The sequence below is a fragment of the Capsicum annuum genome, chromosome 6, assembly GCF_002878395.1.
Source record: "Capsicum annuum cultivar UCD-10X-F1 chromosome 6, UCD10Xv1.1, whole genome shotgun sequence".
In the NCBI taxonomy this organism is placed as follows: Eukaryota; Viridiplantae; Streptophyta; class Magnoliopsida; order Solanales; family Solanaceae; genus Capsicum; species Capsicum annuum.
Genome location: NC_061116.1, coordinates 46,999,027 through 47,071,115, shown reverse-complemented (window position 1 = coordinate 47,071,115; position 72,089 = coordinate 46,999,027).

The window sequence follows — 72,089 nt, the reverse complement described above, 5'->3', positions numbered from 1 at the left end:
GAAGGTGAATACATATCATTTATTCCAACAAACAAACAGACACATATCTGTTTCAACAGATGATACATCTGCTAAAAATTATCAAACAGATATATACATCTGTTGCAACTGTTGTCTAACCTGTTGCATCAGATGTGTTATCTGTTGCAACATATGTCTATCTATTTCAGCAAATCAAACAGGTGTTCATACTGTTTTAATCTGTACTAATAGATGAGTCTTATGTTGCAACAGATAGGTCATTTGTTCAAAATTATCGTACCATTCTATTTTACCTATTTGAATTTGACCCAATAAATAATCCATCTGTTGCAACATAAGACTTATCTATTTCAACAAATAGATAATCTGTTGTATATGTGTAATTAGCATTGACAATCCTGGCTTTCCAAATGGATTTCACAGTAGAAACTACTGCTAAACAACATAATATCACAGTTGATAATCCATCAACTGCTTTCAAAGAAGAAAAAAAATAGAGCCTGCCAGTTTGGGAGAACGAAAGAATTACCTAATTGAAGGGTTCAACATCTTGAACAAGGCTCCAAAAAACTAATAAAGTTGATCAACGTCTATTCAGAATGGATTGTCGATGGGCTATTAAAGCATCATGCCAGTAGGTATATAAATCAATTTTAAAGATATTGATTTATACAATTCTTGTTATAAAAACATGACATTAACACATATAAATCATCATGTAGACAACAACATGACGAACACTACAAAGTGAACAAATCGATTCTTGTTTTTGATATGTTCGACTTTGTTGTTGCACATCCTGGAACAAAGAATTGGTTCTATTTAATGTCACAGCCCCAAACTTGCTGGAATGATGAAGTTTAAATGCCATACATATTACTATTAATTATTACTTTATTTAATTGCATCTGTGCATTAATTTTTTTCACGTTATTTGAAATATTTTATAATATCTGTAGCACATCAATGTCATTTTTAACTACCTTCAAAAGAAGGGCAAGTTGCAAATACAAGAACAATACAGATACACGACAGATAATTATTTATACAAAGCTTACATCAATAATGCCTACGATAGGTATTATCAATAACAGCCAAAAGTTTTCTGAAATGAGGAATGCTTAATCAACATCATTAAAGATTTTAGCATTCCAGCTGGCTTACCTTGGCATTTGATCGATGAAGTGTACATCCAAATCAATTTTGGTGATGAATTTCATTGGGTATTGGCAGTCGTCATTCTAAAAGAGAGGCGCATCCGATTTTATGACTCTATGTCACGAATGAGACGTTCCGAGCCGTCGTGTGAGATACAAAAGCTGGCCAAAATATTGCCTACATATCTTGATATGAGTGTCTTTTTGGACCAAAAGGTTCGTACTAATTGGTCAATAATTGAAGCATATCGGAATAAAATAGGTAATCCATTTGATGTATAATATGTTGAAGGAATTTCTCAACAAACCATTGGTAGCCTGTAAGTACAAGTATCATGATTTAGTCTCATTTCATAAATTTTACAACGCTTACATAAACTACAAGATATGGATTATCTATTTTTTTAGAACGCAGGGATTGCGGTCTTTTTGTTGCCACTTACGTTGAGTATTTGAGCGATGGATTACAAGTACCAAATGATGGACTTGATGTCGGATTACTCTGCAAAATATATGCTGCTCTTCTATGAAAATACGGAGAAGAGAAAGCTCAGAAACCGTACGCAAGCGACATTAAAGATCCACGATGACCAAAGCTGAATTTCATAGCACCGGATGAAGAACAACTTTTCCATATTGAGTAGATCTTTATAGCTTGAGTCTATCAATGTAATAACCTATCCTCCTTGGTTAACTTGTTGATTTATTTGTACAGTAGATCATTTGTACCCATAATAATTTTTTTACATTTCACTTATTTGTTGAGTTATTTCATGTTATTTTGAAAGGTTTCGATTTATTTTATGCTGTCTATGGATATAATTTAATTCTTAGTTTTGAACTTGTTAATTAAAATGGAATACTAAATTTAAATATCATAACAGATAATACATCTGCTACAACAGACGACATTTCTTATCAAATAGATTTAGACATATGTTGCAACTTGTAGGCCATCTGCTGAAAATTATATAATAGGTCTTCCTACTTTTTTTATTTGTTTCAATAGATTACCTATCAGTTGCAACAGATAGATTATATGTTGTAACAGATTGTATATCTGTTGCGACAGATAGACAGAAATCTCTGCATAATGCAACGGATGACCAACCTATTACAACAGATAATCAATCTGTCATAATAGGTATGATATCTATTAAAATAGATATACAATCTGTTGTATTATAAAAATTCAACTTTCATCAGACATAAAAAATTGCCACTACAATGTAAAGTGAACAAAGTGGCTTGAAACAAAAAATTATTATTGTGTTCGTCTCTGTCTTTGTACATATTCTTCTTTATACACGGGATCTAACCATCTAGTTAGTACCCTATAAGCCAATACCTCTTGCATCTTTTCCACAACGGCGTCGCATATACCATCTATTTCTGTGTCGGTCAGCATACACTCGATGTATGCAAGCGAGTATGGCCCGCATGTGGCACCGGTTTTAATTTTTTGAAAGTGGATGTTCTTATTTTGACCTTGAAAATCCAATGATTTCTTCTTCAAGACTTTCGCCAGCAAATGATCCATAAGTTTACTTTGCGTCAACACCTTGGGGAACAACTTCAAGAGTCGCTGCATGTGGGTTAAAAAAGTGGCCTCTTTGAAGATAGGTAAGTTGCAGTCATATACCTTAATCTTTCCCTTATAAAGTAGTATCTCAACAACAAGAAAATGTTTGACTCCCACATTCATGACTGCAAAGATTCTCTTTGCCTTGGTCTAGCTTTTGCCGTGTATATATGGCCTCTTTCCTCTAACATATTTAATTATGTCTTTATCCCATTTGAACGCAGAAACTAACTAATAAAAGACCCAGCCACCAGGATCAGCTTGCCTACTGAGAGTATCATACCTACTCTTGAAATTTTTGTAGACGTTGAGGTCCATTATCCTATCGGCAGCATCATAAGCATCTGGGTATGCTAATTGCATACCTCTCACGAGGCAGAGAATTTCATCAACATACTATGGTATAAGAAGATAACTTTTAAATAGGTTAGTAATTGTAAAGAAGAAAAACACAGTAGAAAGATTCAGTTGCAGAGGGTTCTCTAAATCAGTTCACAGATTACCCAGCTAACACAACTTATGCAACAGATGTGTATTATGTAGCAATAAAATACCCAACTATTACAACAGATTACACATCTGTTGTGTAGCTTTTTCTTCATGGAGTAGATTGGAAGTCTAGGTCAGCAAAAGTAAAGTTACATTGTCCACGTACCACTCACGCATATTTTTCATACTCATGAAGTCTTTGGCATCAAATAAATGCATGGTGTATTCTTGTGAAGGGTTTTGTCTCGTTAGTCATGATTTTTTCCAGTTTCTTCTTCTCTTCGTCACCAATATCTGCGTATATGTTCACCTACTTCAGAGGCCCCTAAACTTCAATAACTCTTGGAGCGGGAGGAGTTATTATTTTTTTTGTTTTCAAAATGGAGAGTATTTGGCTAATATATCTTCTCTTCCTCTTAACCACTATTTTAGGAGTGTATGGCTCCCTCACCTTCTTGGATGGTATGACACCCCTCTTGGATTTTAACTCCTCAGCAACTTCAGTAATTGCCTCTAATTTTTCAAAGAGTTTAACCTCTTTGTCCTTGTACACTTTACATTTGCAATGAGAATATAATGGTGAAGAGGGGTGAGAGGGACCACAGTAAGGGTGGGAGGGACCGGTGTAAGGGTGAGAGAGACCTGTGCAAGGGGTGTTTTCAAATGTATTTATTTTTTTTGAGCACCGACATGCTCATAATCATGATTAGCAGAAGCAGCAACATCAGGATGGCTTCCACCATCATCAATAACTCCACAGTAACACCCCCAGAAGAAGCACCCAGATCTGTTGTAGTAGGTTGGTCATGAAGAGCTTCAATATTAGGCTGACCTTTCCTAACTGCTCTTCTTATAGCTGTTGCTCCAACCAATTCCTTCTTAATTAACTTCTCCATTGGGTCTGCTGTTGTATCAATAAAACCTAGAGTAATAAAAAAAGTCATTCGCAACTCCTGCTCGGTAGGCACAATCCAAGGCTGCACAATCTATAAAAAAAATAGAAGGCATCTAAATCATATAATAATAATTTGCAGTCAATTGAGTTACATGTTAGACAACCAACTTATGCAACAGATAATCTATCTACCGCAACAGCTGATTTGTTCGTCATAATAGATTGACAATATGTTACATCAGATTACCCATCTGTTGCATAATTTGTAGTAGATGGGTAATCTGTTGAGTCGGGTTCAGGAAAACAGAGAAATAGATGCTTAATCTGTTGCAAAATATTGATCGTTTGTCATAATAAATTACCCATTTATTGTGCCAGTTGCAGTTGATGGGTAATTTGTTGCAACAAATGACCCATCTGTCATAACAGATGACACATCTATTTCAATATCTTTCTTTGAGGAAAATTATTTTAGTTGAAAGAAGACGTACTGCATCATTCGGAGGGTTAAAGAGATCAACCTCCTTAATTTTTTTGTTGCTCTTTGTAGCCAACCACCTAAGGATCCTTGGATGAGAAATCTCATCCAAGTAATCCTTGAACTGCTTTCGAAGAAGAGGAATGACTTCAAATGCTCAAGCCTAAAAAATATAAATAGGAAGCAAGCAAAAAAATGTCATAATAACTATATTCAATATGAATTAATGGATGAGTAAAAATAGTGATTAATTTTACCATGAAAGCCCAAGGAAAGCCGTATAATGTGATCGTCCCTAGGGACAACTTCGTTAGTAAATATTTGACTGTTAAGTAGTAGCTGTCATATCCCCAGGGATAATCGTTGAATTTCTTAAAACCATTAGCAAGCGCTAACAAGTCATCTTCTATAACTTTTTTGAAGTTTCTTACCAATATAATGGAATGGACAAACCAAACTAAGCATAATTTCTCCCTGTACTGCTTTGGTATGGTTTTATCCTCGAGATCTGCTATCAAATCCCCTGCTTTGTAGCTACGTCCAACAATGTCCAATAATATTTTTTTTCCTTGCATTTGTTGGACCTTTTGTGAGGTGTTTCCTTGATGAGAGGTTCTTCTAAACGATCACATCTCAAGCCCATCACTATGGCAAACACTTTCAATCCCAAAAACCGGTATGCCACTGTAGTTGATCCAGATTTCATCCATCTTTTTTGTGACCTCCTCCGAATCTTTATTTTCCCCCGTGTACTTGATCCTGTGCTTGAGAAAACCATATACCATGCTCATTTTGAAACAGAGAGTGTGATCCTCAGGCAGCTTAAGAAAGTATGCAAAGTAGCTTCTCTTAAAAAGTCCGTCTATATTTTCATTCTTCATAATACTTCTAAATTCATCAAAACCTTTCCCCAACTGACATTTAAGTACAAGATCACCAATTACTTCTACAGGGTAATCCATCGGCATCACAACTCGAAACCTGTCAATACTAATGGTTTTGACAAGATCATGCTGGGATTTCGATATTAATTCACGCCCCATTGGTGAGTAGGAGTTCTCACTTTCCTTAGCTTCATTTTGCCCTGAATGAGATTGTTCAGGAAGTTCCTTCGAATCTATCTGTACTCTGGCCTTTTTTGTTGGGTGGTCGGACGTTGATCCACTTTAAGTTTCTTTTCTTCTGGGAGACATCTTTTAACTACAAACAACAGAAAAATAAAAAATATATTACATTTGATGTCTACATAATTTTTTTTAAAAAGGTAGGACAAATTTTAATAAATTATTATACGCCAAATTATAAAAAAAATACCCCAACGGATAACCAATCAGTTGGAACAGATGGGGAATATATTTGAAGACCTATTTAATATCTTCCAATAAATCTTCCATCTATTGCAACAGATGGACCACCAATACCACCACCAATGCCATCAATACCAACAACAATACCAAGACTGCCAACACTACCACCAATACCAATACCAAGACCACCGACACCACCACAAAAACCATAAATACCGATACCACTAACAACAGCCACCAACAATACCATAAACACCATCCAAAAATACCACGGCAGTAAATAAGACATTGAACAAAAACTAGGGTTTTCTCGAGTGCTTTCTATATTTTTAGCAGCAAAACTCAAAATTGTTAGCCCATTCTCGAAGATAATACAACTAAAAGTCTTCTTTTTTATCATTAACTAAAAATCTCTAATTTTTAGAATAAAGAATAAATGTATAACTCTTCTCGAACTCTGTTACCTGTGAAGACAGAGAAAATAACAAATTCAAGTAAAAATGAAGTCAAAAATAACAACTATATCATTGGAAATAGGGAAAAAATTGATCTGTTTTAAAGAGTTGAGCAATATGATGAGTAGTTGTTGTCTGTATTGTTAAGAGAGAGAGAGAGAAGAGCAAGAACTTATGATTTGAAATAAGGAAAAGTTTTTCCCGCAAATGGATGATTTGTAACTTTGAAAAAGAATGACAAGTTTTGAAATTATTAATTTAGTCCGAATTGACCTTAATTAATTTTTAAATTTTAAAATATTAAGTTAATGAGAATTTTTTTCAACTCAGAGTGATCGATCGACGACTCGGGTCAGGATGAACGCAATACCCATACCATGTCATTGCAAAGACTCAATTAAAGTTGTAGTTGACCTTATGAACTCATCCCTAGTTCTGCCAAAATCAATTTAGGTACTAGCTTAACATTAAGTTAATGAGAATCTTTTCAACTCAGAGTGATCGATCGACGACTCAGGTCAGGATGAACGCAACACCAACACCATGCAATTGCAAAGACTCAATTGAAGTTGTAGTTGACCCTATGAAATCATCCCTAGTTCTACCTAAATAAATTTAGGTAATATCTTAACATTAAGTTAATGAGAATCTTTTCAACTCAGAGTGATCAATCGACGACTCGGGTCGAGATGAACACAATACCAATACCATACAATTGCAAAGATTCAATTGAAGTTGTTATTGACCCTATGAACTCATCCCTAGTTATACCTAAATCAATTTAGGTACTATATTAATATTAAGTTAATGATAATCTTTTCAACTCAGAGTGATCGATCGACGACTTGAGTTGGGATGAACGCAATACCAATACCATGCAATTGTAAAGACTCAATTAAAGTTGTAGTTGACCCTATGAACTCATCCATAGTTATACCAAAATAAATTTAGGTACTAGCTTAACATTAAGTTAATGAGAATCTTTTTAACTCAGAGTGATTGATTGATGACTCGGGTCGGGATGAATGCAATACCAACACCATGCAATTTCAAGGACTCAATTGAAGTTGTAGTTGACACTATGAACTCATCCCTAGTTCTACCAAAATAAATTTAGGTACTAGCTTAACATTAATTTAAAGAGAATCTTTTCAACTCGGAGTGATCGATCGATGACTCAGGCCGAGATGAACATAATACCAACACCATGCAATTGCAAAAACATAATTGAAGTTGTAGTTGACCTTATGAACTCATCCCTAGTTCTACCTAAATCAATTTAGGTACTAGATTAACATTAGGTTAATGAGAATCTTTTCAACTTAGAGTAATCGATCGATGACTCAGGTTGGGGTGAATGCAATACCAACACCATGCAAAGACTTAATTGATGTTGTAGTTAACCCTATGAAGTCATTCCTAGTTTTACCTAAATCAATTGTAACAAATTACTGAGCTGTTGAAAATTTTTAAACAGATATTCATATTTATTGCAACAGATGACATATCTGATTTAATTATCAAATAGATATTTGCATTTGTTATGACAGATAATTGAGCTATTGGAAATTTTCAAACAGATATTGATATCTATTGTAACAGATGACATATTTGATTTTATTATCAAATGGACATTTGCATATGTTGTACAGATAACTGAGATGTTGGATTTTTCCCAAATAGATATTGATATCTGTTGTAACAGATGACATATCTGTTTGAAAATCTTTTTTTTTTAAATTTTAAAGCAAGCTTCTGTTTGAAAGAAGAAAGATAGGAAAAATAGTACTACTAAAGGTGGTAAAAAATATTTCTTGGATAACTCAAAAATCTCATTGAGTAGTCTTATCTTGTCTTTTCAATGTCACTCATCTTCCTCATGCCCCTCAAGTTATTAATGAATATTTAAATCTATGTCTACATCTAGACTAAAATTATCTCATCTCTCCTTCAGCCCTACATTTATTTTATTCATCTCTTATCTTTTTCTTTTTTTCCTCTTTGGAATTATCACAACCTTTTTTCTCTCTTTTCTCTTCTCTTTATCAAAAAGATCCTTTTGGATCTAAATCGATCCATATCTTTGCTTGATTGAAATTGCTGTTTTGATCTCATTTTGACATTGCAGGTAAGGTATAGTTCACTATTGCTCTTTCATTCTCATCTTCTTCTTTGAAAGTTATTTATATTTATTTTTTATTTAATTGTCATTTACCTATATCAAATTTATTTAAAAAAATTAAAGGAACTTTTAAGTGTTGAATAAATGAATCGAGAATTTTTATTATAATATGAAAAAAAAATTATCTGTTGGGAGAAGTTTAAAATTCTTGTTGGCAGTATCGGTTTTTTTATGTATTTTATTTGTTTCTTTATTGTTGATGCTGTTATTGATATTGTTGGTGGGGTTGGTGTTGTTGTATCTTGTTGTATGATGTTGTTGATGGTGTTGGAACAAAGGATGTTGCTTCTTTATTGTTGATGGCGTTGAGACAAATAATGTTGTTTCTTTGTTGTTGATGTTTTTTATTTATTGTTTCTTTGTAGTTTATGCTGTTGTTGATGTTGCAATAGACGAAGCAACTGTTGGAACAAATCAAACCACTAGAAAGTATGGTTTGATAGATTCCAATAGACTCTACATCTATTGCAACAGACTCGACATCTGTTGCAAAAGATGGATAATTTTCTTTTTGTTCTTCTCTTGTTTGACATAATTTTTTCTCTCTTATTTGTAGATATAAGGAACTGAAAGTTGATCAAATTTTTCCCGACCAACACAAGAGACTACAATAAAGATGGGTTCGAAGAAATAAGGTACTTGCAGATGGAACTACTTCATATGTGATAGGTATGTATTACTGATAATGTTATTATGAAAACACACATAGAATACACTGATTTTGTGAATGTTGTTTTTATTATTTAGTCATTAATCATTCAAATAAGATATTAGCAATTTTATAATTAAATTTGATAGGTCCGAACTGATAAGGCTGAGGGACCATGAATATGGTTCTGATATCCTGTTAAGATATAATATCGGTTGTTGCTCATGTTTATATGTCAAGCATTGTGAAGGGATCTAGTTTTGGTGTCATTGTAAAGATATTCAATAGCGATTGGAATAACTTTTAAGGTGCATTAGACTCTGAGAGGGACTTCGAAGCCTCTCACTACTTCAACTAAGAACGAAAATCAATATAGTTATTGCCTTAGCCCAAATTTATATGGTTGGTTGCTCGGGGTGATGATTATATGCCAAAAAGTATGGTAGGAGAATGCCTGCGAAGGTAAACAAGGGTTTGATGAAAGATTATATCATCTGAGAGCTAATTGAAGAGGAAAATAGGGTAGCAAAGAACTTCTAGCAAAGCTAGCCGATGAAACTAGCTTAGAACATGATAAATATGAATCAAGTGCAAATATGAAAGTGTATCCAGTAATGAAAATCCTTCTGTTTTTTCTCTGAAAAAATAGTGTAGATAATCTCTTTGCTAGGGAGATGTGACAAGGTAGCATTGTCGAGATGATCACCTACATAGAAAATAGCAGAACACCAAGAAAGCGGCCTCGCGAGCATCGAGGGTTGAAATAATGTATAGTAAGTCAAGAACTTCAAAAAAAGTGTTCCTATTTGACAAGATTATAAAATACCAAGAACTCTACACTGACCTCAACGACAGTAACGACAAGATTGAATACAAAATCAGTAAGTTGGAGGCAAGCTTGAAATTATTGGGATTCATATACTATAGCAGGCCTCTGATCTTCTCCAAGATATGTTGAAAGCATACTAAGGCTAGAAAATATAATCAATTATATACATATTTCTAAGGGATTTTAATGATACTCAATCTGTCTTTCAATCTTATTTATGGTTCCGATCAGTTCAAATCAATAGAAATGGACCTAATCAGAACCACAAATAAGAAGGCGTGGGATACAATTTAAAATTCAAAAATTGACACCTTCGCTTAGATTCCTTATGTCAACTGCAACTGTTATTAGTGCAAGTTTTTTCAACTTACTGTACATTATTTCAACCTTCGATGCTCGCGAGGCTGCTTTCTTGGTGTTCTGCTATTTTCTATATAGGTGGTCATCCTGACCATGCTTCCTAGTCGTAGCTCCCTAATAAAGTTTCGATATGCATTATTTTTCTTTCAGAGATAACATACAAATTTACAATACCGAATACACTTTCATATTTTCACTTGATTCAGATTTTTCATGTTTTAAGTCAATTTCATCGTCCAGATTTGCTAGAAGTTCCTTCTTTCTCTATGTCTCCTCTTCAATTATCTTTCAAATGACATAGTCTTTCATTAACTCCCCTTTCCCTCGTAAGCATTCTCCTTCGGCTCCTTTTGGCGTATAATCATCCTCTTGAATAATACTTCCATTTAAATTTGGGTCAGGGGAATTTCTATTGGTTTTTCGTTCTTGTTTGATACAATGAAATACTTTAAAGGCCTTCTCAGAGTCCAATGCACACTTAAAGTTAAGTTCAATCACTAGTGGCTCTCTACAATGACACTAAATATGGATCACTTCTCAAAGCTTGACGTGTATAAACATCAGCAACAACCGTCAGTAATTTGTAATAGGGTATTAGCACTATCATCATGGGGATCTCAACCTTATCAATTCAAACCCATCAAACAAAACTGTACAATGCAGGATCTTGTTTGAATGATTAGTGCCTAATCGGTTAAAAACTGTATTTACAAAAATATTGTACTTTGTGTGTATTGTCCTGATGACCTTATTAGTAATGCTTAACTCCCACACAGGAAAGTGGATCCATCCATCTACATGCACTTTTTTCTTCCTAGCCTACTTATGGCTTAAATTAAATAAACAGATGACTAACAAGTTACAACAGATGCCACATCCATTTAAATTTTCAAATAATTACAGACATCTGTTATGACAGATGGTCAATCTTTTGCAATATATAACATATCTGTTGGAAAAATCAAACAGATATATCCATCTGTTGCAATAGATTGTCAATATGTTGTAAGTTATCTAACAGATGGAATATGTTTTGCAACAAATTACTCATCTGTTAGATTTATTTTAAAGCAATTTTATTTTCTTTCTGAAATACAATAAAGATAATATGTTGTATTTAGATTCATTTTTTTAATTTACATAAGCTAAAAAGTCAACAGTTTTATTTAAAAAGAGGTCGTGGCTTTTGGACTAAGCCATTTGAATTCAATCCTTTATAAATAAGGTCCCTCCTTACTCGTTCATTCTACTCCATTTCTAGATATGATTGATCCAGATTTGTACAAGGTAATTCATCTCGAGTCCTTACGGAAACTTAAAAGTCAGATTCATGAACTCCTGAGGGACTTAGGCGACTTCAGAGTAAGGCTGAGGAGGGCTTTGCTGTTGCCGGATGACAATAACACTAATACTAATACCAATACTAATAATAATGATAATAATAATAATAATATTAGTAATAATAGGTTATGTTTTTTCTTTTAGCGTATGTATTTTTTTTAATATCGGATCTACTGAGGGGTATGTTTTTTATTGTATATATTTGTATATAATGGATTAAAAAATCTATGTTTGGTCGACCTCAAATTTTTAATTCTTATTTAATATTTAATTATCATTCTTTTTATTTCGTATTCTTAATATGTCGACGGTTGGAGGTAGAGATTGAACATTTGTGGCAACAGAGGTTAATCTGATGCGACAGATAGATCACATGTTACAACAGGTGGTTATTAATAAAAAAGGATTATTGTTGTTATTGAGAGGGTGAAAAGTCAGGATTTTCCAATTATTTAATATGAAAAATGGTTCGTAAATAAATAAGATGGAAATAAATGATAAACACAATTTATAACCGTAAAAGAATGGTTATTTAATTTTAATAAGTGATCGTGACTTTTCACCATTTTTGTTTTTAAATCTATTTTTTAAAATTATTTATTTATTATATAATAAAAAAAAGTCACAACATTGGATTAATTAAGTTAATATGATGATTGTTAAGAAAAATGTGAACAGTCGTGACTTTTTATCTAAACACATTCAACAATATTGTTGATGCATCAAATTTTTCATTTGTTACGATTGATGAATCAACTGTTAGAAGAAATAAAAAAAGCTTCTAAAATAGATGATCGATTTGTTGCAACAGATGGTATATCTGTTGCAATAGATGGGTTATATGATGCAACATATATATAATCTATTGCTACAACTCAATAAAAATGGTTATTATTTTTTAAGAGAAACGGTTATTGAAAAAAGGTGTCTTCGATTTTTAAATTGAGAAAAAAGTTATTTAAATTTAAGCACTAATTAATAATAATAAGCTGAAAAGTCATGATTTGTCACAATAATAAAAAACTCACCAGTTTGATTTAATTAAGTCATTTCTATTCGCAAAAAATAATAAGTAAATAAATGATAAACACAATAAAAAAACGACGTTACGTTAATAAAAATGGTTATTAATTTGAATAATTGACGTTAATATTAAATAGGCGCAATTTCTTTTCACAAAAATATTTTTATTTTTAAATCTATTTTTTAATTTATATAATAAAAGAGTCATCAAACTTGAATTAATGATATGATGATAATTTAAAAAAAGATAGATTATATGTTGCAATAGATAGATTATCTTATGCAACAGGTTGTCTATTTGTTGCAACATATGATATATCTGTTGTCACAGATGAGTTATCTGATGCAAAAAAATATAAAATCTGTTGTCACAACTCAATAAAACGGTTCCTGAAAAGAACTAATTAATAATAATAAACTGAAAAGTCATGACTTATCACAATATTGCTTAATTTAATTAAGTCATAACTTTTCACAGTAATAAAAAATATAATTAATAAATGGAGGTAAATAGTCGCGCATTTTTGCCTAGCTTATTTAAATTCAATCCTCTATAACTAGGTCCCTTCTTACTCAATCGTTCATTCAACTACACTCTGTTTATTTATTGCATCTTGTCTTTCATATTATAGCTTCCACCACTTTCTCTTCCCTGACTCATGTAAGTATTTTTCTTGCTTTGTGTGTAAATATACCCAATTTGTAGTGTATGTTGTATTACTTTTGGATTATTTTCTTTACTTTTGTTTTTATGTTTTTTGTTAATTCATGTGTGTTCTAGATATGACCGATCCAGTGCGGGATGTTGCTTTTCTGCAAGACGCCGTGAATGAACTTCGAATGCAGGCTCGTGACCTCTAGTGGGAGTTGAGAGCAGTGAGAGCAAGGATGCTCCGTGAGATCCGCAGGCCGAGGAAGGACCTGCTACTGTCGGTTGAAGATTGGTCGGCTGACAATAATAATAATAATAATAATAATAATAATAATAATAATAATAATAATAATATTTAGATTTTTTTCTTTTAGTCTATGTATTTTTATTTGTTAAAAAAAATTATGTTTGACAAAAAAAATTATGTTTGATCGGCTTTGATATTTTAATTCATATTTAATTTTTATTCTGCATATTATTTTCTCAACAAACATGTCCATGATTGGACGTAATAAATAATTTTGAATCCAGTAGCAATAGCAAAAGTTGAAACATATTGGTTATCTGTTAGGTTTGTGGTAGGGGCTGATTTGTGTTGTTCCAAATAAATTACACATCTATTACAATAAATAATCAGTCTGATGCAACAGATAATTAGTATGATGCAATAGATAATTAGTCTGACACAATAAATAATAAGTCTATTACAACAGATAACTAGTTTATTGCAACAGATAACTCTTATGTTGCAACAGATAAATCTTATGTTAAAACAGATTAACCATCTATTCAATTCATACTACGACCACTATAGAATGATAAACATGAATCCAATGTATGAGTCTTCCGTTGCAACAGATTACTCATCTAATGCAGCAGATGAGTTGTCTGTTTAAATTATGGGCATTATGTTGGATTCATGATAGGGCTTGTAACAACCTAAGACTACCCCTAGTCGTCACACGGTGCTTGGAACCACAAGTGATCCCAAGCTAACCCATGAACTACATACCGTTAAGAAACTAAATTAAACATGATAAATAACTATTCTGTTGTGCGAAAACATAATCATACTAAAAATCTAAAATAGATACAATACTAATAAAGCTTCATAATCTGATAAATCTGAAAGATGAAACTGAAATTACATGACTGACTCTGACTGGTACCTATGAAGCCTCTACTATACTGACTATAGATAGCAGGGACATGCCTCCAACTACCACTAATTAATATACATGAAAGTAAATGAACTGTATATGAACTAAAATTGTCTGGAGTTCCCAAAGTAGGAGAACTCATCACCTGTTGGCTAAAATCTACAACTATCTGATCGCGATGTGCGGGCTACAACTGGTACCTACATTATGAAATAATGTAGCCACACAAACATATATATGGATCATTACTTCTAGAATGTAGTGAATATGCAGGGGTGAATGCGATAAGTAAAACTGATTTCATACATAATCGTAAAACATGCATGCTAAATGTAAGTAGACCCACAAATAGGCTGGAATAAACTAAAAATTGAAATATCTTAAAGCATAAGTGACAAATATTCTCTGATAAGATGGTGAATCTCTACACTTAGTTTCTCTAAAACTTTACTTTAATGATATTAGTATAACTGAAGTTGGGATATGATAAAACATGGATACTTTATGTATACTAGGTCTAAAAATATGTGATAAAGACTGACATAAATTGAGGATTTGAATATACAATCACACTGAGCACGATTGTGTAAACATACTAACTTATCTGATTAACTGAATGACTGATAGCTGAATACTGACATGTAAGACTGAACTGTATTTAGTCTGAATAACTGGACTGAAACTGTAGAGTATTATACATATGAGGTAAGGAATGAATGAGTAACATGAGGTGACTGAGCATGAATTTGTGAAAAATTATATTATTTAAGCATGTAAGACCACACATATAACATGATTCTGAAATAGTCTATAAATTGAGGTACTAAAATATTGATAACTGAATAACTGATAACTTTATGCTATGTTCAAGCAAACCTGAACTGAGTTACAAATCTGATTATTAGATTGAGACTACGTCTGAAACTGTAACTAAGACGGTAACTAAAGCTGTAACTGAGACTGTAACTAAGACTATACTGGAACTGAATACTGAGTTCTAATAACTAAGTAACTGATAATTGAGATTACTAATAACTGAGTTACTGATAACTGGGTGATTGTTTCTGACAGTCCTAATTTTATAGAACTGAATTGAGTTCTATACTGAGCTGGGTGACTATATTTGATAGTCCTAATTCTGTAGAATTGAACTGATTTCTATACTAATTTTGAAATTAAAACTGAAACTAAAACTATAGGAGGTATTATCTAACTGATATGCCCCAATCTGAGCTAATCGGGGTCCAATCTGTAACCCTAGTTGGAAGAGTGTCAGTACCATACCATGGGTACTAATGTTGGCTGTGTGGATCCATTATACTGATGTACTGTATTATCCCCAAGAACTAATGGTGTCAAGCCTGAACTGACGGGTGACCCCTACGAGATAGTCAAGCCTAAACTGACAGGTGACTTCTTATATCCTACGATGCTTACTTAGTTCTGGAATATAAGGTCTACTACTAACGGCTCTGCCTAACTGACAGGGAAGCCACCATCCCTACATTCGCTCGGTGCTAAATCCTACTCTCGACTGAAAGACACAAAAATATTGACTGGTATATGCACTAATAACTGATAACTGATAAACTCAGGTCATAGTATTTTGAAAATAATAGTGCATACGAATTCTGAGGTAATTATTAATGTATAACTAATAATGGAACTAAAATTGGACTGTACTAGGCTTGACTGAACTATTACTGATCGTGTTGTTTAACTAAACTAAACTGAGTTCACTGGGTTTACACTGACTGACTGAATACTACTAGTTCGTTAGCTGACTGAGTTCACTGAGTTCTGAACTGAAAATATGACTGATTACTGAGTGCTACTGTTCGTGACACTACTGAGACCATTCTATAACTACTGTAGCTTTAGGTAAGCATCTAGATTTTCGGGTATTGAATACCCCCATGACTCGATAGCATGGGAAGTAAAGCATAGCCTGATCTTGAAAAACATAGCCATAGTCAATTGTTCACAATTCATTCACTGAAATATTTTATCAAACACTTGGAGGTTAAGGACTTGTACATGAATGAGAACACATGGTAATGTGTTATGATTACCCTATTCAATTCACATGGGCATTCTATCAAGCGCGTGGAGATTAATACTTTAATATGGGGCAATTTGCCAAACACATGGAGATCATGAACTTGGACATGGGAATATCTTAAACATGGGAGCACAGCATGATTACATAACTAAGATCATGAATTGGGAAATTCACATGTAATTCGCTTGAAATAGGACATGAGCGTTTCATCAAAACATGTAAAGTTCATAGCTTGAATGTAAGAATGTCTTAAACATGAGGAAACAATAGAGTTACATGAAAAAGTTCATAGCTTGGGGATTCATCTTAAAATTTACTTAACATGATATGGGAATTTCATCAAACATGTGGAAGGCATGAATTTAAAACATGAGAATATTGCTAAACATCCTGAATTTAGATTCCATCATGGAATTTACTTGAATAAAACATGGGACATTCAAATTCATAGCATGAGAAATTTAAAATCTTGCATGGAATCACACATGAGCTGATTTGAATTAAAACCACTATGAAAACATGAAATTCAATCTTTCTTGAATATACAAAATACCATAGTAATAAAAGTTCATTCTTTAATTAAAAGAAAAGAGTTTTTTGGCTCCATGGGTGAAAGACGACCCATGTATGAACTCCCACATACCTTAAAGCTTTAATCTTGAAGGAGAAACACAAGATTGCTTTAATTCTTTAACTAAAAATTGATGAAGTTCTTGGTGTTCTTGAGGAGGCTAGGATTTTTCTTTGAGAGAATAGATGAATAATTGAGTGTATATTGCTTTTGGGGGCTGAAATTAAGTGTTATGAGTGGATTTGGGAGAGGGAAAGTGACTAAAGTGCCCCTAGACCCTTTAAAAACTGAATTCGCATAACGTTGATATCGCGACGGCTTACTGCCTCACATGAAAAATGCCATAACTTTTCGTTCAAGTATCAATTTTTGGCAAAATTCGTATTGGAAAATGTTGACACAAATACTTTGCCTGGAATTGCTATGCATAAGAAAAATGATCTTTGTCTTGTCCCTAAAAAATATTTCTAGACTAGCTACATCTCTAGTCGTAATACAAGTTTTTAATAAATGAGAAGAGTATTGTTTCTCATCACCTAATTCAATTATGTACAACTTGGTAGGTCTTGAGATGCAAAATTCTTTCTATATAAAATGTTATACACGTTTAAAGTAGACCCTTGTAGGATCGAATGTCAAACTTTGGACGAATCAAAGGCTCTAAGCCCAACTTTGTTCTAAGTGATTCTTATGGACATTTTCCACCTAAAAAGCAAATCAAACATGATGATAAAGATCATGAAACTTATATTCACATGGGAATTATTTAGATTATAGCTTATACACGTAGGAACGACGGTTCAAAGACTAGCCCAAAAATGTGGGGTATTACAAGGTTCTATCCATTGTTAGAAAACACAGCAGTAACTGTGTACCCAGATGAGAAATTTGACTAAAAATCATAATTTTACTTGTCAAAGTCACCTATGAAGTAATGCCAAAGTGGAAAGTGATGAAGAAAATGAAATTTGACCTAAGAAATTGGTCAGATAGCAACTGTAGCGATAACAACAACAACAATAATGGTCGACAAGAAGAAAATGAAGATGTTAATGAAGTAGAAGATGATGATAATGAAGCAGAAGATGATGAATAAAGCAGCAACAACAATGAACAACAATAATCGTGAAGAGAGAGAAAACAACAACGGATGAGAAGAGAGAGAAACACGCCTTTTTTCCTCTGTTTCCTGTTATATTAACTAACATATGGATCAAAGTGTAAATTCAAAAACTTGTGAGTTATTTTCAAACTTCCTCAACTTTCTTAATCCATAATAAAGTAATTATTACCTACACTCAATTATTAAGACTTGAATCACCTACACCTCATTTTCAAACTTTTTTGTGACCTACAACTCAAAGCCCCATCTTACATGAACATTTGTTTTGAGTTTCAATGTTAAGCCATTCTAATTTCTAACTAGTTTCTTCATAGTAAAAATAAGGATTATTAAATATTTGTAGCACAAGTTATATTGAATTTTTTTTTGTAAATGAGCATGGAAGTGTCTATGAAAAATAATATTATAATTTGTTTAAGTTATTCAAAATATATTTTTTTCTAATTTTGCTTTTTATTTTCAGTGACTTATGTTGATCTATTGCATATTGGTTATAGTGCATCTAATAATAAGGAAAAGAAAAGAAAGAAAATATGAGGAGTAAGGTCATTTAAGGGTGACAAAAGTTAAAAACCATGGATGAATACAATGATGACAATCCAAAAAATCAAAAAATCTCTTCTTTGGAGAAGCGGCCAAAGATTCTCACTCTCAAATTAACTGTATATCTTTTGGATTAGACAATTATTTTTTCACTTTTTGAAAATGTAATCTATTTTTACAGTACACGAGAGCTATAAAATTTCACTCTTTTTAGTCAATATATTATTAATCATACAAATTTAAAATTCAAATTCTAGAGTATTTTTTGTGTCATATGAAAAGGTTGATTTTTTTCTTACATTTTGAGTACAATATAGATCCCAAAGTGGAAGAAATTATGAAGTTTTAGAAATTGATTATTAAACTCCCAAGATAGTAAAATAGTTAACTACATATTATTATTTTCAAAAAAATTACAAAGATGGTCTTACAAAAGGGGATCATACTGTTTGTCATTTTAATACAATTATTTATTTATTTATCTTGAACAAAATAATTAGAGTTTTTGTTATAACTCCATATATTTTTTTATAAAAATGAAAAAAGAGGAGGAGATTGTTCATGCTAAAATTAGCCAAAAATATTTACTTTTTTAATTTTAACGAGGTACTTATTTCTAAATTCAATATTGATTAATGATAAAATATGACATTAGGATATTTTCCAATTTTAGTTTAATGGCAATAGATACTAGCAATAATGCATTTTCTTAGCTGAGGTTTCTTTAATTTTATCTTATTATTCATCCAAAAAATTTATAGATAAAAAAAGTACCCTAGGTAAATCATTGCATAAAATCTATAAATATTATTTTTTACATTTGAAATAATATCTATCGATATAAATACATGCTACTACTTATAAGTGTATTGTATGGTTACAAAGGCATTATAGTTGATCGTAATGAAAATAAATACTTAAATGTACAACCTATTAAAGTAAGATTAAAAAAAATATAAAACTACAATTATTTTTGGATGTATTTACGTTACATTGAAATGTAATAAAACCATAAGAAATTCACACAAAAAAAATGAAAGTAAAATAACTTAATATTCACCGCGCAAAGCGCGAATAAGTCTACTAGTATCTGAATGATAGAGCAATAGTCATGATACGTTGCCCTTAGTGATTAGTGTTCCACGGTCATTATATTGTTAGTTTTGCATTCCCATATTCTGCTTATATATGTTTCGTCAAATCATTGCTTTATTTGTAGTCATTTAAAGTAGACACAATTTCTTGACGTTTAACTTAGTAATATTAGTAGGAGATTACGGCTTGTCTACGGTATAGCAATCAACTCTCTGAGCCCAAAATTCCAATTTCAAGGCCTAATAGCTCCCTAACTAAGAAACAATCAGTGCAAGATTATGTAGCAAATAATTGATTTTATACATCTGTGAAGTATTAAAAAAGTTACAATGACATGTCAATTTTTCTTTAAAGATGGACCAAAATAAGAATCAAATTGAGACGAAAGAAGTATTGAACTTAATTACAATAAAATAAAGTAAGGATAACATTTCTAGAATGGTATCGCATCACAATATTTATAAAAGGCTATCAATTTTATTCCATAAGGAAAAAAAAGGTATGCCGTATAAATCATAAAAGGTTATCAGTTTTTATCAATTTTATACCATAAGAAATGATCTAACATGGGGTTTGGGCTGTAGGTGACAAAAGAGTTTTAAAATGAGGTGTAGGTGATACAAGTCTTAATAATTGAGTGGAGATGACAATTACTTTATTATGGATTAAGAAAGTTGGGTAAGTTTGAGAATAATTCAGAAGTTTTAAAATTTACACTTTGATTCAAATGTTGATCTAATATAACGGAAAACGGAGAGAAAAAAGTTTGTTTCTCTCTCTTCTCATCCATTGTTGTTTTCTCCCTCTTAGCAATTTTTGTTGTTCATTGTTGCTGTTGCTTTATTCAGCATCTTCTGCTTCATTATCATTTTCATCTTCTTCTTCTTGACCATTGTTGTTGTTGTTACTGCTACTATTGCTATTTGATCAATTTCTTAGGTCAAATTTTGTTTCCTATATCACTTTTCACTTTGACATTACTTCATAGGTGACTTTGGTAAGTAAAATTATGATTTTTGTTCAAATTTGTCATCTAGGTACACAGTTATTGCTGTTTTTTTCAACAATAGATAGAACTCGATCATGAATCCAACATAAGAGCCATCTGTTTAAATAGATAAATCATCTGTTGCGACATATGAGATATCTATTTCAACGGAAGACTGATATGTTGGATTCATGTTTATGGTTCTATATGTCATAACATGAATCGAACAGATGGGTCATCTGTTGCAACATATGACTAATGTGTTGCAACAGATTAGTTATCTGGTGCAATATGATAAATATCTGTTACAACAGATTAGTAACCTCTTGCTACAGAATCTGAACTCGATTCCAATAGACATGTTGTCTGTTGCAACAGGGTAAATATCTATTACAATAGAACCTAAACTCGATTCTAACAGACTGTAAATAATTGTTGCAACATATTAGTAACTTGTTGTGATGAACTTGACCTCGATTCTAACAGATCATCGTTTGTTGCAATAGGTAAGTTATCTATCACAACAAGTTAATTATCTATTGCAATATGTCACTCATCTGTTGAAATCAACTTCAAAGGTGATTTAGTACTGTAACATATATCCCAACAGGTGCTTCATCTGTTGCAACAGATATATAGTCTGGTTCAACAAATGATTCACCTGTTAACATATGATTCACCTGTTACAAAAGATGACTCATCTATTGAAATCAGCTTTAGGAGCGTAACTTTAATTCCAATAGGTAAGTAATCTGTTACGATTGATCACTTACCTGTTGCAACAGATTACACATCTGTTGGGATTTATTTACAGCACTATGAAATCACTATCAACTTTTTTTAACAAATGACTTTATTTAGGTACCACTAATGGAGGGATCAATAACAATATGGGTGGATTGTTATGGTCAATGGATCGAGAAGAGCAATCGATATGTATGGCATTAGAAGGAAGGTGAAATGCTAGAGACGATAGCTATAAAAGTCCAAAGCAATATTTTGTATGATGATTTTGTGAACTTAATCATCAGCTATTGTGGACTGAATTGTCAACCGAAAGAACTCATCATTAGCTACATGCACAGCTCCTTTGAAAATCAGAGGGTACTGCCTTTCATGATAACCGATCAGGTTTGGTTGCGTGCTTATCTTAGTGATTCATCCAGGCCGGTGTTAAGGGTGTACGTGGTTGAAAAGACGAGAGAGAATGAGAATCAGAACGTAGAAGAAAAACAACAAGACATCTTTGATGACAGGTTGGATGATCTAGACATGAATATTTCAGATGATGATCAAACACCTACGCCCGTTGATACGACCAATACGGTGGGCAGTTCTTCTCGATCGACACAGCATGGCAATCTTCAAGACGATGGGACTGGCTTTTTTAAAGAAATATCATGCAAGGACAAGAATGAACTATCTACCACTTTGTTTCTTTCTTTCTTGAAAAAAGATTTCAGAATTAAAAAGGTGATTAATTCAAGCTGTGTCCTTAGCTACAAATGTGCTAATCCGAACTGCAAGTGGTGGCTGAGAGCGGTGAAGTACGTAAGTTCTGACAAATTTGTCATTCATAAACATAAAAAGCATCACACATGTGGTTCGGAGCACATCTCGAGCCTAAATCCTCAAGCCACGGCAAAGGTCCTCGGTGAATATTTCAAGAGTAGTTTCCCTGATGGCAAAGGCCCTTCTACAAGGGTTATGGCCAATCAACTCCTTACGAAATTAGTGTCCATGTCAGTTATTGAAATATATATATGGCCATGGGTATTTCCAAGGACTTAGTTAGGGGGACACACGAGCATCAGTATGCAGTCCTGGATACCTATCGTTACATGATTGAGTCCACAAATCCCAAAAAAAAGACGGCATTGCAGTTGATGAAAACAGAAGGTTCAAGTACTTTTTTGTATCCTATGGTGCTTGGATTCAAGGTTTTCAATATTTTAGAAAAGGCATAGCCATCGACGGTACCTCTTGAGGAGCAGGTATAATGGAGCTCTGCTAGCAACGGTGGTGCAGGATGCAGAGAATCACATCTTTCCTATTGCTTTTTGTGTAGCGAAGAAGGAATGTAATGCCTCTTATGAATATTTTTTGAACAACTGGGAAGCTGCTACGAAGATATCGAAGAGTTGTGTTTTGTTTCGAATAGGCATCTAAGTATTCCAAAGATGGGTTCAATTTTCTTCACTTCAACTTACTTTGGTTGTTGCATCAGGCATCTTGGAGAGAACATTCGGACCAACTATCACAACTAAAGGGTTGTGACCCTTTTTTAAAGAGCAGCTAAAGCATATAGTAGAGAGGAGTTTTTAGACCATTTCAATCAAATAACGGATGTGAATCTCAAGGTAGCAGAACTTCTTGCACATGTCGGTTTTGAGAGATAGAGTTGGGCATTTTGTCTGACAGATAGGTACATTCTTATGAATTTAATGTCATGTTTGAGTTACAAGTTTAGTATGATGTCGTACTAAGTGATTCTTTTGTATAGGTACAATATTATGAAATCAAACATAGCTGAATCGGTGAATTCATTATTTGGAGATGAAAGAAGATTTCCCATCAAGGCTTTTTTTGAAATAATAAACAAGAAGTATGGCTGATTTTTTAACGAAAGGCTTGTACAGTTCAAGGGCCCAAGAAGAATCCTATTTGTTCTAGAAATCGAAAAAAGAATATCAACAAACATAAGTTTGGGGAATAGGCTATTATCTCATAAAATAGCAGATTACAAATTCAGTATCACCGGTCATGGTGATGTTGTCACGGTCAATCTTCAAATAAGATCTTGTATGTGCAGAATTTTTGACTTGGAAAAAATACACTGTCCACATGCTATGGCAGCGCGTCGAGCTCAATACGATCCAAAATATGGACCTAAATTTTATGAGAACTCCTCTTAATATTATTCGGTGGAAAAATATGAAATAGTATATAGTGGGCATATTGCTTCGGTGCCTCCTGAAGAGTCTTAGGTTGTTCCTACAGAGCTTTTGGGGAGATTAATACCTCCTCCATATATTGAACCAAGCACTATCAAACCGAAAAGAAAGCCAAATAAGAGGAGGCATGGAGTCGAAGAATCATTTTCATCAAGAAGAAACAAGTGCTCCGTATGTAAGTGCGCTGGCCACAAAAGAACTACATGCCCGGATCGTAATCCACCATGATCGTTGTAATTGTAAAATCTTGCGTTGTTGTTTGTTGTGGACTTTTATATATTTAACGTAATATTATCATTTGTTATTTTTAAAATATCTTTTTAATAACTTGTGGATCAATAAAAAGAGGCAAAACATGAAATAAATAATACAACAGACCAAAATTATTTTCAACAGATTATCCATCTGTGGCAACAGATGGACATTAGCTGAAAGAACACAACACAGTTCCATCAAAATAAAATATTTTCCTCCAACAGATGACAAATCTGTCATAGTAGATGGATAATCTATTGACAGAAATCCAACTGATGACCAATCTATTCCAATACATGGTCCATCTATTGAAAGAACTCAAAACCCAAAATTGCTATTTCTATTGGATTTAAAATTGCACCTTACCTCCAACCATCGATATGTTAAAATGTATGTTTAGAAGAAGAAATAGACAGAATGAAAATTGAATAAGAATTAAAAAGCCAAAGTCGACTAAAAATAAAATTTTCATTAAATGGAAAATAAAATACATTAGGTATAGATTCGGTATAGAAAAATTAAAATACATATGCTAAAAGAAAAAACACATTCTAATTCTTATTATCATCATCATCATCATCATCATCATCATTATCATTAATGCCAACCAGCCAATCAACTCACAGCAGCAGGACACTCATCAACCTCTGCATCTCTCTGAACATCATCTCTCTCATGACGACCAACTCCCTCTACAGATTATTAACCTACCTCTGAAGTTCCAGCACTGTGTCATGCAGAATAGAAATGTCCCAAACAGGATCAACCATATCTAGAACACGCATGAAGTGACAAAAAATGTATAACACAAAAGTAAAGAAAAAAGTCGAAATGTAATACAACGTATACTACCAACTTTTAGATTTACACATGAAAAACACTTACCTTGACGAGAAAGGAATAAGCTCTTTGAAGAGAAGTAGTTGAAGATGTCATACGAAAAGAAAAAATATAATAAATAAATAAAGTAGAGTAGAATGAAGATTAAGGAGGGACCTCTTTATAGAGGATTAAATTTGGAAGTGTCAGGCCAAAAGGCACGACTGTTCAGCTCCATTGTATTAATTACATTCAAGTTGCTGACATTTTATTTTCTGTGAGAATTTGCGACTTTTTTTACATTAATACTTCTCACCTTTTCAAAATGGTTTGTGGAGATATTTTAATAGATTGTCTATCTGTCGCAATAGATTTACCATTTGTTGCAATAGATGGTCTGTATGTGCAATAGATGGTCTGTCGCAACAGATTTACCAATTGCTGCAATATCTATTTCAACATATGGATTATCTATTGTAACAAAAGGACCATTTGTTAAAGGAGATATTTTTATTTCTTCTAACAGTTGATTCATTAGTTGCAACAGATAGAGAATTTGATTCATCAGCTGTTTTGCGTGCAGATAAATAAACAACACTTTTTGACATGTCTTGATAGGGTAAAAGCAATCAGGCTACCATGACAGACACACATAAAATACAATGATTTTGTAAATGTAGTTTTTATCGATTAGACATTGATCCTTCAAACAAGATCCTGCATTATACTGTTTAGTTTGATAGGTGCGAACTGATAAGACCAAAGATTTCAAGATGGTGGTGTTGATACCCTATTATAATTTAATGACGGTTTATGCTCATATTTTTGTGTCAAGTTTGGGGAATAGTTTAATTTTTTTGTGGCAGTGTAAATATACAATAGTGATTAGACCAATTTTAATGGAGCAATGGACTTCTTAAAAGGCCTCCAAAGCCTCGTACTGCAACAAACAATGATGGAACCAATAGAAATTCCCCTGGTCTAAATTTATATGAATGGGTTGCTGGAGGAGACTATTATATAGTATAAAGTGCTTAGGGGAAAACCTATACGGGAAGGAGGAGGTGGAGAAGGCCATATATCACCTCATACCTTGTTTAAGAGGAAACATAAGGAAGCAAGTAAGGAACTTCTAGTGAATCTGGCCAATGAAATTGACATGAGAAACGAAAAAATTGAATGATCTTCAAATATGGAAGTGTATCCAAATATAAAATCCGTCAGTTGAAGAAAAAGAAGAATGGCCAACAGAATTGGAGCTGGACACTTTGCTAGAGACTGCAACTAGCGAGTGTGGCCTCAATGAAGACTCTTACAAAGTGCAGGATCAGAACTCTAAGGATGAAGCTTCACGAACATAATAAATTGGTAAGATCATCGGTTAGAATTAAAACCTAAACCAACAACTCCTGAATTAAAAATAAGGGAAGCCAAGGTGTTAATTTCTAAATTCTAACTTGAATGTCACGCCTTCTGTTTGTGGCTATGATCAGGTCAATGGCAGTAGAAATAAAAAGGTCTGAAGTTGGGTAGAAATCCCATGCCTTGTTATTTTCACTGCCTTTGACCTGACCAGAGCCATAAAAAGGAGGCATGTGATATAAGTTTAACTTGAGAAATTACTTCTTTGGATTGATCCCGTATATTTTATTTAGGAGTAGTTGGTTCAGGTTTTAATTCTGACCGACAATCTTACTACCTTCCGTGCATGTGAAGCCGTTTCCTTAGAGTTCTGGTCCTATATTTTATGGATTTTCATTGAGGCCACACTCGTTAGTTGCAGTCTCTAGCAAAGTGATCAGCTCTAGTCCTCTTGACTATTCTTATTTGTCTTTAACGACTGATGGATTTTCATTTTTGGATACACTTTCATATTCGCAGCTCATCCATTTTTTCATTTTTCATATAAATTTCATCAGCCAATTTTGCTACACTTTCCTTTCTTCCCTGTGTTTTCTCTTAATAAGGTTTGAGATGATATATGGCCTTCTCAACCCCCTCTTCCCGCAAAAGTATTCTCCCAAGCACCTTCTATTGTATAATAGTCTCCTCCAGCAATCCATCTATATAAATTTGGACTAGGGGAATTTCTATTGGTTCAATCGTTGTTTGTTGCAGTGTGAGGCTTCAGAGGCCTTTTAAGAAGTCCATTGCACCATTAAAATTGGTCCAATCACTATTAGATATTTACACTGCTGCCAAAAAATTGCACCCTTCCCCAAACTTGACACAACAATATGAGCATAAACGGTTATTAAATTGTAACAGGGTATCGACACCACCTACTTGGTTCCTCAGATTACCAGTTCAAACCTAACAACCTTACCTGTAAAATGTCATATCTTGTTGAAGGGTTTACGCCTAATAGGTAAAGAACAAACATTCACAAAATCATTATACTAAATGTGTGTTTTCACAATAGGTTGATCAGTAATATATACCTCCTACATATGAAGTGGTTCCACCTGCAAGCAAGTTATTCCTCTAAATTCGTCTTTACTCTAGCCTTTAATGCTGGTCAGAAAAAATTGGATCCAGTTTCATGTCTTTTTATCTGCAAATAAGAAAAATATATTTGATGTTAAACAAGAGAATAACAAAAAGAACATTACAAAAGGGTAATACAAAATTAAGTGAATCAACAGATGACCAATCTAATGCAACAGATTACCCATCTGTTCAATCAATTAGGATTTTATTGCAACAGATGGATGACATGTTACAACAGATGGGGGTCATCTATTGGAATAAATCAAACTGGCCTTGCTACTGGTTTGATTTCTTCAATCAGTTGCTCCGTCTGTATAAAAGGTTAACACAATTTCCTTTTAATTGAGTAAATCAATAGATGACCAATCTGATGCAACAAATTACCCATTTGTTCAATAAATGAGGCATCTGTTAAAACAGATGGATGATATGTTGCAATATATAGGTAATCTATTAGAATAAATCAAAGCATCCTTGCCACTGGTTTATTTTTTCAAACAGTTGCTCCGTCTGTTCCAACAGCTGATACATCGGTTGAGAAAACTATTGCAACACCACCAACAATAGCATCAAAAACAAAGAAACAACACCATATATTCCAACACCATCAACAACACAAACAACACATGTTCCAACACGACCCCAACAACAACAACACCAAAGTAACAAACAAAAGACATAAAAAAATTATACTAACAACAAGGTGTTTTAAGTTCTCCCAACAGATGACCCTTTTTGTATATTTTAATAAAAACAACCGTTCATTCATTCAAGACTTAAAAATCACCTTTCCTTCAATTTTCTCAATAAATATAAAACTGGTAATGGGTAAATCATTAATAGTAACAGGTATAAATATCTAATTTAAATGATATACAAAGAAGAAGGCGAGATGGAAAGAGCAATAGTGAATCATACCTACAATATCAAAAAGTAAAGGGATCAGAACATCCAGTTCAGTCGAGAAAAAACATTGAGTAGTTGAGATCCTAAAGGATCCTCATCCGAAAGAAAAGAAAAAAAGAAAAGAAAGAGAATTGAGAATAAAGAAGAGAGGTAGATGAGTTGAGTCTTACTTTATGGTTGAAGGAGAGAGTATTCTAGATATGGATTTTAAATATTCTTTAATAACTTTTGAGGGGCACGAGGAGACGGTGACATTGAAAATACCAGATAAGACTACTCACTCAGGAGATTTTTGAGTTATCCAAGTAATATTTTTTACCACCTTAGTATTTTATCTTTTTTTTATCTCAGACAGTAAATACCTAAATTGCTTTAAAAAGGGGATCTTAAAACATCTAAGTGCAATAGATCACAATTTCTGTTTGAAAATTTCCAAAGCTCGGTCATCTGTCGCAACAGATGGCAGTGCCTGTTTGATAATTTACAATATATGAGTAATATGTTGCAACAGATAACTTAATCTGTTTGATTAAATCCAACAGAAAAGACATCTATTATAACAGATTGAACATTTATTTTATACAATTTCAATTGAGTTCATATGTTTAACTAATATCTTAATTGAATAATCTAGGACTAGGGGTGAGTTCTCACAGGGTCAACTACAACTGTAATTGAGTCTTTTGGCAATTGTATGATGAGACGGTATTTTATTCCTCCCAACTAAAGTCATCAATCGATCACTCTGAGCTGAACCAATTCTTATTACCTTATATGTTCAACTAGTACCTTAATTGATTAGTCTAGGACTAGGGGTGAGTTCTCATAGGGTCACCTAAAGATTTAATTGAGTTTTTTAGAAATTGCATGATGAGACGGTATTACGTTCCTCCCAACCAGAGTCATCGATCGATCACTCTGAGCTGAACCAATTCTTATTACCTAACTAATACCTTAAATAATTAATCTAGGACTAGGGGTGAGTTCTCATACGGTCAACTATAATAGATGGCAGTGTCTATATGATAATTTACAACAGATGGGTAATCTATTGTAAGAAATAACTTAATCTGTTTGATAATTTACAACAGATGATTAATCTATTGTAATAGGTTGAACATTTATTTTTGTACAATTTTAACTGATTTCATATGTTAGACTAATACATTAATTGATTACTCCAAGACTAGGGGTGAGCACTCATAGGTTAAACTATAACTTCAATTGAGTCTTTTGGTAATTACATAATGAGACCGTATTATGTTCCTCCCGACTAGAGTCATCGATCGATCACTCTGAGATGAACCGATTCTTATTACCTTATATGTTCAACTAATATCTTAATTAATTAATCTAGGACTAAGGGTGAATTCTCGTAGGGTCAACTACAACTTCAATTGAGTCTTTTGGCAATTACATGATAAGACGATATTGCATTTCTCTCGACCAGAGTCGTCGATCAATCACTCTGAGCTGAACCAATTCTTATTACCTCATATGTTCAACTAATACCTTAATTGATTAATCTAGGATTAGGGGTGAGTTTTCATAGGGCCAACTACAACACATGGCAGTGCCCATTTGATAATTTACAACATATGGGTAATCTGTTGTGATAGATGACTTAATTCATTTGATAATTTACAACAGTATGGGTAATCTGTCGCAAATGATGAATAAATTTGTTTGATAATTTATAATAAATGGGTAATCTGTTGTAACAAATGACTTAATCTGTTTGATAATTTATAACAGATGGTTAATTTGTTGCAACAGGTTAAATATTTGTTTTTATACAATTTCAATTGATTTCATATGTTAGACTAATACCTTAATTTATTAATCTAGGTCTAGGGGTGAGTTCTCATAGCGTCAACTACAACTTCAATTGAGTTTTTTGGCAATTACATGATGAGACGGTATTATGTTCCTCTTGACTAGAGTCGTCGATCGATCACTTTGAGCTAAACCAATTCGTATTACCTTATATGTTCAACTAATACCTTAATTAGTTAATCTAGGACTAGGGGTGAGTTCTCTTAGGGTCAACTAGAACTTCAATTGAGTCTTTTAGTAATTGCATGATGAGACAGTATTGTGTTCCTCCCAACCAGAGTCATCGATCGATCACTTTGAGCAGAATCAATTTTTATTACCTTATATGTTTAACTAATACCTTAATTGATTAATCTAGGACTAGTGGTGAGTTCTCATAGGGTCAACCACAACTTCAATTGAGTCTTTTGGTAATTACATGATGAGACGGTAGTGCGTTTCTTTCGACCAGAGTCATCGATTGATCACTCTGAGATGAACCAACTCTGATTACCTTATATGTTTAACTAATACCTTAATTGATTAATCTAGGACTAGGGAATAGTTCTCATAGGGTCAACTAAAACAGATGTCAGTGTTTATTTGATAATTTACAATAGATGGGTAATCTATTGTGACATATAACTTAATTTTTTTGATAATTTACAATAGATGGGTAATCTTTTGTAACAGATGACTTAATCTGTTTGATTATTTATTACAGATGGATAATCTGTTACGATAAATGACTTAATCTGTTTGATTAAATCCAACAAAAAAGACATATGTTGCAACAACTTGAACATTTATTTTATACAATTTCAATTGAGTTCATATATTCAACTAATACCTTAATTGAATAATCTAGGACTAAGGGTGAGTTCTCATAGGGTTAACTACAACTTTAATTGAGTTTTTTGGCAATTGTATGATGACACGGTATTACGTTCCTCCCGACCAGAGTCGTCGATCGATCACTTTGAGCTGAACCGATTCTTATTACCTCATATGTTCAACTAATACCCTAATTGATTAATCTAGGACTAGGGGTGAGTTCTCATAAGGTCAACTACAGTAGATGACAATACGTATTTGATAATTTACAACAGATGGGTAATCTGTTGCAATAGATGACTTAATCTATTTGATAATTTACAATAGATTGGTAATCTGTCATAATAGATGACTTAATCTATTTGATAATTTACAATACATGGGTAATATGTTGCAACAAATAACCTAATCTGATTGATAATTTACTACAGATGCGTAATCTGATGCAACAAGTTGAACATTTGTTTCTATACAATTTCAATTGAGTTCATATATTCAACTAATACCTAAATTAATTAATCTAGGACCAGGGGTAAGTTCATAGAGTCAACTACAACTTTAATTGTGTCTTTTTGCAGTTGCATGATGAGAGGGTTAAAAACTATGCATATCTTTTATAATTTTAAAAAATAATTAAGATCAATTCGGACCAAATTAACATTTTCAAAACTTACCAAATTAACATTTTCAAAAGTTGTCATTGTTTTCCAAAAGACAAATCAACCCATACAAATCATCCATTTGCGAGAAAAATGTTTTATCATTTCATATCTCGAGTTCTCACTCTTTTCTCTTTCTCAATAATACAATACAAACAAAAACTACTCAATAAATTGCTTAACCTTTCACAACAGATTGATTTTCTTCTCATTTCTGACCACATAGGTATTATTTTTTACTTCATTCTTGCTTGTATCAGTCATTTTCTTTGTCTTCATTGGTAACAGAGTTCAAGAAGGGCTTTATATTTGTTATTTTTTTCTAAAAAATAAGGACTTTTAAGTTATTGATGAAAAAGAAAACTTTTAGTTGTATTATCTTTGAGGGTGGGTTTACAATTTTGAGTTTTGATAGTAAAATTATAGGAAAAACTTGAGAAAACCCTAGTTTCTATTGCAGTGTTCCATTGACCATCGTGGTATTGTTTGATTGAATTTGTGGTTTCGGTGGTCGTGGTGTTGGTGGTCATCATGGTGGCACTGGTGGTGGCTGTTGGTGGCATTGGTTGGTGGTATTTGTGGTGGCATTAGTTGGTGGTATTTGTGGTTGCTGTCGGTGGTGTTGGTATTCATGGTGTTTGTGGCATTGGTTGGTGGTGTTTGTCTTGGTGGCTATTGGTGTGTCGGTATTGGTGGTGTTTGTAATGTATTTTTTAAAATTTATGCATACATTAATTGTAATGTAATTTTTGTTTTTCTGTTGTTTGTAGGTAAAACATGTCTCCAAAAAGAAAACAAAATGAAAGGGGATCAACATCTGACCATCCAACAAAAAAGGCTACAGTATAGAGGGATTCGGAGTAGCTTCCTGAACAATCTCAGTAGGAAAAAGTGAAGCTGAGGAGAGTGATGTTGGGTGTATTTATGCATTCTAGAGTTACTATTCTTGCTTTTTTAGCCTTGTTTTGAGGATGATTCTTATGATATATGTGCTGATAATGATATAAATGAGCATTTATGTGTCCAAGTATTTGTTTACAATATTTAATGGTGATTTCACATGAGTTTTGATTCAATTTGAGCATTTAGAAGTCAACCGAGAAAACTAGTGTAACTAGCTTGAGCTAGATATTTTTTTATTCTCTTGTGTTGGGTTGTAATGTGTTTTAATGAGTTACTAAGGTTTTTATTATGTATTTATATATAAAACAACTTAATTATAATGTTCAAGGGTCAATTGGATCAAGAAAAGAGTGAAAACAATGAGTTAAAGCTCAATGTGAATTTAGCCTATGCTTAGCTCGTGTTTATAGTTCATCGGTGAGCACGTTGTATTGTTTTGAGCTCTTAATTGATGTGTTTAATGATTTATTATTCTTGGTGAAGTGATTATGATGATATATGAAGTATATGCATGCTTCAAATCAAGTGAAAACAATTAAAAAAGGCTCGGAAATGACCACGGAAGGACAAGACGCAAGTTGGACGCAATTTGGACCCCTGAAAAGTCTGGGGCGTGTGTGGACTGTACAGGTAGTGAATGGATGATTTTAAAACATTACATGATTCAGAATAGGCCTAAGGTTTTTAACCATAGGCGCGTGCCACTTATAGTGGGATTTAAGGAGGCCCCGTGACGTGTTGAAATCGCGACTAGCTACTGGAATTTGACAGATTTTTTTGACAATTTTGACCTGGAACTACAGCGCGACGCGGGGAGCACCAAAATTGGGAAAATTTTGACCAGCTGAAGGAAAACAATGTGTAAACCTAATACAACTAGGTTTATAACTTGTCTACTATAAATATAACATCCTAAAAAACGTTTTAAACATCTTGGAATATCATAGATCACTTGGGACATCATTGGAGGCTACCACAGCTTCTTTTTAGGTTTTATCATTATTTAATTAAGTTTTTTTCTTATGATTTGTATCATCATTCTAAGGGATTGGATGATGAATATTTCCATTCAAGTGCTTTAACCCTGGGCGTTTCTCCATTAATTATCCCAAGACTTCTATTTTACGTATTGTTTATTTTATTTTTAGTTTACAATTATTTGAAACTCTTGGTGTTTATTTTTTTAATTAGTTAGAGTAGAATTAGATAGGCGGCGAAGCAAGTACCTAGGAGATTGATACTTGGGCTTCCTTAAAGCCACTATATTACTTGATAAGACCACGTACACTTGCGTGTACGCTGTTAGAGAGATATGAAAACAACATTGAGGGAGGTGGACAAGGGTCTACAGATGGTGATGAAGAAAATGAAAGTGAGAAAGAGGAGGAATTAGAGAGTAAGAAAGAGGATGATCATCAACATGATGATAATGGATCATCAATGGGGCGTGAATTAATATCGACATCCCAGCATAATCCTGGCAAAACTTTTAGTATTGACAGGTTCCAAGTTGTGATGTCGATAAATGACCCAAAAGCAGAACTAACTGGTGAACATGTACTTAAATGTCAGATGGGGAAAAAATTCAATTATTTTAGGAATATTATGAAGAACGAAAACATAGATGGACTTTTTAAGAAAAGATATTGTGGATGCTTTCTTGAGGTTCCTGAGGACCCCCTGCCCGTTTTCATATGAGGATGGTATATGGTCTTCTCAAGCGCAGAATCAAGTATGTGGGAAATGATAAAGATTTGGATGAGGGGTAAAAAGCTGGATGAAATTTGGATCAACTACTGTGGCATGTTAGTTTGTTTTGGCTTGCAAGAGTTTGTCATAGTGACGGGCTTGAGATGAGATCGTCCAGAAGAACCACCTATCGCCAAGAGAACACCCCAAAAAAATCCAAGGCAAGAAAACGCAAGGAAATTATAGATGGGTTGTTTGACATTGATCGACGTGGCTACAAAGCATTGGATTTCTTGATAGATCTCATGGATAAAACCATACCAAAGCAATACAGGAAGCAATTGTGCTTAGTTTGGTTTTCCCATTTGGTTATATTGACAAGAGACTTCAAAAAGATCATAGAAAATGATTTGTTGACGTATGCTGAGGATTTTGATAAATTCAACAATCATCCTTGGGAATATGAAAACTTCTACTTGACTATCTAATATTTACTGACAAAGCTATCCTCAGGGACGACCATATTATTCAGCTTTCCTTGGGCTTTCATGGTAAAATTAATCACTATTTTTAGTTTACTCATCCATTAATTTATATTGAATAAAGTTATTATGACTTTTTTTTGCTTGCTTCCTGTTTACATTTTTTAGGCTTGGGCATTTGAAGTCATTCATCCCCTCCAAAAAAAGGTAATGGATTACCCGAAAGAGGTTTCTCGTCCAAGGATATTTAGGTGGTTGGATGCAAAGAACAACCTAATAATTAATGAGGCTGATCGCTTTAACCCTCCGGGTGATGCAGTACGTCTTCTTCAAGTAAAATAATTTTACTTAATGAAAGATATTGAATAGATGTTATATCTGGTGCAACAGATATTATATTTGATGCATCAGATGGGACATCTATTGCGATAGGTTACCCGTCTTGTGCCAATCGGTGCAACAGATGGATAATTTATTGCAATATACGATTGATATCTTGCACCAAATTACCCATCTGTTGCTTTGGTTCTCTAAACTCAACTCCTAATAGATTAACCATTTACTGCAAATTATGCAACAAATGGGTAATCTAATGTAACATATTGTTAATCTATTGCGACATACATATCATCTGTTGTATAATATGTAACCCAACAGATTATCCATCTTGTGCAACTGGTGCAACAGATTGGTAATTTATTGCGACAGATGATTAATATTTTGCATCAGATTATCCATGTGTTAATCTGGTTCTCTAAACCCAACTCAAATAGATTTTAACCATCTACTGCAAAGTATACAACAAATGGATAATCTGATGCAACATATTATTAATCTGTTATAGAAGTTGAATGTGTTAACATGTAACCCAACTGTGAAAATTATTATATTATATAATTTAAATATATCTGTCTTTTTTATAGGTTGTGCATCTATTAATCGTGCCTATTGAGCAGGAGTTGTTGATGACTTTTTATATTACTCTAGGTCATGTTGATACTATAGCAGACCCAGCGGTGTAGTTAATAAAGAAGGAATTGCCTGAAGCAATAGCCATAAGAAAAGTATTTAGGCAAGGTCAGCCTAATGTTGAGGTTCTTCATGACCAACCTACTGAGGCAGATTCGGGTGCTTGTTCTATTGGAGTTGTTGGTGGCAGGCATAATGATGCTGCTACCACTCGTGATAATGAGCATGTTGATGCTCAAGAAAAAATAAATATGTTTGAAAACACCCCTTTTCACCCTTACACATGTCCCTCTCACCCCTCTTCACCCTCACGTTCTTATTGCGAATCTGAAGAGTGCAAGGACAACTAGGATAAACTCTTTAAAAAAGTAGAGGCTATCTCTAAAGATGTCGAGGAATTAAAATCCAAGAGGGTTGTCATACCATCCAAGAAGGTGAGGGAACCATACACTCCCACAACGGCGGTTAGGACGAAGAAAAGAGCAATTAGCGATGTACTCTCCAGTCGAAAATAAAAAAATTACAACTCCTTCCTCTCCAAAAGCTATTGACGTTCAGGGGCTATTCAGAAGGTGGATATATACGCGGAATTTGGAGCCAAATAGAAGTGGGATCTGCGATAGGACAAGATTGCCAAGCAAGGAGCACCAGATTACACCAAGCCTCCCCTTTTCTCTCAAAACTTCCATACTATGATAGATATACGTATGCGGGAGGAGGACAAGGCAAGTTTACTTTTCCTAACCTATCCTTCTAATCTACTCCATAAAGAAGAAGCTATGCAATAAATGTGAAATCTGTTACAACAACTAAGTATTCTGGTGCAACTGGTAGTTGTTATGCTACTACTTATTATCCATCTGTTGCATAAGTTGCGTTGGATTATTGATTCATAGAACTCTATGCAACAGATGGACCATCCGTTGCATCTTTATAATTACTAACCTATTTAAAAATTGATTTCTTATATCACAGTATGTTGACTAAATTCTCTGCTCAAGAGAAAAAGTCAATTAATATCCTGAAAGCTTATGAAACTACCGATAGAATAATGGACCTCAACTTCTACAAGAAGCTCAAGGATAAGTACGATCAACTTAATAATCAAGTGTCATCCTGTGGTGCGGGATTTGATTTGTTAGTTTCTATGTTGGACTGGGATGAAGAAGAAATAATAAAATATGTTAGAGGGGATAGGGCAAATCCACACGACAAGAGTTGGACCGAGGTAAAGAAGATTCTTGCAGTCATAAGCATGGATGGCATACATTATTGGGCTGCTGAGATACTACTCGAGGAGGGAAAAATCAAAGTTTATGACTACAATGAACCTGCCATCAATGAGGTTGTTGTTTTTATCCACGTGCAGCCACTGATGGAGATGTTCCCCATCTTGTTGAGGGAGAGTAAGCTGATGAATTATTTTCTAGAAGAAGTGTTGATGAAGAAATTATGGGATTTTGAAGACCGAAACAAGGGCATGAACCTTCCAAAAAATGATACGGGTTTTGAGTGCGGCTCACACGCTCTTGCACATATCTTGCTGACCGGTACAAAAATGGTCTAGCCAACGACCTTTCTGTTCGATAATGCTGTGGAAAACCTACAAGAGGTCTGGGCTTATGGGGTACTAACTGAATGCTTGGATCCTGTGTATATAGAAGAGCCTGTGAAATAATAATTTTTTATTTCAAGTCACACTTTACTTTACTTTAAATTACATGTATATGTAGTGGCAATAACTTTTTTCTGATGAAAGTTGAGTTTTTTATAATGCAATAAATTGTCAATCTATTGTAAAATATATTCTATCTATTCTGGTAGATAGTTTATCTGTTGCAACAGGTTGGTCATCTGTTGCCTTATGCCGATGTTATTTCTATCTAATCTAAGTCTAATCTATTGCAACAGTGGGAAGACCTGTTTGATAATTTCCAACAAATGACCTAAATTTTACAACATATGCCTAAATCTGTTTGATATTTTGCAAAAATTATGCTTGAATATCCATGTACTCGACAACACCAAACCAATAACAAATACACCACCATGAAAGTTTCAGCAATTGGGCCTGAATATCCATGTGCCCATCAACACCAAACCAGTAGCAATAACGACAACAATGTAGTATCTTCTTGCTCGATTTTCTTTCTCTTCAAAAGCCTTGACTTTGTTCAATAAACCCCAAATTACACAATTTGCTTGTGAAGGGTGTCATTCTTCATACCAATCAAAGTAATTGCATCTACCCAATTTCTATAAAAACTAGAACACAATTATAAAATAATTACAAGTCAATAATTAATCAACTAATTAAATAAGAAAAATATTATCTTTGAAATCTTACAAGTAAAAAACCTACGACCTGGATTTTGTTGAGTCCAAAAAGTCTTCAATAGAGCTTCATGATCGCACTTACAATATCAAAAATCTTTATCACAAAAAATAGTGGAAGATGCACTCGACATTGTCAAGCTCAGTTGGAAAAGATGAAAAAAATTAAGAAAAGAAAGACCAACTGCAAATAATTTGAAGAATTTGGATAGATAAAAAAGATGACGATGAATAAGAAAATTTGGGAATTTAGGGTTAAATTTTAGGAAAAAGATGAATATATAAGACAATGAGAAAAAAAGATTGTTGGGGGCCAAATCAGACGCCAGTCAGCAAAAATGGTGGTTCAACGAGCCTTGGCTGCGTGAATTACATGCAAGTAGATAACGGCAAAAAGTGTCAAACTAACATATTTGATGCCTATTTTAAAATGAACATTGTCTACTTGATGCCTATTTTATTTTAGGTGCTTGAACCGAACACTGTCGATGGGTTTCGCCTTTTTTATTTCAGTTCACTTTTATTTTTTACATGTAGTGGTAATTTTTTATGTCCAATAAAAGTTGAATTTTTATAATGCAACAGATTCTCCATCCGTTGTAATAGATATTTTATCTATTCTGACATAGTTTATCAATTGCAATAGGTTGGTCATCTATTGCATTATGTCGATGTTTCTATCTAAGTCTATCTATTGCAACAGTGAAAAGACCTGTTTGATAAATTCCAACAGATTACCTACCTGTTGCAACATATTTCTAAATTTGTTTGATATTTTCCAACAAATATGTCATCTGTTGTAACAGATACATTATCTGTTGCAATATTTGAATCTAGTATTCCAGTTCAATTAATAATTTCAAATCTAAGAAAAAAAATAAAATTCATAGACAGAATAAAATAAATTGAAGCCTTCAGAAATTAACTGAAATAAATCAATGAATAAATAAAATGTAAAAAAGTTATTATGGATACAGATCTCAACAAATACATCAACAATTTAAGTATTGATGCCAAGGATTCCTAAGGAGGGGTGAGGTTATTACTTTGACAGACTCAAGTTATAAAGATCTACTCAATATGAACAAGTTGTCCTTCATCCGGTGCTATGGAATTTGACTTTGATCGTCGTGGATCTTTATTGTCGCTTACGAATGGTTTTTGTGCTTTCTGTTCTCTGTATTTTCATAAAAAAAAGTAGCATATTATCAATGTTGTTCAGCAGTCGCTTCTACATCTACCTGGAAAGCCAGAATTAGTCAATGCTAATCACTGAGATACAATAAAATGGAAAAGAATAACTTATTTGTTCTAGCAAATCAAACAGGTCTTCTTCCTGTTTTAAATTATCCCAAATAGATTATATTTCTGTTGCAACAATAAATCAACTGTTGGGATAAATTTCTACATAAAGAAGACTTGTTTGATAATTTCTAGTGGATGAACCATCTGTTGTAATATATGACTCATATGTTACAGCAGATAGGTCATCTGTTGGTACAAATAAACCGGTACGAAGAGTTGTTTGATTTGCTAAAATAGATAAGAATATGTCGCAACATATACTTTATCTGGTGTAATAAGTTAGTCAACTGTTGCACCATATGTATATATCTGTTTGATAATTTTTAGTAGATATGTCATCTGTTGAAATAGAGGTGTGTCTGTTTGTTAGTTGGAAGAATATATATTCACCTTTTTAGCCCGTTCTGCCATCCTTTGGGCGTTGTTATTACTCAGTGCAACACACGGACAGAGGAGTTGCAATTTTGCTTTTTCGGATGCTTGATAATGCCTTGGAAATCACTTTTCTTCTCCTCTTAGCCTTAATCTCTAATAGAGTGGATGGATATAAAATCCTCTTTGATGGAATAATACCTCTCTTAGATGTCAATTCCTTTACAGAAGCAGTTAATGCATTAATAACACTAATCACTACATCATGTTTTGCCCTGCAGTCTTGACATTTGCATGCAAAACATTCTCTAGGAGAGGCAAAATCTGTATAACCAGTATGATCATCCTTATAATGGTTAATTTTAAATATTGTAAGAGAAGCATCATTAGCACCACTAGCAGCACAACTACCACCACCAACAACTCTATCACCACTAAGACATCAATAACAATAAGCCCACCCTCCCAAAATATTTTTCTTGTAATGATTGTTGCTCCAAATAATTTTATTTTTATTCTGTCAACGATCTTAGGGTCAAATAAATTTTACACAGATCGTAAAGTAAGAAAAATGACATCTTCAACTCTCGATTGGTCGGAACTAGCTACAGATGCACAATCTAACTTAAATTATTACATATATTAGAATGATGATTAGATCATTTAAAAAATCATTAATTAAAACAAAAACTTAATTATAGTTATACTTACTGCATCCTTCGGGGGGTTAAAGAAATCAAGAAATTTTGCATTTTTATCAGTTTTGGTCGACAACCATCTCAAGATTCTTGAACAGAAAACTTCTTCCTGGTAGTTCACTTGTCTCAAATAAGGAATGACTTCAAATGCCCAAGCCTATAAAATAACGCTGATAAATTAAAATCATTATTGAGTAAAAAAAATGAATGATATCATAATAAAAGAAAAAAATATTTTTCATGAAAGCCGATGTAAAGCCATATAAATTGATTGTTCTATGGCGCTAACAGAGTTAACAAATATTTGACAGTCATTTTGAAGCTTTCATAACCCTAAGGATAGCTGTTAAATGCCTCAAGATCCTCAGAGAGCTTTATTAAATCAACGTTTATGTTGTTGTTAACGCCTCTCTCCCAGAGAATATTATGTACAAATTAAACCAACCACAATGATTTCTTGTGCTTCTTTGAAATTCTTTTACCTTTCAATGCTTCTATCAATTTTTTATTTTTAAAGCTTGTACCAATAATGGGCACCAGGTTATCATGATCACACGACTTGTCTTTGCCTTTGTTGGGTAAGCAGGGTACTTTTTTGGGGTTAGAATAGGTATAACATGAGAAGGGGAATGGGGATAACATTTTAGTCTAGGAACTATGGATTACTCCTTCCAACCAAAACAAACAGGCATGCCGCAGTAATTTATCCACACCTTATCCATCTTATCTTTGTTTTCATACATAAACCTATGCTTGAGAAGTTCATATACCATTTTTATTTGGAAACGAGCATTTTGTTGTCCTCCGGCAAATCAAGATATTTCCCAAAGCAACTGTCCCTGAAATAAGCATCCAATTTTTGTTCTCAAAGTATTTTTCTGAAGGCGTTGAAGATTTTCCCATGGCTGACTTAACCACAAAATCACCCATAAATTTGTGGCACCATCGTACTGCATTCTCATAGAATAATGATCAATGCAGAAGGTTTTGACCAACTCTTCGATGGAAGGGCTATTAGCATTTGGATCATCTCTTTTGATACATTCCTCCTCCCTGTGTTCATATTTTGCTCCTGATTGAGATAACGCTTGTAAAGCAAGCTCATAGAGTGGTGGATGTAGCCTAGCTGCTTCACTTGTTCCTTTACTTGGACTTGATTCGATTTCTATTCTCTTGGGAGTCATATTATCTAAAATTAATAGGAATATAAAAAAATACTATAGTTGATTAATGCATAGTTAAAAAAGGATAACAGTAAATCTAACAAGAAAAATACTAAAATAATAGTTCTAATAGATCACTGATCTATTACACAAGATAGTATATCTGTTGCAGTATATAACCAATCTGTTACAGCGGATGAGTAATCTGTTGTAATAATACAAAATATATCACTTATTTTTTAAGACAAATCAATGGTCTGTGCAACAGATCACATATTATTGCAATATATAAGTGATTTATTGGAATAGTTAAATAACCTGTTGCAATGGATGAGTAATCTGTTGCAACAATTCAAAATATATTACTCATCTGTGAGAAAAATGAATGGTCTGTGCAGTGGATAACACATCTGTTGCAACATCATCTGTTGCAACATATGAGTGATCTGTTGGAACAGTTAAATAACCTATAGCGACGACTGAGTAATTTGTTGCGATAATACAAAACATATCACTCATCTGTTGAGAAAGATGAATGGTCTGTGCAATAGAATACACATTTGTTGCAATATATGAGTGTTTTGTCAGAACAGTTAACTAACTTGCAGCAATGGCTGAATAATTTGTTGTAACTATACAAAATATATCACTCATCTTTTGGGAAAGATGAATGGTCTGTGCAACAGGTCACACATCTATTGCAGCACGTGAGTGATCTGTTGAAACAATTATAATTGGTCAATATTGTTTAGATTTCTTCCAACAGAAGGGTTTTCTATTACGACAGATGAATGATCAATTGGAAAAATTAAGTCTTGGACATGTCCTGTTGGAAGAGTTGATAGGATTTTATTCAACATAAGGTTCATCTGTTGCATCAGATCTTTAATTCGATGGTTCCTCCGTTGCATCAGATGGTTAATATGTTGCATCCAATTTTTTATTCGATGGTTCCTCTATTGCATTCGATAGTAAATTTATTGCATCAGATGGTTAATCTATTGTACAATATGGTTATTTGTTGCATTACATAGTTAAACTATTGCATCATATACTAAATCTATTGCATTAGATTTTTTATCCGATGGTTCCGCTAGTGCATCAGATAATTAATCTGTTCCATCAGAATTTTAATTTGATGGTTCTTTTGTTGTATCAGATGATTGATATATTGCATCATATGATAAATTTGTTGCATCAGATGGTTAATATGTTGCACCAGATGGATAATCTGTTGGAGAAAAAAATAGTAGCACGATTTTGTTTAATAGAAAACAGCAATACCATCATTTTTACCAAGAACAAGAACATAACAAATCAAATCAGACCGTTGTTTTGTTTGTATAAACACAAACAACAAAAATCAAACTTTAAAAAAATACAACAAACAACAAAAAATTATAATTCACTTTGAAAAGAGAAGAGAAGAAATACTAGAAGTTAGGATTTTATTCAGACTGCATTTCAAATTAAAGCAACAAATATTGAAATTATTAACCAATACTATAAGAGAAGTTGACTCAAGTTCCTCATTTTCTTCAAAACTAAAAAGGCCATAATTTTTTACATGTAAAAGAAGAAAAGGAACGATGAAGAATTCGAAGTTCTTGTGGTCGGAGAGCAAGGCTGTCACATCGATTGAAGGTTGAAGTCGAAAAGGAACTCGAAGCCCAACTCCTTATCATCGGAGGTTGAAGTCTTCGGGAATTGAAGGGAGAAAATTTGCAGAATTATTGGTTGGGAGAGAGTTGAGAGAAGCTGTCGAGAGAGAAAGGAGAGAGACGGTCGATGACTTGGAGAGAAGAGGGGTGTGGGTTGAGTTGATTTGTATTTATGAAATATTAGAAAGTTTTGAAAATATTAATCAAGTTCACAATTAACTTAATCAAGTTTTCTAATTATGTTTGACCCTTTAAGTTGGTCAATCTCACCAATCTTTTATTCAAGACTTAAAAGATACCTTTCCTTCAATTTTCTCATCTAACATAGAGTCTTAACTTTATTGAGTTTCATTATTAAAATAATAGTTGATGAACCAAAGAGATTGCTAGAGAAAATATAGTTGTGTGATCAGTAGATGATATATAATCAAATTTCTTGAGGCAGGTAGTGGGGTTCGGGGGTAGCCACAGTGGAATGGTCAAGGGATTGTATTATTAGTTGTAAGAATTCAGTTTAGTAAATTAGAGTACAGTAAGAAAATGAAAACTCTCTATGTTATGTTTGTCCCAATCTTTAGGAAGTAATTTTAAACGCGGGTTGCTATCTAGTTTTTAAGAGGGCAGTTCCTAAATCTTAGCTTCACTTTTGCTATGGTGTTTTGCTTATCAAAGGACCTCAGTCGTAACTTTGTAGTCAATTCAGTCAATAAAATTCTGTCACTTGTATTGCGTCTCTATTCTCTATCATCTTTCAACTTACATATATATATATATATATTGATTCTATTTTTTTCTATAAGTGGTATCACCACCAGGTTAGATTCAGAAAGAAAAATCAAGAGAGATACTATGAATTTATGACTTCAGAGAGCAATTATGTGTAAGCAGTTACTCTACATTTTGATGGTCACTATGACCATTGGAGCAAGCTGATGGAATTTTTTTTAAGGTCAAAGAAGAACTGATCAATTATTGAGGATGACATAGATGCTTCGGAGGAAGGTGAAACCTTGATGAATGCACCAAAGATAGAGTTTGAAGCAATAAAGTTGAAAGATTTGAAGGCAAAAACTTATTTTTTTTTCAGGCTATTAAGCATCCCATCTTAGAAATTGTTCTTTGCAAAGAAATTTCTATGGATATATAGGACTCCATGAACAAGAAATATCAAGGCACTGTTAGAGTGAAACATGCACAACTTCAAGACTTGAGAAGAAATTTCTTTCACATCTCAATTTTTTAGGGGAAAGGATATCAATGAAAAATTAATCCCAACAAAATGGCCCACGAATTAATATTTTCATATTTTAGTCATCCACTTTCACTAATCACTTACCTCCTTTTCCTTCTATTTTATTTGTGTTGTGAAATATAAAGTAAGAACAACAAGAAGAAATAATGATGAGAGAAGAGAGAACAATTCTTATTTCCCTTGAGTGATTTCTTGAGGGGTGAATAACAATGAAAATCCTTTTTTTTCAAAGTTAGGGTTTCTAACTTTTCTAGAAATATACATTCACTATATATGGTATACATTTATAAAAAAATATTTTTTAGGTTGTTTTTTTGTTGTTTTTTCTACTAGTTTTGTTTTCTTTTTTCCCTTTTTTTTGTTGTGGTCATTTTTTTTGTAAAAATTCATACTTCTATTTTTTAAAATTTTACCAATAAAACAATTAAATAAAATTTTGTAGTTTTCTTAAACAATCAAATACAAATATATAATATCGTAATTACTACTCTTTTTTTAATCAAATGGATATAAAAATAGTATATTTTTTATTTGGTATATAAATCTTAGATGCATACATATTCTATACAATAAGTATACAATTTCAATACACATCTTATACAATCTTTAGCTGTTTACATAAATCCTGACTAGTTTACTCATAATTATACTATATCCCTTTTTTTAAAAAACATTTCATAAAATTTTGATTTTTAATTTTTCAGATATATAATATTAAAAGATATACATAATTGATGTTACATCTTAAGAAACAACTAATTCGTTATAATTATGAAAAGTAATGGTAATTAACTTATTTAAGAAATAATTTACTCTGCAGATCTTCTAATTAACATTTAAATATCCAACAAATGGCATTTAGTTAATAAAGCTTTTTTTTTTTGAAATATTTTTCTCCTTCTCTAGCTTTTCTCTTTTTTGTCTTAGTGTTATTTTTCTTTTTCAACCTTTTGCAATGAATTTCAAACTCTGCAAAAAGAGATACAAAGATTAGTTAAAAACATATCATGATAAGACATAATGTATCAGTATAAAAAAATAGATTTGAAACACAAAGATATAAGAGATACACAATACAAGAAATGTATCGGGTGTAGAGATACATACAAAAACCTTCTAACTATATACATATATATGAAAGAGACATAAAAAAATTAGTTTTGAAATACAAAGATATAAGAGATACACAATGCAAGAAATGTATTGAGTATAGAGATACATATTTTAAAAGAGATACATACAGAAACCTTCTAACTATATACATATATATGAAAGAGATACATATAAAAAAAATGTATCAGATGTACAAATACAAGAATATGCACCTGGAACATGCATATAGAACTAACCCTAATTATATATCTTCAAATTAATAAAAAATGTATCCCAAATTAAAATGATCTGATACAAAAATTGCTAAACCTTTGATAGATGTTTCTCGTTGTGACTCCAACAACTTTTCTTTTCTAAACAACACATTTTCGTCTCGTTGTGACTCCAACAACTTTTCTTTTAGAAACAACAACTTTTCGTCTAGAAGTGCCAAATTCTTTTTTCTTTGACGAAATAAATTAACGAAATTTCACTGTGTTCTGTAAATTTGAATTTGTCTAAAAAAATCTCGGTGGGGCTCAAAAGGGTTGGGGAAAGGGGGGAGGACGGTGCTTGAGGTTTTGAAGAAGGGAAAGGAAAAAAAGAAGGCGGGCGGGGGGGGGGGGGGGGGGAAGGTAAATGCCTATTTTACTTTTTTTAAAAAAACAATTGACATGATTTAGGGGTAGTAAATATATCTTAATTTTTAGGGTAGAAATTATGTATCTGGAGATTTAAAGAGAGAGAATGCAAATAAGGGATATTTATAATTTTATTAATTGAAGGAATTTTAGTAATTTAGATATCTTAAGTTGTGGTTTTGTGAAATTTTTTCATAATTATTTAGATACATATTCTGTACAATTGTTATACAGTTTTTATACAAATCTAATATATATACATATTCTATGCAGTATTTTATATATATATATATATATAGGTATTCTATTGAACAATTACAAAACTTCTAACACATCTTATACAATGCTGCAATAATTATTCAGATACATGTTCTATACAACATTACACATTTTTTATATATATCATATACGAAAATATATTAATGAACAATTATAAAACAATTATATAATTTTTATACACACTATATACAATAATTATACACATTCTCTACAACCTCTGACTGCAATTATAATTTGGATACGTATTTTTTACAATAACTATATAGTTTCTATACACATTCTGTACATTATATATATACATATATATATATATATATATGTATATATATATATTTATATATACAATTTATATACATATATCATATATAGGTACATATTCTATGCCACAATTATATCATTTTTATACAATTATATTTAATTTTTATTTTTAAATAACCAAAAAAAAGCGGACTATTTTTTAGTCAATATATTTGTAGCAAAAAAAAACTGAAATATTTTTAGAAAAAGGGCCAAATGACCCAAATTAAAAAGGGTTGAAAATGGCCAATATGGCCGAATCACCCAATGAATGACATTAGTTTGGCCAATGGGCCATAGAATGTCCATATGCCCAAACATGGACCAATATTTTTTTAGGAGAGGACATAAATAGCACTTCGAATGAAACTATTGATACAAAAATGACCATTAAATTTTAATTTCATTTTCTAGCCTTTTGCTGACATCTTTATACAACACTGATACAAATTTGCATATGTGTCTTCTATACAATAAAGATACAATTGTTATATGCATCTTATTCATACATACATATCTATACTATATTAAAGTGTGAAGGTCTTGAAAATGTTGTTTGAATTTTTTGCCCTTCACTAAAGGTCTCTGCAATAGACAAAATTGTCTTTTCACTTTTTTCTTTCAATTATTATTAATATATGGGAAGAAGTATATTTTAAACATGAGGAAAAAAAATAATTTTCCTTTCAAGGTAGAATGTTTTAAGTATAGAAAAATTAATTTTCCTTTTAAGAATAAAACCCTTTTAAGTATATAATTCATGTAAAATTCATATATATATACCTCTTGTGGTGTACATATCTTGTCTTTTAAAAAAAAAATATTTGTGTTATGATATTAATGTATATCAATTATAGTGAATGTCTATTAAGATCTACTTTATGTCTATTAGGATTTGAAAAATCTGTCTTTTACTCAGAAACTAGGAGTAAATTTCTCCTATAAATAGAAGGGCTTCCTTCATTGTAAATCATCCCTCAAGATAAATAACAACTACTCTATATTCTTCTCCTTCTCTATTCTTTCTTGTTTATAACACGTTATCAGCACGATACTCTGTCATCTCAAATTTAAAGGCTAAAGTATTATTTTCTTTCTTTTCATATTTCTAATAATCTTACAAAATCTGAGTTCGTTGCCTCGAGCAAGAACTACCTTTCATGAGTGTTGAATGCTGAAATCCAATTAGATGTTATGGGTCTTGGAGACACCATAAAGAAAGAAAATACAACATCTAATCAAAATCGTGCTAAGGCTGTGATTTTCTTGCGTCATCATCTTGACGAAATTCTGAAAATTGAATACCTTACTACTAAGGATCCACTTATTTTGTGGAATAGCCTAAAAGCACGATATGAATGCATGCACCATGAAAATAAGATATTGGTTCCAAGTCCCATCAATTTATGCCTAGAATGCCTTTATATAGATAAGACGTTGAGTTTGAATCTCAATGCACCATATTGATGATGTTATGAAGGCTAAGGAAAAATAATGTGTTTTTGATTAAAAAAATCATGAAACTTATCCATTGAATATGCTCCATTCCATAAAGTGAATGTGGTAGCAATATGTGATAAGTTCAAACGACGACAATTTGCTCTATTCTTGAAGTGAATGTGATAGCAATATATGATGTATATGTTAAGGGGAAAATTCTCCACATTATACGTATGTGTAACGCCCCGATTATCTGAACCGAAATACTACACGGTGCTCATGACATCGAAGGAACACAAGACAACCCATGGCTGATATCTGTACCTGTATACTGCATAATATATAAATATAAATGCGGGAACATGAACTGAAGGCCATAAGGTTCAATACTGAACATAATCTGAGTAATAAAAATGTCTGAATAAAGAGGTATCACAATACCAAAACAGAACTGAAATACTGAATCTAATCTGTAATCTAGTTTGTTTCTAGTCTGAAAGTCTCTACTGTCTGAATAACTTGAATTAGTTTATAATACTTAATTCGCAAACATATTTCTTGACACATTTACCACACTTTTGACACCCCTCATGAACACACATTATATTGTTGCATACACGAATCACAGTCGTCTTTTATCACAACTTGTTGAACATTTAGATATCATGTTTATAGGTTAACAACATAATTAATAATTATTTGTCTCTGCATGTAATCACACTAGTTAGCGTTAATTAATCAAGAGGCTAACTTGGGACTATTATGTACTACTTGTTGTCCAATATGTTCGCGCTTCGAGTCCTAGGCAATATAGCTTTCTTTCAGTCTAGAACACAAATCCAAAATATCAAAGTTCAATGTCTCTTGGACGATAGGTGGGACGATAGGTATTACTAAAAACATTAGTTTTATTCTTGTCATAGAACGCCCTTAGACTTGAAATTCATCCTAGGTGGGGTGGGACGGGTAGTCATTCGGAAATGATGATCCCAACAAATATTAACGGCGAGGTTAATGACATTATTACTTGTCTAAGAGCTCGGTCCCGTGGGTCGAATGATGATTAACAAATTGGGTTTCTTATTCGAATAAAATCAAAACATTTCTTTTTTGACTTGGACGATATTTGTTTTAGTCTTTTTCTTTACTTTACATGTTTTTTGGGGTAGTTAGTTTATTACATGAGCAGTCCCCTTTATCATGAATTGTCTTGCCTTTTTTCTCCTCGGTTGTCTTATTTACATGTTTTATCTATCTTTATCACCTAGATAATTGGCAATTAGAATTAACAAATGACATGTGTTTGTTTATTAATTATTTTATCGCTTAGCTAAATATAAATTAATGATAAAATAAGAGACTTTATTTGATCACATAGAATCCCCATGTAAAGTATGAATTTGGTTGGGAACCATCTTTGTGGACCTCGAAAGGTGCCTAACACCTTCCTTTTGAGGTAATTTGAACCCTTGCCCGAACTCTGGTGAACTAAGGCAAAACAACAAAATAGGTTCGTAGTAGCCTAGACTGGTGCCCTAATGCACCTTAATTCATTAGGTGGCGACTCTCACACCCTTCCTCAAAACAATCCCAAAAAGAGTTTGTCAAGTCGAATCCCATTCTCCACGAGGAAAATGGGACGCGACACATATAATAATAGCTTCCATTTCAGTATTGATATAGCTCCTTTTTGAGTCATCGTATGGTAGACGTTGTTGCTTCCTAGTGGATTAGTTTGATTTTTCATATATGAGAACTCGAGGTGCGGACTTGCTCTTTGAGTCTTTGGATAGAGTCGTCATTCAGGATAGACTTAGAGCTGCTCAGAGTAGGCAGAAGTGCTATACTAATTATAGACTTCGTGCCTTAAGATTTGTCGTTGAAGATCATATTTTCCTTTGAGTTTTACTTATGAAGGATGTGATGAGGTGTGGGAAGAAGGACAAGCTTATCCCCAGGTATATTGGTCCATTTGAGATTCTTTGGATTGTTGGAGGTATGGATTATGAGTTGGCTTTGCCCCTTGATCTATCAGACGTTCATCTAGTTTTTCATGTTTCTATGCTTCTTTGTTATATCCCTGATGAGTCTTATGTCATTCATTGGGAGTCGGTTCAGTTAGATGAGCAATTGTTCTTTGTTGAGGAGTTGGTTTCCATTTTGGCTAGGGATGTTAGGCGGTTGCGCTCTAGATTGATCCCTGTGGTTAAGGTCCAGTGGCGATATTGACCTGTAGATGAATCTACTTGATAGGTCAAGTCTGATATACGTAGTTCTTATCCTCAGCTCTTAATTTATTTAGGTATTTCTTTGCCCTAGTTCGAGGACAAACTAGATTTTTGTGATGGATGATGTAACGACCTAAATATTTGATGAAATTTGTGATTTTGTGTGGTTTGACTGTTTTACCCCTTCCTGTAGTTGCATTATGGTATTTCTGGTGTGTGGGAGTGATTGGCATGATTTTCGATGCATTTTGTTATCATTTATACGATATTGTGGTTTGTGATGACTTCGAGAGCCTTATTTTAGACTTATGAGGATATATTTTAATCCGTGTGACGGATAGCCAAATGAACTGCTCCAGTAGCTCTGGAAGGTCGATTTTAGGCTAGGTAGACCTTTGGTTCGATTGCTAGTGCACCTAAGCTCATTTTGACCTATTGGTCGGAAAATTAAAAAATTAAAAATATGGATGCGGGATCCATATTTGATCAAAACGACCTCGGATAGAAAATTCAGTAGATCTGGAATATCGATTTTAGGGTGTTAGCATGTTTGGTATGATTTTACATCTTTTAAATCTCATTTCGACCCCCAATTTGGAAAGTTGTGATTTCGAATTTTGGGAGTCAACTTTGTGAAAACGATATTTTTTTTGAAAATTTGATATTGCCAGCGCGTCTGGAACATTGAAATTAGTATGGTTGTATTGTTCGTTTGTGTATATCAGACTCCAAATGAATTTCGGACACTCCATTGAAGTCTTTTTCGACTTAAGGGAAAAATCTGCACTAAATGTTGCAGAAAATCAGCAATAAATACAACTTTTTCACCCCTTTTAGCCCATTTTATTCATTTTTCATCTTGTCTCTTGAAAGTTAAACCCTAAAATAGTGTGAGATCTTAAAATTAAAGTTTGTGGGAGCTTGAGAAGTTAGATTAACACCTATTTCTTGATTTTATTACGGATTTAAGGTAAGAATTCACCATTTTTTTAGTAATTTCTTGATAAATTTCTCAAAACCCCAAAAATATTAGGGCTTGATTTTAAACTTCAATTTCGCTCCTTTTCACTTGAATAATATTTTTATCTTATAATTTCTAGATTTTCATCAATTTAACCATAAAAACAACTTCGATTCGTGATTTTAATTCGGATTTCAAAGATTTTATCCGGTAAAGCTCAAAAATAGTTTTTCTTCGATTTGAACCTCGTTTTTAATCGATTTAACTTGAGTTTTCACCTCGGTCGATTTTTAGCCCACAGCACGCTCGAACCCCGGGCCCACCCCCAAAATCGTAGGCTATAGCACACCGATTTGGCCCAAAAATGCCCCGTTCGCATCGTTTTGCCCATTTGTCCACCCAAATGCCCACAAAAAATTAAACGGACCACACTGGGATGATCCTCAACCCCCCTGACACTCCCGATCAATTTTCGGCCTACAGCATGCCCGAACCTCGAACCCACCCCCAAAACCGTGGGCTATAGCACATCGATTTGGCTCAAAACTGCCCCGTTCGTGCCGTTTCACCCGTTTACCCACCCTAATGCGCACGAAAAATTAAATGATCCACATTAGGATGATCCCTATCCTCCCTGGCACGCCCCAATCGATTTATGGCCTACAGCACGCCGAACCCCAAGCCCACCCCCAAAACCGTGGGCTATAAACCCTAAAATAGTGTGAGTCTTAGAATTAAAGTTTGTGGGAGTTTGAGAAGTTACATTAACACCTATTTCTTGATTTTATTACGGGTTTAAGGTAAGAATTCACCATTTTCTTAGTAATTTCTTGATAAATTTCTCAAAACCCCAAAAATATAAGGGCTTGATTTTAAACTTCAATTTCGCTCCTTTTTACTTGAATAATATTTTTATCTTATAATTTTTAGATTTTCATCAATTTAACCATAAAAACAACTTTGATTCTTGATTTTAATTCGGATTTTAAAGATTTTATCCGGTAAAGCTCAAAAATAGTTTTTCTTCGATTTGAACCTCGTTTTTTATCGATTTAACTTGAGTTTTCAGCTGTAGGTTCCTAAAATTATGGGGAACATGTTTTTGAAGTAAAGTTTTGATTTTGCCCTTTTTTTGAAAACTTGTTTTGGGGTCCGTTTTAATCCCGAACCAAAAGTAGTTAATATGGGTATCATTGATTTTATTTTGATTTATAGATTTAATATTTTATGTTCTTAGTGAAGTTCAAAATTATTCGTGAAAAGTAAGGTCGTGGGTTCAAAGTGTAGCAGATCGACTTTGACTTTTGAGGTAGATTATAGCTTAACTTTTTCAGACTGAGATGTGTAGTAAATGATGATACAAAATGCATGTTAAGGGTGAGAACTAATCATAAAAATGGCTATTTATGTGTTGTGCCCGTGTGGGAACCTATATGTGATGTAATTATCAAAATGTAGTTATTATGTGATATGTGTGATCGTGTGGGGTCCTATGCGATATTAATAGCCTCGAATACATGTGAATAATTGTATTGTGTTGTTAAGATGCTTAATATGGTACCGTTGGTGTATTGTGATTATATTCATACATTATTTGGCATATGAGACATGTGAAAATTCATTCATACTCTCCTTCTCTCTCTCGTTATTTCTCGATTACTCTCTCTTTTCTCACATTTTCTTCACTATTTTCTACACTCTCCTTCACTATTTGCTACCTTTTTCTCCTCCGTTCACTGTCTATGGAGTATGAATCTGTTTATGTATTGTATCTATCTGTAGAAGCTCTGTGAGATTTGAGTTGTTATGTATTTTCTGTTGAGTGGGAAAAAAATGTAAGGGGTAGAGGTATGTGAGGGTAGAGGGTATGTGGGGTAAGGTGGTTAGGATGAGATGAAATTTGCTATGAATTTTGTTAAGAGTTGGTTATTTTTGTCTTTTTATGAACGAATTATGAAATGGGGTGGGGTGCATGATAAGATAAGGTAAATAAGTAAAAATTGACTTTTGGGGAGAGACAAAATTACGTGTTTACAGTCGTGATCGCAAGAAAGTCTACAATATATATTGTGTAGAAAAAGTCAAAGCACACGATATCAAATATTTTTGTCTTTTTATGAAAGAATTATGGAATGGGGTGGGGTGCATGATAAGGTAAGGTAAATGAGTAAAAATTGACTTTTTGGGAGGGACAAAATTACTCGTTTACAGTCGTGATCGCAAGAAAGTCTACAATATATATTATGTAGAAAAAGTCAAAGCGCACGATATCAAATAGTAAATCAAGGAAAGAAATATATATATATATATAAGAGAGACTAAGTAGCCTGCTGGCGTGGCATGTCTAAAAGGCCAACATTTGTATTTATCTTTTTTCTCATTTTTTTGACAATTTTTTCGTATATAATATCTCAAAATCTGTTTTAAAAAATTATATATAGCTTATTTATTTCATTCTTTATAATTAAGAATATCATTAATTTCCCTATTAAGAGTATTAATCTTCTTATTAAGACTATCATTCATTTCCATGACACTTATGTCCATTCTCCTATTGATGATTATCAATTATCATTAACTTAATTCACTCCTTAATACCCACGTCTTGCAGCAATTACATCCAAAAAAAAAGAAGCAAAACTTCAAACCTATAAATAGAGAGTCAATAACATTTCGTACCAAGCAACCATTCCTCTTCAAAAGATTTGCAACAACAACAAAATGTTCAGTGGATCTAGGAGAATAGAGAGGTTGTTTCTGGAAGATCCTCTTTAGTAACCACCGTTAGAGCAGCCAAAAGTTTTAATAGCCTTTCAAGAAAATGGGAAAAGAATACCATGTAAAAGATTCACCATTGTTCTCCCAAAGTCTGTCTAAAGAGTTTGTTGCATCAGAGTAAATATATCATCAATACAAGGATGAAATAGAGATATTGATAATAAAACTTCCGGCGAAGAAGTTAGAGATAAGTTTGATAGAGTGGTAAACGAGGGTGTATTAAATATTTTGTGTTTGCAATTTCATATACAATATAGTAGAATTTATAAGAGTAATATTCTCCTCCTGTTTTTCTTCTTTTTTTAAATATATATATATATATATATATAAGTGTCGGAACGGTAAAGGAAAATATAAAAGTAAGAGGAAGAAGATTTTGTAGGGGGAAAATGGGGATGTTACTGATTTTAGGTGCACATCAAGAAGAGGTAAAAATGGTAGGTGGAATTCTACAAATGAGGGAGATTAATTATTTGATAAAAAAGAAATGAGAAAAGGCTTAAAAATATTCCTGAACTGTCTGAAATAGCTCAAAAATGCCCCTCGTTAGATTTTTGGCTAAAAAATACCCCTCCGTTAAATATTTAGCTCAAAAATACCCCTTCCTCTAACGAAATTCGGAAAAGGATCAAAAATATCCCTGAACTATCTGAAATAGGTCAAAAATACCTATCTGTTAAATATTTGACTCAAAAATACCCCTCCCCTTAATGAAATTAAATTATTTTGAGTGAATTAAACCCTAACCCTAATACTTTAATTTTTTACATAAAAGTATTTTTTTAATTTTAAAAATAAGATAATGAAAAAAAGTATTTGAATTATAATATAAATTGGTTGAATTTGATTTGAAAAATAAACATACATTTATTCTAAAAAGGTATTTTCACTTTACATCTTTTTAATCTTTAAAGAAATTAACGAAATATAAATTAACGAAATTAATGAAATATAAATTTTCACTTAAAGAAATTAACGAAATAAAAATTAAATGATGAACTTTATATAAATTAACGAAATAATCGAAATAATTTAATTTCGTTAAATACCCCTCTGTTAAATATTTGGCTCAAAAATACCCCTCCCTTTAACGAAATTAAATTATTTCGATTGAATTAAACCCTAACTTTAACTTTTTAATCCTAACACTTTAATTTTTTTTTTACATAAAAGTATTTTTTTAATTTTAAAATAAGATAATGAAAAAAAGTATTTGAATTACAATATAAATTCGTTGAATTTGATTTGGAAAATAAGTATACATTTATTCTAAAAAGTTATTTTCACTTTACATCTTTTTAATCTTTAAAGAAATTAACAAAATATAAATTTTCACTTAAAGAAATTACAGAAATATAAATTAAATGATGAACTTTATATAAATTAACGAAATAATTGAAATAATTTAATTTCGTTAAATACCCCTCTGTTAAATATTTGACTCAAAAATACCTCTCCGCTTAACTAAATTAAATTATTTCGATTGAATTAAACCCTAACTTTAACTTTTTAATCCTAATACATTAATTTTTTTTAAATAAAAGTATTTTTTTAATTTTAAAATAAGATAATGAAAAAAGGTATTTGAATTATAATATAAATTGGTTGAATTTGACTTGGAAAATAAACATACATTTATTCTAAAAAGGTATTTTCACTTTACATCTTTTTAATCTTTAAGGAAATTAACGAAATATAAATTTTCACTTAAAGAAATTACCGAAATATAAATTAAATGATGAACTTTATATAAATTAACGAAATAATCGAAATAATTTAATTTTGTTAAATACCCTCTGTTAAATATTTGACTCAAAAATACCCCTTCCCTTAACGAAATTAAATTATTTTGATTGAATTAAACCCTAACTTTAACTTTTTAACCCTAATACTTTAATTTTTTTACATAAAAGTATTATTTTAATTTTAAAAATAAGATAATGAAAAAAAGTATTTGAATTATAATATAAATTGGTTGAATTTGATTTGGAAAATAAACATACATTTATCCTAAAAAGGTATTTTCACTTTACATCTGTTTAATATTTAAATAAATTAACGAAATATAAATTAACGAAATATAAATTTTCACTTAAAGAAATTAACGAATTATAAATTAAATGATAAACTTTATATAAATTAACGAAATAATCAAAATAATTTAATTTCGTTAAGGGAGGGGTATTTTTGAGCCAAATATTTAACAGAAGGGTATTTTTGACCCATTTCAGATAGTTTAGGGGTATTTTGATCCTTTTCTGAATTCCCTTAGAGGAAGGGATATTTTTGAGCCAAATATTTAATGGGGGGTATTTTTGAACCAAAACTCTAACGAAGGGTATTTTTGAGCTATTTCAAATAGTTCAGGGGTATTTTTGAGCCTTTTCTGAAAAAGAAACTATAAATTGGTAAAAACCAAAAAGGTCATGAGAAAAGAGAGGAGTTTTTTAAAAATAAATAAAGAGAAAATACGTTATTCCTTTAACTTTTCTTATTTTATTAGCTTAAAAGTTTACTATGTTATTCATTTTTCTTAAATTAAGGAAATTGATCGAAGAGAATTATATTCTAGCTTACTTAGTATGTATATTAATTTATATAAACAATGTTATATATATATATGAGGAACTATTTTTTATTTTTCTTTATGAAAAATATTTTTATATGAAAAAAATAATTAGTATTACGGGAGTGTAGCCTTTTGGATGCACATTGATATGGACTCATTGTGGTACTTCTCATAGCTCAAGAATTGTATTTTTTTTTTCTTGTGAATCTTTTTTTTTTTTTTTTTGCCTTTTTTCTAGTTCATGTTTAACTTTTTCTAAAAAAAAATATAAATGTCACTAAATAATTACATTATTAAATGAAGAAAAATTCATCAACTTTTCAATTTTCACCTTAATATGCATGCATGTACTGTTCTGCCTCCAACCTTCAAAATTCTTATTTAATTGCATAAATTTATATCAATAATGTGCTAACCATGTGTAATTTTTTTTTAATTTCTACAATTATATATAGGGGAGAGGAGAAGGAAAAACTTGAAAGGAAATTATGAAAGAATCAAATCATCACTAACAAAATCTACTAAGAGATCAAGCAATATTATATTTGAAAATCAACAATCTAACATTACAATGAGTAAAATGTTAAAATTTTTAAAATTTGAATCCGTCAAATATAAATTATAAATCTGCCTCTCATTAGTCTAGTACTTTATATTTTTACTTTAAAATAAAATTAGTTCTATTATTTTTCCTTTTACTTAATTTTTTAACATTTTTTCTATTTACTTGCTATATTAAAATAATTAATAGTAATAGCTTTTATATTAAAATTTCTTAATTACACCTCCCCATTTACTCTTCATTTATTTTTATTCTTATTTAAGTAGAGAAGAGTAAAAGGTAGAGTTTTTTTGTAACTCATTTGATATAATTATTGTAATAAATATAATAGTTTTTTAATTATTAAATAAATTAATAAATAAGAAGTGAAAAGGAAAAAGTTCCAAAAAAAAAAAAAAGAGTATTTGTAATAGTAATAATCGCAATTGGCAAATCATAATAATATATTGTTAAATGTATTTTACTGAATCGTGATAAATATGTACCATTTGATTTACTATTTTTCCCCCCCTTTTTTTTTGAACTTTTTCCTTTCACTTATTGTTTATAAATTTATTTAATAATTAAAAAACTATTTTATTTATTACAATAATTATATCAAATGAGTTACAAAAAACCTCTACCTTTTACTCTTCTCTATTAAATTACATGTCTTCTCAACTCTAATTACTTAATTCAAATGGTTGAATCATTTTATAAATAACAAACACCTATAAAATTGTTGAATGTTCATTTCATTTTCTACTACTGCTTCTTCTTCTTTATTCACTTTTTTTTCCTCCTTTTTTGATTTTTTCTTTCGTGTATTTTGTAGCTCATCTAAAGGTTTCTTGAGATGAAAGATTGTTGACAAATAAAAAGACCCCGAGATAAAGGGTAAAGAAAGAACTCTTTTATAATAACACTAATTATTATTGTTGTTGTTTAATTTTGTTTTCAGTAAAAAAATTGTAATCATATAACTCTTTTATATAAGTAAAGAATACATAAAGTAGCATACTTAAGTATTAAATTATAAAAAATAGCAACACTTTTATCAAAATACATTTTGTAGCATATGTATTTGTATGTATTTGTATTTTTGCAGCAACAGTTTGTAAAAATACAAAATACATATCATCATAAGGGCAGTAAAAATTATATGTATTTGTATTTTTGTAGCAACAGTTTGCAAAAATACAAAATACAACTTGCTATATTATATAATTATGAAACTGTTGCTACGAAACTCATAATTTAGGGGATAAGTATGTTATTTCTGAATTTCGCCCTATATATAATAACAATAATTATTATTGAATTGTTTAATTTTTAGTAAAAGATTTCCGATAAGAATCTCTAAATCTTTGTCTTTTAAATTTTTTGAAAGAATACTTTTTGACTACTTATTTTTTATTATTAGGGAGTTGTTATTAGAAGAAAGAAGACAACAAATGAGGTATGATATTTTCTTTTAAAGAAGAAGTGAGGTATAAAAGCACAAATGAAAAAATATTAACGATACGAAAATTAAAGAGAAGAGAAAGGATAAAATAAGATAAAATGTGCATGCTAGATTATTAGATTAGTATTAAATATATAAATAAATAGTTTTATTCTAAAATTTATTAAAAATAGTATGAAGGGGTGCGTTTGGTACGATGAAAAATATTTTCTGAAAAATATTTTCTTATTTTCTCTTGTTTGGTTGTAGTTAAATGTTGGGAAAATATTTTTCATAACAACTCATTTTCCTCCACTTGAGGGAAAATGACTTCCCTCATGGGCCAAGGGAAGTTATTTTTCGGAAAATAACAAATGTGACTTATGTCCAACCCCCACTCCAACAACACTCATATTCACATTTCTCAAAAGAATCATATTACTCGAAAATATTTTTCACTGCGTTTTGCTTCAATTTTTCACTGCTTGAAATAAAAAATAATGAAGCCTGAATTTTTTTTTTCCAATGTTCGTTGAATGTATTGTTATTTTCATATGCATTGAAGAAGACTTATCTATGTTACTTTTGCTAATTGCACATTTTATTTTCCCATCGATGTAGCTTGTTTCACAAGGTTGAATAAGCTTGTCGTTCCGTTGTATTTCTATTGGTTGTAGTATCTTGAGATTGTCCTAACAAAATGTTGGAAAATTTCTCCTATATTTGGTAATTAATAGTTGATTAAATTTAGTGATTGTAATAATTTAGTATTCGATATTGATATTATTTGCTATGCTTAAATTAGTTCTTACAAATTGTTGAGTTGCTAGAGGCATTGATATACTAGTTAACAGTTAGTAGTATTTTCTAAAAAATATTTCTTCACTCACCAATCAAACACTAGAAAATATTTTTCTAAAAAATATTTTCTACTCACCAACCAAACACCGTAAAATATTTTTCGGAAAATATTTTCCACTCGCCAACCAAACGTGAGAAAATAAGTAGAAAACCAACTTATTTTCCAGAAAAACTTTTTCCAGGAAATTATTTTCCATCATACCAAACACACCCAGAATGTTGAATCTTTTTCTACTTTGTTTTAAGAAAAATAAAATTATTTTTTTACTTGTAATATATTATATAAAATTTAAGTGTTTTAGAAGAATAAAAATACTTAAGTGATAAAAATTTAAGAAAAATTACATGTATAAAATTAAAAATGAATAACATAATTGCTTAAAATGTAAAAATTTCAAACACTCAAAAGTTTAATTAATTCGCGTGAAGCACGGATGACATTCACTATTGTATCATAATGATGAGTAGAGAACACAGATCACTAATAGATATACCTCAAATATTCATGATAGGGACCGAAAAGAACTTTGCAAGTAATATTCCCCTATCGAACAGGGAATTTCCTGCTAGAGTTTGAAGCTAACGGGACCAAAAATTCAAATTTAACCGACGACCTCATATTATTACAATTTGGTTCCTTGAGATATCGGAGGATGTAATTAATTAGGGGAAATTTTGCATGAACATCACAGATAGTTGTGACTTAAATAATAGTTGTAGAGGAAAGTAATCTGTTATAACTAGAAAACCAATGGAGTTCTTTCATTCTTGAATAGCACTTAGCTTGAGGGGTTGACGCACTGATGAATGGTAACTAATTTTGAGATCTAGAAACATAGAAAAGGCAAGGAAAATATACAGCCGTACGAAATTGGTTTTTGTGCTAGCACTGAGGTTAGGCATAAAATACTAAAAATTGAATTACCGAACCAAATTGAAAAATTTGGTAATTAGTATTCGGTAATTTGGAATTTGGTATGGTATTTGGGAGTAAAATTTCAATATTTCGGTACTCGAAATTGGGTTAGATACAAGATATTAATACCGTTTGGTATTCGGTATTTACCGAATATCGTATATATATATACATACATATATATACATACATATATACATAACCCAACCCAATAGATCCTAAAGAATCTCTTAAACCTTGGTAATATATTTGTAAAAAGCAACAAAAAGAATACTAAATAGGGTTTTTATTAAATATACTATTTGAAGTTTAAACGTACATTTTCACATCTCCAACTTTAATACGATATTACCAAAAACCAAAGTTTAATTTACCGATTACCGAACGACTACCGAACCGATCTTTATAAGTATGGTATGTGGTATCTATGCTCAAATACTGATTAAAGAATTACCAAATTCGAACTTTGAAAATACCGAACCGAATACCGAACGCCCACCCCTAGCTAGCACTACCAAAAAAACGTGTCTAACCCACGGTTACAAAAACCGTGGCTAAATTAACAAAAAAATAAAAAGTTCCCTACACATTAGAGAATGTGGCAAATGTATCGTGGCTAAAATATGCGGTAAAATATTTCATTCCCTCCAAAAGATAACTTTTATTTTTTATTTACCCCCAAAATTTTATTATTTTCCCACTTTTCTCTCCCTTTCCATCCCAAAGATTAACTCCCCCCCCCCCCCCCCCCCCCTCCAAGAAAAAAAAAAAAAAACTAAACGCTCTACGCCATTTAGTAGCCCTAGTTCGTAATTGGACAGATACAAAGATACAATGCTCCACACCAAAATAGCTTCAGTAGTAGCAGAATATTAGCAGAATCAGTTCTCCCGAAAATCAATTCTTCAATATTTCTAGCTTCAATAGGTGTAGATTCTGTTGAAAATGGATAAAAAAATACTCGGTGTTAAACACAAAGCTGGTACCACATCTAGTTCTGCTGGTAGCAGTAGAAAAAAAACTAAGGCAGTTGAAAATGTCTCAAAAAGGAAGAAAATTGAAGAAAAATTGTTTGAATCTGATTCTGAGTTAAAAGAGATGAGTAGATACGTCGATTCTAGTGAAGATGTTGTCGAGCGTAGTGCTAATAGTGACAGTGAAGAGAGCGAGGAAAGTGGAAGAAATAATGCTGATGGGGATAATGATCCCTTGTCCGTGTCATCTTGTTCAAGGTTCATTTTCGTGAAGCAGTATGACATTTGAATGATAATGGACGAGGTTGGATCTTTCCCAACAAAGATATCGGTCAGATCAAGAATGGCTGCTTATCAAGAATTTAAGCAAGTTCTTGTTGACCAGGACTTGAAGAAAAGATTCAAGCGGCCCTATTTTGGAAACCTGAGAAACTTACCAGAACATCTCAAATTCAATGGGTAGATGGTCCATTATTTATTGTTGCAATGTGCCAAGAATGATAAGATGTATCATGAGAGGTGGTTCTGCGTGAACAACAAGCCTACTAATTTTTTCTTGAAAGCGTTTTGTTTGATCAAGGGGTTAAACTTCTTATATACCCCCAGTGAATAAAAAATGAAGAAGGTGTTAGCGAACTTGTTACACTTGACTAAAAGGAATAAGATAAACGAGGAGTAGAAGTTTAAGTATTGTTTACTGTGGTTCTTGACACCATGTTGCTTGCAAAAGATTCGACGAAGGTTGTTGAGATAAAACTGATTTGAATGGTCGATTCTTTGAGTTTCTTTGAGAGTTATCCGTGGGGGAAAAGACATTTCAACTGACCATGGACTATCTGAAGAAGAAAAGTGACCTAAAGAAGCAGAGAGAAATATTTGATGAAAAACAAAAGACATTCTATGCTCTACTCGGATTTATCTGGGCATTCATGGTATCTACCATCAACCCATTAGTGAGATTATCATAGATTCTTGTTTTATTTATACTCTGTCATAACCTCTGAGTCATTTTATCACTACTGTACTACTTACAGATTTGGATCTATGAGACCATTTCTCATCTTGGAAAATTTGCTGGAAAATCAATGGATGAGCCCTTTCCTATTCCCCGCATCCTCAGATGGCACACTAAAAAAAGTGATAAGATAATCGAAGGCGACCCATTCAAACATAAATAAAAAATTACCGAGGTATGAACTTTTTTATTATGCAATAGTACTACTGTTGTATCAAATATTACATAATTGTTAATTGATTTTGTAGAACATGCACCCGTACGTCATCCCTATTGTTCATGAGATGAAGATGGATTACATGGTTATGTTTAAGCTATATACAGATAAAGTGAAAAATAACATTCTCGATGGCTTGAAGAAATATTTATAAGGGGTGACTGTCCTTACTTTAAATGAGGACAGTGATGATGACAGGGATTGTGGTGGTAACCCTATTGGAGTACGCATCGGTGATGATGCTTTCACGAGCACCTCAAAAGATGCAGCGGGCACCTCTGTTGATGGGGATCTACATAAGTGTGTTGCTATGCTCGAGGAATCGGTGTTGGATATTTCTGCCTATATCAAAGAGAAAAGACAAAAGAAAAAGAAAAAAGTTGAGCGACAACATGAGCGAGGTAACTTCATTTAATAATTGATGTAGTTAATGAATTTTCATCTTTAAATATTAGTAACACTTTTTAATATGATGATACAGTGCATGTGGACCTTCGTGAATCGAAGAGGAATGAAGAAGGAGACAAAAAGAGAAAAATAAATGAGTTGGCCACTGTTATGGCAGAAGAAGAAAAGAAGGATGAACTAAAAGAAGAAGATATGGAAAAAGATAAGAGCCAAGAAGAAACTAAAAATAAAGCAGCTACAGAAGAAGAAGAAGAAGAAGAAGAAGAAGAAGAAGAAGAAGAAGAAGAAGAAACTGAGAAAGAAGCAGCAGGTGAAGAAAAAGAATAAACTGAGGGAGAAAAGGAAGCCAAGGAAGAAGCAGCTGCTGCAGGTGAAGAAAAGAAAGAAGCTGAGGAAGGAAAAAAATCTGAGAAAGAAGTAGTAGTTGCTACAGATGCTGAAAAATAAGGAGAACAAAGTGAGAAAGAAGCAGCACTGAAGATGTTGAAAAAAAGGAGATGAAGCTGAAAATGGAAAGGAAGAAGCAGCAGACAAAGAGGAAGGTGAACATAAATAAGAAGCAAATCAAAAATATGTGGTCATGGATATAGTTGATGAAATCAATAGTAACATTTGTGCTGATGAGGAAAATTGGGAAAAGGATATTTGAATGCTAATGCTGTTAATGTGTTGAATGATTAGTTATTAGGATATGACAAATATTCTTTTTATTTGACAAATATAAAAGTTGAATGATCTGTTGGTAGGATATGACAAACATTCTTTTATTTTATGAAATTTGTTATGATTCTACACTGAATCTGTTTTTATCAAATTGTATTGTTACATGAAATTTGAATATGCATTGTGTTGTCATAATTGGTAGTGTGTATAGTTGACATCTAGAATGCATATTTAATCTATTGTATACTACTTGCATAGTCTATCATTACCATGCTACTCGATTTTAAGTTGATGTGTCGTTTGATCAACTATGATTCTATGAAAAACAGTATTAACATTATAGACAAATAGAAGTATTTTTATTTATTCAATATCACTACATTATGTTACACTTTTTCAAAGAACGAATACTAGCATTATAGCACATAACATCATTTTTAGGTCATTCTCCCTTTCTTCGATCAAAATTAATTTTTATTTTAGTTGATGCCTGTCTATTTGGGTGTCCATGTAGCAATTTTTTCAAGTGATTCCTCTTCTCTTTGGCTTCGTTGGACAAATTCATGAGAAAATATCTATTTTCTTCACATTCTCAGAGCCTTTATAGTAGATTAAATTTTGCCAAGCCATGAAAATTTGATGTCTCAGGTCCCGGACTCAATATTGATGAACCGCTTGGAGGTGATACCTCATCAAGCTATTTAAAAAATAAGCATGCTCCATTATCCTAGAAAAAATAATAATTACATAACGACTCACTTATCTTTTTAAAAAAGACATACACGACTCACCTTCGCAATTGCACAGTTATAAAATTTGTGACCTAGATTTGAGTCTGTGCATGACGTCCTCAAGACAATCTCATTTCTGCAATGACAAATTAAAGTCTTTTTAGAATTGGATGTTTGAGATTCTTGAGACATTATAGAATTTTAAAATAAAAACAAAGTGAATGAAATAAAATAATGAGAGATGGAGGACTTTATATATAAAGTAAAAAGAAGTGTTAATACTGAAGGAGTACAAAAATAGCCATTTGTTACCATTGAAAAAGTAATTGTGTTTTTGAACTGTTGGTGGCACTTAATAAACTGTCATAGATCATGATCTATATCAGTCATCAATGAGATACTAAAGTCTACCGTAGACACTCATAATCGATGGACCCTTAATAAAATATTTTTAAAAAAATTCAATAAAAAATATACTTGTGCTTTAAGGGTCCATCGATTCAATTGGTCTACCGTAGACTTACACCATAAGGAGTACATCGATTGATCTCCTAATTATTCATAAACCACAGAGATCTACGTATACTAGTAAAGATCATTACTTGGATGTTGTTTAAAAATAAATAAATAAATTAAAAATCAATGTAGTGTGAATTTCTACACATATGAAAGAGTATAAACAAGTCATATAATCATATTAGAGCTTATACAAATAAGGGGTGGTGAATTAAGGAGTATGTGGATGGGTAGTGGTTGAACAAACAATATCCTAAAAGTAATGTTTGTCAAAGAACAAGAATGTTTTGAGAATGATGATTGTTCAACCACTATCCATTCCACACACTCTTTTGATTTAGGGATAGTGATTGAAGGAATATGTGTAATGGGTAGTCATCTTTTACAATCAACATCCTCAAAACATACTTGTGCTTTAACAAACATTACTTTTAGGATATTGTTTGTTCAAACACTACCCATCTACACACTCACCATCTCTAATTTGTATTATCTCTAATATGATTATGTGACTTGATTACACTCCTTCATATGTGTAGAAACCCACACTATATTTATTTTTAATTTATTTATTTATTTTTAAATAACATCCAAGTAATGGTCTTTACCTGTGTACATAGATCTCTGTGGTCTACGAATAATCAGGAGATCAATCGATGCACTCCTTACGGTGTAAGTCTATGGTAGACCAAGCGAATCAATGGACCCTCAAAGCACAAGTATATTTTTTACATGAATTTGACATGGGTCAACATCGATGGCAGTCTATTAAGTGTCACCAACAGTTCAAGATTGTTTGTTTAACCACCCTAAAATCATGTGATTATGTGTTTAAACCTTTTTCAATTTAATTATTTTTTTTCACGACCCCCAAATCATGTGATTATGTTTTTAAACTTTTTAAAATTTAATTATTTGCTTTCACCAGCCCCAAAACATGTTATTATCTATTTAAATATTTTTTAATTTAATTATTTTCTTTCACCAGCCCCAAATCATGTGATTATCTATTTAAACTTTTTGAATTTAATTATTTTCTATCAAACTACAGGCTACTGATGGCCGATCGATTCATATGGTCTACGATTGACTACTATGTTTGGTCGAGGTGTGACTGAGCCTAAGATCGATAACAGACTGTATTTGTGATCTGTATTAATTGTCAAATATTTTTTACTCTACGTTAATTTAATCAAGTCAATCTACAGATGCATTCATTGAACAAGCAATAAAGCAAACACAAAAAATAACAAGAACCAAAAAGAGGGAAACAAAATTTGAAAACAGAAATATTTATATTAATATTTGTTCATTGCAAAATTATACATTGTAATCAATGGCCAGAACAAGCAAAAAAAAAAGTAAAAAGAGAACAAGCTTTCTTCTAACAACAATCCTACCAAGAAAACTTCTTCCGCAATGAACATGTACAAAAACTTATAAACATAAAATAAAATAGAAACTTAAAAAACTAATTTTAGAGGGATGCTGGGGGGTGATGTTGTCAGGGCCTTCCATTCCTAGCCTTTCCAGAATTTCCCTGAAGAAACGAGTAATTCGAAGGAGTTCATGCTCTAAGTAGATGCGGTCTTGACCCAGGCCATGATAAAGGCGGTCAAAATCATTCCTTAGCAGCAGGAGATCATAGTGTCTTGGGGGAACTCATCTGATGGGGCGTATGGGTATCCTTCTTGGAGGTATGATTTCAGTTTGATGAAGAAGAAGAAGAACAGAGTTTATAAAGTTTTGGGTTTAGGTAGAACTGAATGCTTACATAGAAATAGTCACTTTACTTATAGACTCATAGAAGGCGTCATTTCATATTCCCAACCAATGATAAGTCAAAGCGTGTGGGAATAGAAAAGTATTACCTTGCGTATACCAGCGGTTTTTTATGTGAATAGACGTGTTTGCAGCTTTTAATTAATTAGGAATAGGAAATGATGCTTCAATGCATTGATTGGAGAGAGATGGTGGTTAAAACACCCACATAACGTGTCTTATGAGTAATTATATAACCATTAATAATAATTTAATAGACCGTGTAAAGGATATATCGTAGATTGGCGTTGTCTACCATAGATAAAGCATAGAGTCGATTACAACTAAAAGTTAAATTCTATAGAAATGTACATTTATCCCCTAAAATAGTAGCTTTACAACTGAAGAAAAAAAAACTATCTAACATTAGTTGGTGATGTTACATGTGGTTCTTTTGTGCCTGAATTTCTTGCATATTGAACACCTATTCCTCATTTTGGACTTGAATATTTCTCTGACGTCCTTAACGCATTTGACTTTCTTCCTTCCGAGTTTGGGATCGTAGGGGTTGGAGAAATCTGAGTGTCTTGCAATTCCTGTGGCACAGTCTATTCAGACTTTGGAGGGACAACGTTAATAGCTTTAGAGTATACGAGGAGGTAAGTTTCAACTTTATAAATTGGCGAAGAGTACTTGTATATGGAGTTACTATAATCTTCGCCGTCGTCATACTTTGCTCGCAAAGCGGCCATTGCATGTTCGCATGACATTTTCACCAAGTCATATTTCCTACAAGAATAACTCCTCTCCAAGAGATTGACCTTGGCAGTAACTTCATTATCGAACAGGGTGAATTGGTCGAGATCCCCATTTGCATTAGTCACATACAAGGAATCGCTCGCACTCTTATTATCCCTTAGGATCTTTTCCGTACAAAGTACAAATTTGTTGTTTGTACCTTCGATAAAAGCATGCCGCTCCCTAAACTTTTGACCAAATTTTTTAGCAATTGAATTGAATATGTACGACACAGGGTACTCCCGTTTATTCGACAACACCGAGTTGAGCGACTCGGTGATGTTTGTGGTCATCACATCAAACCTATTGCCCGAGAAGTATGCTCTTGTTTATTTCTCAAATCAAGTACATTTTTGAGGATATATGCTGTCTCGGGGCAATTATTTTTTTGTTCCTCAAAACGCTCGCTAAACTCATCAATAGAATAAGCCTTTGTCGCGGTGTAGAATAGATAAAGATGTTCTCCACAGTGTTGATTTACGTAAAGATTTTTAGCAAGGTGCCTCATGCAAAGTCCATGATTCATACGACTGTAAACACGGGAAAAGGCATTAGCAATGCTAATGTGACTATCGGAGATGACGCATAGATTTGGTTCATCTTCTACTTTAGAATTTAAATTCTCAAAGAAGAAGATCCAAGAAGAATCGTTCTCTTTTTTCCCGACACAAAAGATAGTTGGAAAGATATGATTTTCAGTGTCCTGTGCAATGGTACTCAGCAACACACCCCCAAACTTTCCATACAAATATGTGTCATCAACGGTAATTACTTTTCTCATGTGGACATATCCTTATATGTAAACTCCGAATGCTAAAAAATAATAAACAAATGATCCATCCATCCTATTTACCATGATAGAGTAAAAAGACCCAGGACTCAGTAACTACACCATGTAGAAAAAAGCTGGCAAGTAAGCATATTCATGCTTCGGTGTCCCGCGAATGTTGTTCTTCGCAATTACACTTTCTTTCCAACACATCCAATAGCTTATGTTGCAATGTATCTTCCTAAACACAATCCTCTAAATTTCTCTTATGCTTGGATCCTTACCATCTCTAAAATGATTTACGCATAGTGAAACAATCAATTCGAATGAGATTATCTTGCTCCGTCTAGTAGAATTTTGAGCTCTTTCTTGTTGGCGAATATTTGATCACAATAGAAATTGGTTCCATCGACAGGGAAATGTCTTGGTTGTGATCCTGTTCCATAATCTTCTTCCGCATCTTACGAGTCCTATAAAACGTCTTTCGTATGTATAGAATCGTCTTCCATATTAATTGAATAATCACCATCGTTCTCATAATCATTTAAATTTTCGTCGACTGTCGGGTGCTGAGGTGGGGTAGTGAAGAATTTAGCAGTCCTTCAAAGGGCCTCTCTACTATATTTATCCTTAAAATAGGCCTAAATCCATCTGCATTATCATCCATCACGTACAACAACACACGTATATCATTTTTTGTGATCTTAGGATGCACCTTGTCCCTCGAATGCATTACATAACTAATCACCATGTTACTCAACGCACAATCTATATCCGCACTCTCCATTACACTTGCAATCAAGTCGTCATATGAACCGTTGCAGCGAACAACAATGGGCAGTGTTACCTTGGTAAAAGATCTCCATTTCCAATATTTGGGAGTCTCCTCCCATTCTCCCGTGAAATTACCAGAAACCAGAACAAATTCTGTAATAGACATCCTAGAATTAAGTTTTAGTTGATGGTCGATTATGCTGATGGTCTATGGCGGAATATATGCACGATCGATGACTGACGATGACTGATTAATGATTGGGCAGGTATCTGTGCAAAAACTTTGAGATTGCAAATATTTCTTCTATTCAATGATTGTTGGGTTTGTGGAATAGAGAAATGAACTTGGAGTCGCTTGAGCTACGATAATACACTTTCTGAAGAGGTTCTGAGTAATGTGAGCGATTTAAAACTTTTTAACAATGGTGGAAAGTGTATTTGAGAAGATAGAAAATAAATGGGGGTAACAATAGATACAATAGACAAATTTATGATGTTTGTAGACTGATTTAGAGTTGATCGCCGAAAAATAATGTCGGAATCGAGCCTGAATCGGAGCTTTTTGGACGGAAATGGAAGCTTCTATTTTAAGCTTTTGGATTTTTTTTAAAATTATTTTTGAAAATCCAATATATTTTATATATAATTGTGGATGATAGAGGGTGGGATGAAGTGTATTATTAGAAACTTATGGGTGAATTTGTTAAGTTGGAAAGATTGGATGATGAGGTGGATTAAAATGGGTATATGGCAAATTTTTCAAGACTTTTGTCTAAATGACAAAATAATTTTGAAAAGAGCCTTTTTAACAGGAAAGCCCAAGAAACTAACAACACGATAATTTTGCCTCTAATCATTTATGAGATGGTTAGATGTTGTAAAAAAATAATCGAAGATTTGATCTAACATAAGAATTGAAAATCGTAAGTATTCTACCATAAATACCTCTTTTGATTATAGGTGAAAACTATTTTATTCTTAAAGTATCTAACCTGACTATTCTCCAAACAAACTAGATATTTTATATATATATATATATATATATATATATATATATAACAGTGGTACTATATTTTCTTTTTTCTGTTTTGTTCGGATATAAAAAAAAACCCAAGCATATGTTGCGAAAATTAAGGGGTAGAAATAGGTGTCGGTATGAAGGAAGAGACTTTAAGTTTTACCCAAAAGGAAAAATGTCCGAAAAATACCTATACTTTGGCGAAATTTGCAGTTACGCATTCTGAACTTTTCAGGGGTCCTATGACTCCCCCTAGACTATTTTTTATTGTATTTAACTGACATATATTATTTGACACTTGGGCCATTGGGTGTATTTCACGCACATTGAGCGCGTAAGAAAAAAAATATTTGAAAAGAGGCAAATATATGCCAATAAAATACAGTAAAAAATAGTTTAGGGGATCATAGACCCCCCCACAAAGTTTAAGATGCGTAACTGTAAATTTCATCTAAGTACAGTTATTTATCGCACATTTTTTTCCTTTACCCAAATTGTTATGAATTTATTGATGTCCATGTGCCTAAATAAGTAGACAGATAAAGTATTAAACAAAACCTTTTGTTTTCTTTCTTGGTATAGGTATTCTCCTAAAGTGATTAGGGTAGCACACTGAGATTATTATTATAGGAATTTTACTTTTATATATAGAAAGATCGAAACTTCTCATATATTATTATGGTTAAAATACATCCCTAATTTATACCTGAGGATTACTTAGATGTGTGTAATAGCAATGAAAAGTAATGTCAACCTTGGGTCTAACAGCAACTCTTGGAGAGGGCCTTGATTAGTTTTAAAAAAGAGTAGTCGAGTGTACTAAAATTTTCGTTATGCATGGATCCACAAAAAAATCGTACCACAAAAATCTATCGCAAGTAACTTAATTAGTGTGTGTATATATTAATCCAGAATATTTGTTGCTTCATTGGATCTATTTCTCTTTTCGTATCGCTATTTTCCTTTCTATCATGAATTATCTACACTTCTTGTGAGCTGGGGTTATCATAAACAACCCCCTCCAAATACACACATATTAAAGTAAGGAGATAAGGCATGCGCCCCTCCTCATATGCCACGTGTGTGAGTATATTGTATATTAATCCATAAATAATCAAGAAAGAAAAACAATTGCTTAACAATTTATATAACTGTGTGGCTTGACTAACTGTACTGACAAAGCGTCTAATTTTTTTTCCATCTATTTCAATTATACATGAACTCATAGCAAATATAGTCCGATAAAAATGTACTACACCCATAATCTTTTTTCAAATTCAAAATCCAAATAAAAGAAATTAGTATGAGGCACTTATAATTACCTCTAGCAGTTGAACAAACAATTAAGCACATGAATGTAAAGCCCGTTGCAAAATTCTTCAATCTATAGGTGAAGAGGAAGAATCCATAGTCAATTGTTGATTATGTATAATTCATACATATAATCTTTAAATATATTTACTAAAGGAAATTAAAAAAATAGAAAGATTAATGATAATGAAAGAAAACGACTTGCGTCAAAATCAATATAAGAAGGAAAACTTGAAACTAGAAGAAGCCATATTTGTTACGTAGAAGCCATAGTTAAATAGATTTATAGAAAATTTATATTATATAAGGCTCTCGTTGATCTATAAGTGTTAAATATTATGATTTTTTATGTAGATCAGATAAATACTTTAATTAATTTTAAAATCTTAAATTAAAAAAAATATTAAATGACAATAATTGTAGGAAATAAGTAAAAAGACAATTTTGTCTAAAGCGAAGTGTTTTTATGAAGGCATATATATATATATATATATATTGTAAATTTCTTTATTTCAAATAAAAATGGTAGCGAAAAATAAAAAAAAAATAGAACTATCCTAAACCAAACTCTATTTTTTATAGTTTTTAAAATTTTAAAGTACGA